General features: G+C 43.0%; 1 protein-coding gene across 1 annotated transcript; it reads left to right on the forward strand.

Annotated features, from left to right (window-relative positions):
- Positions 1-31,653: 31,653 nt before the first annotated feature.
- LOC306917648 (uncharacterized protein) lies at positions 31,654-51,072 on the forward strand (the record flags this gene model as incomplete). The annotated part of the gene is made up of 8 exons (XM_079495943.1): positions 31,654-31,905; positions 35,581-35,719; positions 39,855-39,953; positions 40,581-40,760; positions 42,992-45,052; positions 47,270-47,304; positions 48,528-48,701; positions 50,905-51,072. The coding sequence occupies exons 2-8, from the start codon at positions 35,617-35,619 to the stop codon at positions 51,070-51,072; spliced, it is 2,820 nt and encodes a 939-aa protein (XP_079352069.1). The 5' UTR covers positions 31,654-31,905; positions 35,581-35,616.
- Between the last annotated feature and the right edge of the window lie 21,017 nt (positions 51,073-72,089).

Genomic DNA, 72,089 nt, shown 5'->3' on the forward strand with positions numbered 1-72,089 from the left:
GAGCAGAACTCTCACCACGGGACTCGGGCAATCAATTAATACAGTTGCAACCACTATATTAATGGCAAGTATTTCATACAACTTAAGTTCAAAAAATCGGAACTATCCCTTTAATGAAACAAGTTGAAGTTTATTGTCATAACAACATACAGTACATAATTAGCAGTCATGAAATTCTTGGACCCAAATGGACCCTGACCCCATGAGGATTTTACTTTTATGACCTCAGCGTGCGCACGCACGCACACACCTCAGCATGTGTGTGTGTGTGTGTGTGTGTGTGTGTCTCTGTGTGTGTGTGTGTGTGTGTGTGTGTGTGTGTGTGTGTGTGTGTGTGTGTGTGTGTTCTAACTGGTGTTCTTGGATGGTACTGTACCTCCTCTCTCTATCACACACACTGATGATTCATTCCACCACACCCTGAACCCAACATAGAGCGGTTCAGTGAATTTGGCCTGGAAGGTGTGCAGGTGAGTGTGAGTGTCAGAGGACACCGTGAAGAAGGACACAGTGCCATCAAGATAGTCAACACGCACTGCTACTCTACTGGAGGGAGAGGAGGGACGGTCGTGGAGCTCGGTTTTCTTCTTATTGTGACACACGGTGTAGGGCAGGCGGTGTTAAAAATGCCGTCGCATTTCAGACTCCAGGACTTCTCGTTGAGTCCAAACTCGCCGTCGACACCCTGTCTGTGGAGGCCTCTGTATGCCACTCCACTCGACCACCCAGGAACAGCGTTTAGTCACGGTCAGCCTCTGTCTACACATCACCTGCCTCAAGTCTTTAAATCTGTCCGGGTTAACAGTGTACTTCTGATCCGCACTCGTCCATGTCACTTTCCTGTTGTTCTCAGACAGAAAGGTCTTTGTGTGTGCCGTGTTTGGATCCAGTGTGAGTTCACACACATCTGATGAGAGAACAAGACGGTGAACATTAAAATCATCACGCGCGCAAACGCGCACACGCACACGCACACACACACACACACACACACACGCACACACGCCCTCGTCTGAGTCAACCAGTCCCCTTTCCTTTGAGTAGTATTTTAAACACCATGCCACCACCAACGCTGCTACTCCTCTAAAAATAATAATAATTGAGCTGCACAAGGACAATAAAAGCTCACCTCTGTGTGGATCCTTGCCAGCACGATCCTGTTGAACACAGTCATGTTATTTCATTTCAACAACATGTACAGTATGGTATTGCATTGTATGAACTCTATTGAACAAGTAATTCTGATTGAACAACATCATGTCTTGAAAGAGGGAGGAGATATGACAGACCGACAGACAGACAGACAGACATCAGTGAGTGAGTGAAAGAGTTGATAATGCGTCATGTATTCTTTACCAGCTCCTTTTGCACTTGGAAGACGGCCTCCCATTTTTTTCCAACTCACCCAAATCACTGAATGCTCCTTTAAGTAAACAAAAAAGTAGTACTTTTTCCACCACTGCCAGTATCTCTACAGGTGGGAGGTATAAAACTACTTTCCAAGTGATGGTTGTTGCAGGTCAGTCTCCTCACCTTTAAAACTGGGTCTGTCTTCCTTTTGGCTCCAGCACCTCTTCATGAGTTGTAGCAGCTCCTCCAGCCCTTCGGCCTGCATTCCATCAATATCCTCTAGGGGTGGCCGTACTCCCTTGCAGACATTAAACTTAAAATAGTAGTGCCCAGAATCTGAGAGAGCGGAGGGAAGATAGAGGAATTATTATTATACATATGAGATCGGCTACTTGTCAACTAATGTTTAGTTTAGTTTAGTTTATTTGATCATCTTCACAGTAACAAAACAGCTTATTTGTTAACACACGGTTACATAACCAAAAGGAACTGGAGGTGATCAAAAGGAATAGGCTGAAGCTGAAAGCTTATAAATGCCTATCCTACGAACATCAAAATAAAAAATCCTCACGTGGTTACAGCAATTGAAGGAATTACAATAAACAATCCAAACAATTGAACACCACCGTCAAGAAGATTCACAACCAATTGACGAGAACCAACACCATACCCCACCCACCCCCGTGTCACCATAGAGATCCACCAGGATCCCTATAAATTAATTACCATAATCATCATCATCATCATCATCATCATCCTCATAGGTTAAATATGTTATATACAAATTATCTTATGATATACTGTATTTAGCCAAAAGGATATGTGATTCTAATAAATTGTTCTTATTGTCGAATTAACATTAAGTAAAAAAATCTAATCTGTGTGGCCAAGACAATTAGTGATTAAAGCTGCTATAAGCAATAATTATGTCAACATTTTAATTACATTTTTTTTGGTATTCAGACAGGCAGCAATGGGTAGAATGCTCCCAAAAAAATGTAGTCTCTGTGACTCATCTAGGGGCCGCAATGTGCATTCAAAGATTTTCCTAGAAGCTTTGTCATTGGTCGATTTGCCTGTCTACTTCCTGATTGGTTAGTCATTGCGACCAGGTTTTTTTTGGGAGCGTTCTACCCATTGCTGGCTGTCTGAATAATAATACTAAAAGTAATTAAAATAATTTCTTATAGCAGCTTTAAGGAGTTGTGTCCACCAAGACATTTTGGGTCACACTTTAGTTAATGTTGGGTCTATAATGCATTCCTAAAACATTATAACACTCATTATAAATGTTTATAATCATGTATGACAACTCAAAATATTATTTATAAAGTATTATAAGTGCTTATAACACATGGCCATAACTGTGCTCATAACGCATGGTACCATTTAAAATGCATTATAAATTGATTTATAATAATGATGCATTACAGACAGACAGTTAATGCATTACAAGTAAAATGTTACCTGGTACTAAGTTTATAATGCATTATAGCCAGGACTTATACATCACATTGATATAACTTATAAATACTTCCTAAACCATGCTATAAGTTCTTATGCATAATTATACACACATAATACGTATTTTAATGCCTTATCAGTGCATTATAGACCTGACCTTAAATGACAACTCCAGATAAAATAACATAGGCTCATTTTCCTACATATATTGATCCCAAATGACTTGCCTTGGGGGTTTATTTAGCAGAAATTCCCCTGTCGTCCAGTTTCCTCAGCAGCCCTCATACATAGATTAACATAGAGTGGAGCACATAAGCATATATTGCTTTTACACTATTTGTTGGGTTCAAAAGTGATTTTGAAAAAGTGAAAAGTCATTACAAACACGTGCATTCCTTGGTTGTCCCACACGAGCCACCACAGTCTGCTAAACAGATGTTATGTTGTTATTTGTTTTGCCATGTCTTGGAAAAGACGCGCTGTGATTGTAGTCAGTACAGTCACTTTGATTGGCATTTGGCACTTGGGACAACCAAGACATGGATGTGTTTGTAATGACAACTAATAACAGATTGATGAAAAAACTTTTGAACACAACAAATAGCGTAAAAGCGATATGCTTATGGGCTCCACTCTATGCTATGAGGGCTGCTGGGGAAACTGGACAACACGGGACAGTTCTGCTAAATAGACCCCATGTACGGAAGTAGAAAAATTAGCCTATATGTTATTTAGTCGTTTTCTTCTGCAGGAAAAAAAAGTCTTGGTGGACACAGAGATTGATGAAGAGATAACTTACTGTTCTCTGGAAGACAACAAAGGAGAAAGAAAGAAAAAAATACAGAAGACGAGAAAGATAATTACTCACTTAAAATGCTCCACACCAGTATCCCGTAACAAAAAAAAAGAGACATTGATCATCATTTAGCATACATAGTCCACTTATCACACATGGGACACACTGGTTGAATTTCGGTCCCACAGAAAATGGCAAAGGGAATGATAAATACCTGTAGACATCAAAGGCAAGGGTGGCCCCCTCTGACCCCGAGGCCTCTGGAGGTGCGAAGAAGGGTGTGCACGCCCCAATGAGATTTTTGGCCGTCCTTATGTCTTCAAACCTGGCGAGGCCAAAGTCAGTGATCTGGATGAATAACGGAGAGAAAAATGAACAGAGGGAGAGAGAGAGGGGGGGGGGGGGGGTAGGAGGAATAGACAGAGGGTAAAGGAGAGAGAGCAAGAGTGAATGATGATGTAACAGTACTGCGAGTCTGCGACCAGAGCCATCAAATAAAAGAGTTATGATATTGAGGAGGCAGAAACCGAGTGCTCGAGCGCTGTTCGTGCTGCCTGGAGAGGGACAAGCTGGAGTTTGAAATATATATTGTTTTCAACGACGGCGGTGCAAATAAGAGCAATTTTAGGCATGGGTGCAACATGTCAACTGTAGTATTGCTGTTGCCTGAGTCCAATGTATTTCTGCCTACTTCCGGTCCAGGACTTGTCCCTATTTGTTGTCCCCATTCTCAATAGAAGTCTATGTAGGAGAGACGCCATTGGACTGGCCCCATGAAGTGAACGGAATTTGCGTAACTCTGTCTTACTCTATGGCTCTGTCTGCGACAACAGCCAGGCAAGCTCTATCACATTATCAAGTGGCTGCTTGAACACGCACCTTTTGAAGAGTTTCTACCCGGCTACCATCAGACTGTTGAACCAGGACTGGACACTGCCTTGTTCAACTGTGTGTCGTGTCTCACCACACCTCTCAGCCATTATAAAATACAAGGTAGCCTCAAAATTCTTGTGGCTTATTGCTTTAGTCAATTGTGTCTATAAATTCAACCGTTTTCTGCAGCTCAAGCCACAATACCCCTCGGGGCACAGGTCTCCACCAGGGCAGGTCAGGTTGTGGCCTCCTGGTGGTGCTATAATAGGCCAATATGAAAAGGGTGACATTTCTTCTAATGCCTTGGATGGCATTTGGATGATTTGAGGGATTTTGTTCCAAATGTGTTTTGCAAAAATCCACCTGTTGGTGGCGCTATAACAGGCCAATGTGAAAAGGGTGGGATATATTCCTCAGCCTAGTAGGAAAGTCCAAGAAAGATTTCACGTAAATTGCACACTGCGTTCATGATTTCAGGCTTTTTGTTCAAAACGGGCCAATCCTACGAACTTTGAAAGCCAATGGTAGCCAATTAGGATGGAATCTGAAATATCGGACAGATCTGTCTTGAACACACGGACTCACGCACACACAGAGTGCAAAACATACTCTCTGCCCATGCCTTCGGCCTGGTGGAGACAAATTATAATAATAATTAAATGGCAGATGTACAAGCTCCCAACCCAACATGTCGATATATGAATATGATGTATTGTGAGCTTGTAGATAGGCTATTTTAACTATTGTATTCTTGTTTTATTATATATTTTGTAAAGGAATGGTTTTGGTCATACAAGGTTTCCATCTGACAGCATGGTTCTGTATCAGTATCAGCAGTATTCCATTAAAATTGGCTACTATGAATTCCACAGGCCTGGGAATACAACCTGACCTGGCGGGGATATGCGGCCCGGGGCCCGGCCGGCTACTTTCTGCTTAATATGTTATGGATATAGGCCTACATACTGTTGACATTTACAACTTTATCAACAAAAATACTTATACATGCAATGATGCACAAATAAATTGCATTAAACAGTGCTGCCGGGTGGGTCTTTGCGCCACCGCTCTGGCATTGGAAAATAAACTTTGAGGTCCAATGTTAGGCTGCCTCCAATCTGAGAACCCATCGGCAAATAAAGGAATAGCAGCGCCCTCTTTTTCCTTGAAATTGGACGTGAGTCAACAGTCTGTCTTGAGAGGCTGCAGGTCAGAGACTGTTGCTTTATTTTATTGTTTGTTATTTATGTATACAATACTGTCCGTTTTGAGATGCTGCAGTGTGTGCAGTTCAGATTGTTGATGTTGAATCCAAAATGTGGAATATGCAGCATAAAAAGGCTGATGAGAGACTGTTGACTATTTTTGTTTTATATCCTGCAATTATTCAGTTTGGCTGATTGGAGACTTCTTATTCAAATGAATTGGATTGGTTGTAAAAGGAGCTGGCTAAACAGCTTGTGTTCTTTTTGCGGGTGGAAGGGGCCCGGTTGAAAAGTAATATATAAAGTAATATGTAACAGTATTACTCTTGATTCCAAGTAATAAGTAATGTAATATTATTACTTTTTCTAAGGAGTAGTAAGTAAAGTAAAGATATTACTCTCCTAAGTAATATTGCCCAACACTGGTTGTGCAGGCCCCACAGCTTTCGGACCTGCTAACCTGCCTGCTCAGAAAGGCTTTAAATACCCCTGTCACTTAACCTCTGCCTCCCTCTAGGGGTTACATAAAGATGGTGCTGGAAGCAGCAAGGATGTTTTTGAATGTGGAAGACTTAGGTGCTGAAGAACTGGACAACACATTGAGAGAGGGGTTTACCCTGACTCAGTCAAATGCGGCTGAAGAATAGAACCGAAATATCAGTATAAGGGGAAAGTTCGGGTGGGCACTGTAAATATGATTCACTGAGGATGCCAAAGGAGACATTATATTCCCAACCTGTGGAGGGCAGTAATACGCCTCGCGGCGTCCACACTGCCGGAAATCCAAAAGAAGAAGAAGAAGAAGAAGACCGTTACGCACAATGCAGTTGTGAAAACAACATGGCGGTGTGTTGTCCTTTTATATACTCTATGGTGTGTTGACTGCGCGGTGGCATTTTGATGCACACTTTTACATTTCGGGAAGTTTAAACCAAGGATCCGACATCGTTAGCCCCAAACAAAGAAAAGTAAAAACGTGTCGTTTCAAAACAGTGTGGTCGTTAAGCAGCAGGAGGACGTTTGTTAGCAGCTCAACCACTGAAACACAGCAGGTAAACTATTCACGTTGTGCTTCATTCGTTTGTCTTTGTTTGACTCGTCTTTTAAGATGGAACATCAATCGTATTTCTCTGCTTGCTTGTAAATGTGCTCATAAACAACCAGTAGTTACCCCAGTAAAAAACAAGCTATTTTCTTCTCCTTTCTCCCTCTGTTTTTGTCACAATCTTGGTAACTTGGTTAACTAGTTACTTAGATTATAGGATACTTAATTAGCCTATATTATTACATTGTTACATTTCTCTCAAACGCTACCCACCGTTGACTGTCATTGTAACAATGTAATGCGGAAGTGCTCATTCTATCTCAATGGAATAGTTCCAGCCATTGGAGCAATGTTTGGAACTATCGCCCCATAGGTACCCGCTTTGCGGCGAGATCAAAGCGTGTCACCACTCTCTTACTAGATTACTCTGACACAGACTATGCAAGATATTTGTCATTGTAGTTCTGCGTGCACTTTTTACTCTTTGTACAATAGAAAACAGACGTTCAACAGTACATGCAGTCATTGGCAGTGTAATTAGTGCCCTTAAGAAGTAATGTACACTCACTGGCGAAACGGCTGATCATGCATCAAATTAAATACCTTCACCTTCTCCCCCTGGCTCTCCTTGAACACAAAGGCGTTGCATTTGCATGTCTATGGGAGGGTCGCGCCACGTAATGGATGGCACGTGATGACGTCAACATGGCTTTGCATATTTGCTATAAAGGTTCAAAAGTGCAAACAGTCGTGTGTGTGCTGTGGATTTTTGAGTGGTGCAACCACTCCTATAGACAGCTATCTGGGTCCCTGGGTCTGTCCCTGGCTGGCTAACACGCACACACACACTCTCTTTTAATATGATGATTTGGGGTGTTACAGTAGGCTACAGTACAGTAGAGTAGAGGGATCCCTACACGGTCATTTCTCAACCATTTCGGACGCGGGCGGCTCGCCGGAATTGGGCCGGCACCCTGGCCACGTTCCTGGGGGTCTGGATGTTCCGGGGACCCCCACACGGAGTTGCACCACTCACTTCACATGGGTGTGATTTTTTTAACTAGCGGAGCAAATGTTTTAACGACATCATGTCGCATATGCAGCTTAGAGGCTGGTCAATTGGTTAATTTATTTAATGAAACATATGTGTACGTATTGAATGAAAACTATGAATTATGAACCTACAGTGACTAGTCCAGTGTGGTGCCGTGACATTGAGTGATTTGATTGAATTGAAATATGTATTAACAGTTTGCAGAATTACAGTACATTTCAAGCACAAACTCAATACAAAGACTGTTAACTGTGAGTGGACGACCCAATTAAGCTTTTTTTTTAAGTTTACAAGAGGGTCCACCTTGTTCAATTCATCAAAACATTTAGAGACGTACAAATAGACACTTCTATATAGTCAAAGAACAGAACAGGAATTCATCATAAGGGAGACACAAGTCCAGTGGTGCTGCAGAATACTTTAATATTTGGAATGTATCAATGTCACTTCAGTTTAACCACTAAACCCTTTATACTTGGACCACCAAACCTAATATATGGACTCCCAAACCTAAAATAGCCGATCTACAGGCTCACATGTAATATGTAAAATATCAAATTGTCCCTAAGCAGCCATTTTAATTGAGGCAGAAGTGAGCCTTTAGTTTGCTGAGTGAATGTGTGGCATTATTTATTTAGTATTGTCTTTCTCATTTTTGTAGTGCAGATGAATTTGATAGGAAATGTTAAAATATATTGAATTCATTTTGGTTTAAATTGAACTCTAAATGTTGAATGCTAAAGCTGAATGATAACTAAAACATTATTTTCTGTTGGTGATTTCCACAGAGCACCACAGAAGGAGATCTCACGCCATCAGGAGAGATGACCTCCAAAAGATATTCAGCACTGTCAGTGGACCAGGGACTGTTTCATGCAAAGCTGCAACCTGTAGTAAAGTTGTACAGGATGGGTATGTACTGTTTTATTTATAGCTAGTTAAACATGTGAGCCATGAGCTATTGTACATTTCATCGCTTCCATAGCGACAATCTGCCGAAATCTCTCACGGCCCATGTCTATTTTACATCTGGGTGGCTGCACAAACATTGACTGCCAACAACGGCTATTTATATTTATTTATGCAGTTAAGCATTTCCAACGCGTTTCCAACTCTTAACTGCCAAAGACGGTGCTTTACATGCAATGTTCTTTTCAGTGGTTTACCATAGATGGCGCTCTTCGCTAACGTATCAATGGCTTTAGGTTACTAAGCGACAGATACAACCGGAAATGCAGCAGCGTAACTGGACGTCAGTAGGCCCCCACACAGACACCACCCCCCTCGCGTGGTCTGCATTTTGGTTTATAAACAGCGGGGCACTGTACAGTAGTTGGGATTTGTGAACAGAGCCGCAGAATCCAGTCTGGACTCGGGAGAGCCCACAGCACACTCTTGAAACTTCTGACTTCCTTCACGTTATTCTCCACCAGAGCTGTTGGGAGGCGAGGCACGTGTGTGCCTATGGTGTGTGGCTGTGTGCTAGCAGCAGCCACCACCAGGCTCTGCCAAACGTTGGTCAACTCAACTGTTATTGCATCGCTGTCTGTATTTATAATTTTATTTTACCGACAGCACGGTTCCCTTTCTTCTGGGCCTGCTTGCTAGTTACGCCCCTGCGGAAATGAACCGGAAGTGAACATCAGCGTTCAGCGTTATCAGATTTATAAATATACATTACGTACATCCACGACAAAAATAAATGATGTATTATTCAAGTTCAGAGGAGTTTCTGGTCTTAGTTAATCCTAAACTCCTCTGGGATTGCAATGGTTTCTTTCCAGACTCGGAGGAGTCCAGACAGCAGGCTCAGATGAATTATCCAGACCCAGCCAGACCTGTTACAGTGAAACAGGAGGAACCTGAAGAGCAGCCAGACCTCAGTAAGTCTCTCTCTTTTCCAGCTTCAAGGTGTTGTTCATTGTCACATAACAACAGCTGCTGCTGCAACCGAAACTGCTTGTAAATCCACCGATCAGTTCAATAGTTAAAGTCCATTGAAAATTGAATGGTGGTCTCGGGTGAAGTGGAACGATACAGGAAAGGGGTGTTCCAATATGAGTGTTCTAGAAATTTCTCTAACATGGGAGTGGATGGCAGGCCAGTTTTATTCTCACGGGAGACCTAGCCTGTGCACCATTTCATTTAGTATATATGATCCTGTTGGGAGCGGATGATATTGATACGTCATGTTGTAGTATTCTTTTGTAGTCGACAGGCAGGAACAACGGGGTGGCAACTTCCTTTTCCCTCAAACCGATTTTTCTCAATAAAAGTTCCGTTAGATTGTTCCTGACTTTACATGACGTAACAATATCATCCGCTCCCGACCGGATCATACAGATTTTTTAAACGGAGACCAGGCTTTCCTCCGAGGTGGTGGAAAGCCTGGTGAGGCGAGGTTACTGGAGACCTAGTGGAGAATACTAATAACAATAATTATTATTATTAGGTCTCCAGTTATTAAAGTCCTTATTCACTTGCTGCATTTCAGACCAGTGTGTGGAGTCCAGACTGCAGGTGAAGATGAACTCTCCAGACTCAGCCACGGACGTTTCTATTAAACAGGAACCTGAAGACGTTTCTATTAAACAGGAACCTGAAGACATTTCTATTAAACAGGAACCTGAAGACATTTCTATTAAACAGGAACCTGAAGACATTTCTATTAAACAGGAACCTGAAGACATTTCTATTAAACAGGAACTTGAAGACCACCAACACCTCAGTAAGTTTCATTTGCTCTTCCTTTTTCTCCTCCTATTTTCTGTTCTGTCGGGCTGCCACAATGTCTTATTTAAAGTTATTTTCACTACAATAACAATGGCAAAACATATCAGGACACTGATAATATGCCAATATGAAAAATATCTCTCAAATTTCATTTAGAAAGATTATTTTCTTATTACCATAAACAAAAGCAACATCATATTTTGCACAAATGCAATGAGAAAGTAAACTTGACAATATACGTTCTCCATGTGATTTTCTTTACAGTAAGTAGGTCTCAAACAGATTTTCATGGTGTGTCTCTGTAGGAGACGAGGTGTCTAGAAATGGCTCTGTGATTCTGAACTGTGTAAGATGACAGATCTCTGACTATCTTTTAATCAGCTTCTTCATTTGAGGTTTAACCATTTGAACCCTAGTATACCTACAGTATATTGTGGGGGGAACAGTTGCCTGAAATAGTCAATCCACAAGCTCACAACACATTGCAATTAGCTGCAATGTAGGAATTGCTGTTATGTTCTGTTCGTTAATTTGACATGGACATCACAATCACATTAGACGAACCAGATTATTATTATTATTGCTTAAAGTGTATATTGCACAAGTGCTATTTTTCAGCACCTATCTACAGGAGGCAAAGGCATGACACAGCATCAAGGAGTCCGGCATATCGTCATCATCGTTCTTTATTCATTGTTCCGATCATCTCAGTACAGCAGAATGGTTAACAGTCCAGCAGCACTCTCCCACCACTCTCCCCATCAATGACATACAACCCCTTTTATTATCAAGCACGTCTCAATATACAACAGGGAAATAGACAGATAATAACAGGTGGTGATTCAATCATCTCCTTTCATGGTGTTTGCTTGCGACATTTAGACATAGTCTAAATGGGATAGTTGGAGGCAAGCAGGAAACTGACTAATTTGAGAACACACCCAAGTAGGTAATCGTCACCTTTGCCAGTAGGGCTTGAAGACTTCAGCTGTCAGATTGACAGGAAGACTACTCTAAATGGGATATTTACACAAATACATGTATGACTCCAGCTGTCAGATTGACATTGACAACTGTAGTTTAGTAGTTGTTTGGGAGAGGAAGACAGTCTCAGTCTCCTTTCTGTTCTAAATAGGGGTAGGTATACAATACACATTTAATATTAGTATTAAATGTGTAGTATATTAAATGTGTAGTATTACTACATGTGCAAGTAGTGAACTACAAAAGTTTTGATAAACTACTAAAAATCTAATCTAAATTTTAATCTAACTAGAATCCAATCTAAAATTTGTAAAAGTGTAGGCAAGGACAACAATGTTAGAAAATCCTAAAATAGGATGATAAGATATTGGAATCATTTCCACACACATACTGTACTAACGCAACTCCTCATTTCTCCTAAACACCCCGTCCCCAAAATGGCAAGACGGGGAGGGGTCATTGGTACAGCCTATGTGTGGGTTAGTTAAAAGGAATACATTTATAGTTTTGCAAATAAATTAATATGGATCTAAGTAATTATTCAAAAGTGAGTGTTTCAAGGTGTTAAATGAATAATGTGAAATCGATCATTTAAGATGGCATGGCACAAGGTTAAAAGTCTAATATTAGTTTGTCTCCTGTCAATTAGTCTGGTTTTACTAGGTAGCCCACGGTAATTCTAATTCCATGTCAAGAATTTATGCCTAATTATTCCGAGTGGTAACATTCCCTCGTCGGTTAAAATTACACGTGATGTATGAATGAAAAAAAAAAGAAGAGAGGACAAAAAACCTATTTTCGAATAGTAAGATCTGCAGTTAAATCGTTCCAGTGAGCTTTCAAAATAGGTCCTTATCTCCGTGGGCTAACTTAAGTAATATAATACAGAAAATGTGGAAGAATGGAGATAATATAAGACAGAGAACACCTCACCTTGTTCACATTAGCAACAGTTTAATTTGAGTTAATTCGATATTGGAAAATATAAATGTCTGATTTACAGCCTTCCTTTCTTTCTCTTTCTCTGTCCAGCTGGCAGGAGGGGGGGGGGAGGAAAGGTATTTGTGTGTTTGTGTGTAACTGAGTTAAAAGTAGCAGAGAGCCTAAACTACAGGATTTGGTCACGGTCAGTCTGTTTATTTATTTATTTTCGGGTGTGAAAAACAGCCTGAGAGGTGGACTAACAGTGGCCATATTCAATTATTTTAATTGTTGAGTGTTTAAATTCTATCCTAATAGAATCCATTTTAATTCTTTCCATTTGAATGTAAATCCTACCTTAATTGTAAGTTTAATCATTTCAGTTAATTTTGTTCTTACCTAACTATTATAGGTACGTGTAGTGTGGAATTACACTTTACCAACAAATAGTATTGGGAACGGAGCAAGGAATAACTACCTTTTCTGAAATTAGCAGATCTACAAGATCTTTCTAGATGTGCCTATCTTCCTAAATTTAACTAGATGTGTTCACTATCTTCTAATTTAACTATAGATGTGTTTTTTCTTGATTCTAGATGTGTCCAGTAAAATATGAATGAATAGCGAAGCCTTCTTTATCTGACCACTGTCATCAAACATGAATCTAGCCATACAGTTTTAATCATCAATATTTGTCATTCTAAAAATCTCCTGGGCCATGTAAAGGTATAAATTTTCATATATAAAGCGGTGGATTGTAATGGCAGTTTTAGAATGCCAATTCTACTATTCAATAAGAACTATTATTGTATTCCATTCGGTCAAATAGGATGGAACAATCATTCACTATGCATTCAAACTAACCTACAGCTGTCAATCTGACAGCTGCTGTCTCCAAGCCAGAATAGCGTTTGTTTCCTGTCAGGCAGTTAAGGTGTTAGCACCTTAACGAACTAATCATAGTGAATGATTGTTCCATCCTATTTGACCGAATGGAATACAACCAGATTATTATTATTATTGCTTAAAGTGTATATTGCACAAGTGCTATTTTTCAGCACCTATCTACAGGAGGCTTTTCTAATTGCACTATAGTCGAAACCCAATCAAGTACAAAAAATATAATATATAAATATATACAGTGAGTTGCTGCGTTTTGTGGGGGATTATTAATAACTCATATAGTCTTTGAGAAATAATCGAGGTAGAGAGTGGACTGAAACAATGTCACATTTATTACAAGGAGTGGTCTGTACCAGCCCAGGGAAACTTGCACGGATGCAAGCCTCCTGAGCCCTTTACATTTCTCTCTCTTATACACAATGACAGAGCAGAGAATACATCGGAGGTGTGGTCAGTGGTCAGTAGACATGGTCAAACATGGATCTTGGGTAAGAATAGGTCATCTTGACAGGCAATCAACAGGTGGAAGCCTTGCTTCCTATGCTCTTTAAGGGAGTGTAGTATTCTCATCTTTATACTCCCACTACAGTTTAGCTGTAGCCTATAGCAGGCTATATTGTTCCATTTTGTGAGTTGTCCCGGCGTTAATAGTGAATGTACTAACCCGCTTCCCGCTGATCTGAGCACGCAGGAGAGTTTGTAGGGTCCGATAACAAGAACGCAATAATACAAGAACGCAAGCCCCTAAAAAACATGCTCACCCCGGATGTGGTAGGCTACTTAAAGGAACGCAATCAGGTGTGAATTAATGAGTCATAATTTGCAAGCAGTGTTTGTGGAAACATCCAAGTCATGCAAGATAACACGCCTCACAAAACCCCAGCCGCCAGACCTCAAACATGTCAATAACACAAAGGCTATACTAGTGCAGCGCCATATCAACATCATTCAAAATGAGGCATTTAAGTGTAAATGACAAATATGCTACAATCAATAATATGGCGTCTCGTTCTTACACCTTTGTTGCCTTACCTCGTCATGACGGTACCAAAGACGTTCTGACGACATTGTCACTCTGCCGAAAGATAAAGTCCACAGCGTGTCTCATCACAATGCACTGTGAGCTTGCTTGTAGGTCAGATACTTTCAGCGAGCAACGCTGCCATAAGACAAAATAAGCCTGAAGTGTAAAGCCAAATATGTCCTTTGTCATATCACAGGGTCCCACACCGAAAATAGCCACTCTACAAGCTAATCTGGTTGTCCTTCTTTTTGAATATTTTGCAGGGCCTTTGCTCCTAGACCATAAGGGTCATAACACATTGTATTTGTTTTTTTGTAGACTTTCTGCACGTTCCTGTGTGTAAAGAGGAGGTTCCACCTGAAGAGGAGAGGAGCTCCAGTCTGGTCCAGGAGGAACCACAAGCTCCAGAGATGAAAGAGGAACAAGAGGACTTACTTCAAAGACCAGAAGAGGCTGGTGGAGCAGCGTTGACATTACTAGCAGTGAAAAGTGCAGAAGATGATGAAAACAGAGAGACAGAGCCTGTAGCCGGCACCTCAACTGTACACATGAAAACACAAGCTGATGTAGAGGACTGTGGAACATCACAATCAACCATTGACAACCAGCTCCTCTCTTCACACTGTTCTGATTGTGACACTGAAGACATTGATGAGTGGGAGGAGACTAGGGGAGATCAGTCAGCTTTAAACACACTGAAATTACAAAACACACAAAATGTGGGAGGACAGCGCAAGCTGTCCAAGGACCTGAAATCATCGAAACAAACGGACTCCATGAGGAGTCACACAGGGAAGAAACCTTTTAGCTGTACAGAGTGTGGCAAAATGTTTAATCACAAGGGAAATCTAAAAACACACATGAGGATTCATACAGGTGAAAAGGCATTCTCTTGTACAGTTTGTGGTACAGGCTTTACTCAGGTGAGTAATCTAAAAACACACATGATGATTCATACAGGTGAAAAGCCATTCTCTTGTACAGAATGTGGTACATGCTTTACTAAGGCGGTTAATCTAAAAACACACATGATGATTCATACAGGTGAAAAGCCATTCTCTTGTACAGTTTGTGGTACAGGCTTTACTCAGGTGAGTAATCTAAAAACACACATGATGATTCATACAGGTGAAAAGCCATTTTCTTGTACAGTATGTGGTAAAGGCTGTAGTAACACTAGTAATAAAAAAAAACACATGAGGATTCATACAGGCGAAAAGCCATTCTCTTGTACAGTTTGTGGTAGAGGCTTTACTTGGACGGGTCAACTAAAAACACACATGAGGATTCATACAGGTGAAAAGCCATTCTCTTGTACAGTATGTGGTAAAGGCTGTGTGGACATAAGTAATCTAAAAACACACATGAGGATTCATACAGGCGAAAGGCCATTCTCTTGTACAGTTTGTGTACAGGCTTTACTCAGGCGGGTAGTCTAAAAACACACATGATGATTCATACAGGTGAAAAGCCATTTTCTTGTACAGTATGTGGTACATGGTTTAGTCAGGCGGTTAATCTAAAAACACACATGATGATTCATACAGGTGAAAAGCCATTCGTTTGTACAGTATGTGGTAAAGGCTGTGTTAACACAAGTAATCTAAAAACACACATGATGATTCATACAGGTGAAAAGCCATTCTCTTGTACAGAATGTGGTACATGCTTTACTAAGGCGGTTAATCTAAAAAGACACATGAAGACTCATACAGGCTAAAAGCCTTTAGTTTAAGACATAATGATCAGTCAGTCTAATCCAGGATGATTTATGCAAAAGCAGAGGAATTACATGTGTAATCTGACAATATCAACATGACAGAATAAAATACCCATTAATAGTTTCTTGTGATGGAGTTTAATTAATAATAATAAAATCTTGTGTATCATGGATGTTATTTTCTATTCAACATGATGGAATTTCATTTTTATTTTTCTTGCATTATTCCCTCCAGCTCATAGGTTACTGGTAGTACAATATGAGCATCAGTGTGTGTCCACATTTGTCAGTATTTAACAAGTCATATGCATTAACATTCATGCAATAATTATGTTCATTGATATGCAGTAAATGATGGTGCAGTAAAGTGCTCACAAGCTGCTGGGTTTGTGTAGATCAGGGGTGTCAGCTACATCTTATAATGTACCTATCATCGTCATTTAAAGCTATATTCAGTGATTTTAGGGATTTGGGAAAACCAAATCCTGAAGTTATTCCTCCATGATACGGAAAAAGAGGTTTTTGGCTACTAGCTACCTATTCGAACATTTGCCATCGTATTGGCCAAGCCCATTCTGAACGGGAACCCCTTTTGGTGTTTTAAGCATTATGCTTTAGCTATAGAAAAATAGAAGATCTACAAGCTCATAGCGCAGCATCGAGTGCCGCACTACTACGAGCTTGTAGATCTGCTATATTTTTTAAATCGTGAAAATGTGGGTGCAAATCTTTGAATATATATTCTTTCTGAGCGTTTTTAACTCAAATCTTTGCTTCTGGGAGGTCCCTGGAACAACATATTTTCAGATTGGTGTCTGTGGCCAAATACAGATAATTCCAGGTGTCCTTGATATGGAAAGGTTGAGAACCACTGACAGAAACATGGGTTTTTCAGAAAACTGTTAGAATTTAGAAGCCTTTTTAAAAACAAATCGTCCTCAGGTCGGGTGTTCCTTTCAATTCCGCGTGGGTTCGCATGCGATGTAGTTATCCACACTAGTATATTTTCTAGTAGTCTGTGACTCTACTAGAAAATTGATAAGTGATATTTTCTTTAACTTGTCCTCCCTCCATACGGAGTGTATTGTGAGTAGGTGGGAAGAAGCTGTTTGCTTCAGTCACGTGAATTCCCTCAGACCGCTGTGCGCAGCAGGTGGGATTGGTTTTTGTTACTTGCTATTCTGCTATTCCCTCTCATACGTGCGCGTATGGTGAGTAGACGTTTTCGGCTAATATTGTTATACATTTTTGCATACTGCTAATTGCTACCCCTGGTGCTACGCTGTCCGCAGCTGGCAGGGTTGTTTTTTGTTATGCTAATTATTCCCTCTCATACGTTCGCGTATAGTGAGTAGACGGTTTTGGTTAATATTGCTATAAAATTTTGCATACTCCTATTTGCTACCCCTGTGCTACGCTGTCCGCAGCTGGCAGGGTTTCTTTTTCGTTATGCTAATCCCCTCTCATACGTTTATGTATAGTGAGTGGATGTTTTGAGTTTCGCATATTATTACCCCTGTTACCACACTGTTCACAGCGAGTTGGGTTTTGCGTTCTGTTCCCTCAAGTACGTGCGTGTACGGTGAGTAGGGTTGTTTTCCTTGTATATTGCGGCCCCTGATACTGCGCTGTTCGCAGCTGGTGGGGTTCCTGCATATCCCTCGGGTGCGTTCGCGTACTGTGAGTAGGGTGGTAATTGAGCTACTATGGCTCCCTACGTCTGCTGCTGTTGTCAGGCAGCCATGGACCCCTGTGATGGCCACCGAGAATGTCCCGTTTGTTTGGGCAGAGCCCATGTGCGGTGGGACATTGAGGACCCCTGTGATGCTGCCATCAACTTGCCCTATACCGAGAGGGCTCGGCGTGCGGCGCTGGGGGGGGAGTCGGCTCCCCCTGCTCAGGAGCTGGTGCATGGCCGTAGTGACAGGCATGCTAGAAAACGCTATCGGCGTCGCTCAGGTGACCATGATTATAGGAGTTCTCGTGAGGACACCTCTCGGCCCCCTAAGCATTCTGCTCGCGCCCAGGAGGTCGGGGAGACACAGGGAGAGATCTTGGCTGCTATTCAGTCCCTCAGTGAACGGATGGGAAGGTTTGAAACTGAATGCTCCTCAACCATGGTGTCGCATGAGACTGTGTCCTTGCAGGCATCTCCCTTCAGGGGGGTGCCTGTCCCAGAGGATGACCCAGATGTGCTTTCCATCCATGCGCCTGGCTCCCTTACTGGCAGCGGTCCGCGTTCAGACCACGCTTCAGTCTCAGGCAGCACCAGGTCTGTGCTCTACGAGGAGGAGGTGGCAGAGTCCGCTCTGGACGTCTCTGCTAGTGAGACACTGGTGTTGCACGTGCTATCGGCAGCCAAGCTATTGGGTATGACTCTTACAGCCCCGAAGTCTGCCTCTTCGGCGGGTGTCTTCAGTGCGGTGTCCCAGGCTCGCTCGTCCCCTGCTGTTCCAGAAGCTGACGGGTATTCTGGGATGCTGATGACAAATTGGGGGAAGCCTGATAGTGACTCCTTATTTAATGCTGGTTGCAGGGGCCTGGCAAAGATGGCTTATCCTCCCGAGTCCGGCTTGGGGGACATGCCACCGGTCGAGCAGGGCATGGCCGCATTGACCGTTCTTCGCCCTGACCGAGTTACCACTATCCCACGTTGCCCCAGTAAGCAGTGCGAGAAGACTGATCGTCTGGTGAGTCGCACGTACAATTCGGCTACCCATGCAGCTCGCTCAGGGAATGCATTGGTCCTCCTCTTGGCGGCTCTAAGTAGGACAGTGGGGCGGAGGACACAGACTCCCGGTCCCTCATAGATGCTGCGATGTTAGCTCATTCTCAGCTCACACGGGACATTGGCACCACCATGTCATCAGCCATGTTGGCTCGTCGTCAGGTCTGGCTGGCTCAGATGCATCTCCTTGAGAACATCAAGAAGGAGCTGCGGGAGAAAGCAGTTGTGCCTGGCCATGTGTTCCATCCAGACTTCCAGGAGACGCTGGACAGAACTGAACGCTGTGCTCAGACACGGGAGAGCGTTCAGCGGTTTCGCCGGTCTGTTACCTCCCGACTCGGACCACGCCATTCATATCAAGGCTCAGGGCCCCACCAGGAGTCCTGGGGGCGTGGCAGGCACCAAGAAAAGGCATTTCAGGCCCCCAGTACGGCCGCCCGGCAGCAGCCTCGCCAGCAGCAAGGTTCTAGATCCCGAGCCACTAACGGAGGTGGCCCTCAAGGGGCGTCGCCCCCGCAAGGGCACAGGGCACCAAGGGGGCTCTGCATGAGAGTTCGGGGCCGGCTGTCTAACGTCTCTCCCGGCTTTGCTTGGACAGCTGGGTAGAGCGTACATCAGACCCCTGGGTACTGGAGACAGTCGCCAGGGGCTACAAACTCCAATTTGACGGCGTCCCTCCCCCTTTTTAAGGGTCCGTATGACTCTGGTCAGGGACCCTGTCCAAGCACGCGCACTGGCGGAGGAGGTTTCCACTCTGCTGCAGAAGGGCGCAATTAAAAAGGTGAGTTCAACTGATCAGAAAGCAGGTTTTTACTCGACATATTTTCTGGTGCCAAAGAAGGACGGCGGGTATCGGCCCGTCCTCGATCTCAGGTGGCTAAACCATAGAGTATATAAAGGATAGAGACCGAACTGGAGCACTAGCCCCGCCCCCAAGCTATTCATTTCGATGAAGTTGCTCAGTGGCGTTTTGAAGCACCCGGAAGACTGCCGGAAGTACCTCCTCCGGACCTCAAATTTGAGGTCCGGGGTGACGTATGGGTGACGTAGGGAGTGATGGTCCTACGTGTCTGTGCACGGGTCTGCCTGCAATCCTTCCTCTTACCACTAGGGCCCAGAGCTTCAACGTTGGAGCGCCTCACTGGCCCCTTGGGCTAAACCGGTACATGAAGTTTCTACCTTTCAGGATGTTACAGACAAGACACATACGTCAGTCCATTGGCCAGGGAGAGTGGTTCGCCACTCTCGACCTGAAAGATGCATACTTTCATGTCCGCATTTGGCCGGGTCACATGCCCTTTCTCTGTCATTGTCACCGAGTGTTCACAAGGGTAGTGGCGGCTGCTCTGTACCCTCTGCAGTTTTCAGGCCTGAAGGTCCTCCCTTATCTCAACGACTGGCTGATTGTCGCACCATCTCGCAGCCAGGTTTGGGCAGACACAGAGCAGGTGTCCAGTCCTTGGGCTTCCGAGTAAACTTAATGAAAAGCAACCTCGAACCCAGGCAACAGACAGGGTTTCTCGGCCTGTGTCTCAATTCCATGACCATGGTGGTCTCTCTGTCCCCGGCGAGGATTCTACGGATCCAACCGCTCCTACGCCATTTCCGTCTCGGCACGTGGGTCGAGATGGTTCTGGTCCAGCGGCTGTTGGGGATGATCGCATCCGCCACAGCAGTCGTCCAGAGAGGTCAGTGGGCGCTGCCCTGGATGTCCGAACACATCAATGTGTTGGAGCTGAGGGCTGTTCACCTTGGCCTCAGGGCTTTTCTTCCCTTTGTCCGCGACAAGCATGTCCTGGTGAGGACAGACAACACTTCAGCGGTCTATCAAATAAATCACCAGGGGGGCACGAAGTCACTTCGTTGCCTACGAGTGGCTCGTTGTGGTGGGCCGCGCCTCGCTTGGCCTCCCTCAGGGCAATTTATGTGCCGGGAGTGGTGAACATGGCAGCAGACCTTCTGTCCAGGTCCGGCCCCCTTTCCGGCGAGGGGAGACTTCACCCACAGGTGATTTCTCAGGTATGGACCCGCGTCGGCCGGGCCAGAGCAGACCTATTCGCCTCTCGAGAGAATGCTCACTGCGAGCTATGGGCCCTTTGGGCCTGGATGCTCTGTCAGGAGAGTGGCCGGACGGCTGGTTGTACGCTTTCCCTCCGCTGCCCCTGATTCCTCAGGTATTGCATCGGGTGAGGCTGGGTTGCTACAGGGTTCTGTTGATTGCACCCCAATGGCCAGGGAGACATTGGTTTCCGGATCTCCTTCAGCTGGTTCAGGGGTCTCTATGGCCTCTGCCGGCCAGAGCGGACCTCTTGTCCCAAGCAGAGGGACAGATTTGGCACCCCAAGCCGATGACTCTGCAGCTCTGGGCCTGGCCTCTTCGGAGCCCCTCTCTCAGGGGCTAGATGAGGCCGTCCTTGACACAATGCATAATGCCAGGGCACCTTCCACCCGTGGCAATTACGACCACAAGTAGAAGTGCTTCTCTGCCTGGTGTACTGCCCAGCAGGCGAATCCTGTCACCTGCAACGTATCCCTGGTTTTACGTTTTCTCCAGTCCCTCTTGGATGCTGGCAGAGCCGCCAGCACCATCAGGGTGTATTCCGCCGCTATTTCCCTCCGGCATGAGGAGGTTGATGGGCTACCAGTTGGTAGGCATAGTTTTGTCACTCAGTTCATGGGTGGTGTCAAGCGGCTACACTCCGGACTGGTCTTGAGGGCTCCCACTTGGGATCTCCCTCTGGTACTGCGGTCCTTGACGAGAGCCCCGTATGAGCCGATGGATCAGTCCAATCTGAGATCCCTCTCTCGTAAGACGGCGCTTCTGTTGGCGCTTTCCTCTGCCAAACGCGTCGGTGAGCTGCAGGCCTTGTCAGTCAGCCAAGACTGCATGAGGTGGAAACCTGATAGCACAGGGGTGTCGCTGTGGCCTAACCCGGCGTTTCTGCCCAAAGTGATTACTCTGCAGACGGTCAACCGAGTGCTGGAGATTACTAGCCTGGTTAATAAACCAGACCGAATCAGCCGTTGGCAAAAAAAAGTTGCCTACCAGCGGATTACGGTCTGGCGAGGCTCAGTAGCACGCCTCTTTCCTACAGCAGAGAACAGGTCGGACCAATCGGGACACGGTATGCAATATGGGCGGGCTTTGGTACAGTGACGTTCAATGCTTGAGACCTTTGACTGACAGTAGCTCTGACCAATTGCGTCGAAGAGAAAATGTTCGACGGGAAATGAAATCCAAGTGGAGCCAGCCCAGACTGATATACCGCGACAGTGTTGTGTGATATTAGTCTGGCTTATTAGCCAGGCTAGGAGATTACGGCATTGCATTCTGCTCTGAGCCCCCAGGAAACTGTGGAGGGCCTTTCTACATTGTGTCCAATCCGAGCACTTTGTGCTTACGTGGATCGCACACAGGCCATACGAGGCACAGGCACGCAGCTGTTTGTCTGCTATGGGGGCAAGAGGTTGGAGCTTCCCTTGTCCAAGCAACGGCTGTCGCATTGGCTTGTGGACACAATCTCGGCGGCCTATGTTGATCTAGGTCAGCCGGTCCCTGAGAATGTGGTGGCCCACTCCACAAGGGGGTGGCCACTTCTTGGGCTGCACTAAGAGGAGTGTCCATGGAGGACATTTGTGCAGCGGCTTCATGGACTGTGCCTTGCACATTTGCGAGGTTCTACAGACTGAACGTGGAATCCCAGCTATCGCTGGGTTCCACCGTCCTGCTTGCAGCTGCCCAGCGAGATGGTGATGGGGCTGAGTACCCTTTTCCTCGCGACCCGGTTGGTATAAGTCATCCGTTGTTATGACCGTAGTGACGGTCAGAGTGAGGTCGATATAGATCGTAAGTTATGTCTATAACTATGGATCTATGAGACCGAACGATGACCGTCACTATCTCCTGTCGCTCGGAACGTTCTAAGGCGCTCGAGGCTGGAGGCGGAGCCGGGCATAACTTATACGGTGAGACCGCCTCCCCGGGTCATGTGGGCATGACATTTTTGATATATTGGTCTCGAGAAGAGGAAGATGAGGGCATCATTCGTTGTTATGACTGTAGTGACGGTCATCGTTCGGTCTCATAGATCCATAGTTATAGACATAACTTACGTTACATCATGTTGTAGTCATTGTTTTGTAGTCATCAGGCCGGAACCCTCAATCTGGAACTTCCTTTCCCTCAAACCGGAAGAATAATACCTTCCCAATAAAATCGTCACTCATCACCCGCTCCCGTCCAGGCTACTTGTAACAGAGTATTTCTATATTGCAGTATTTATACTTTTACTCATGCGAGTACTTCTTTCCACCACTGCATATTATGGCACCGGGTGCAGAAAATGGACCCAGCGGGTTGCCAATGAAAGGTACAGAGAGAACATGGAATTCTGGAACTGGATTCATATCATTCATTGGAACACACGTTATTTTTCCTTTTTTTTTATCCATTTCCTGAGACGTAACCGTTTTGGACATACAAGGTTTCTCCACCCGACAGTGGCACTGGCACTAACCTTTACCCAAGTGCAATGAATTGCTAACGAAATTTGCTGTTGTTCTTTAGAAGTGACTCAAACCATTGTTGCAGTGCAAATATAGTTAAACACAATGTAATCTCTCTCTCTCTCTCTCTCTCTCTCTCTCTCTCAGCCCCAGGACTTCAAACATACCCAATCGTTCATGCTGTGAGAAGTAGGTCTTCTTTTAGTTCAGTTTTGCTTTAATGTGCCAACACTGGATTTATTTTAATTTTTCTATTTTTGGACTCAAAAGAAGGAACTTCTTCGCCTCCTCCCCCTCACCCAGTGCAGACACCATACTGTTGTCAATCTAACACCCACACTTTTTTGTCTCCACCAGGCCGAAGGCATGGGGAGAGAGTATGTTTTGCACTCCGTCCGTGTGTGTGTCCGTGTGTGTGTGTGTCCGTCCGTCCGTCCGTCCTTCCGTCCGTCTGTTACCAGCTAATCTCCGGCACCGTTAACCCGGTCGATGCCAAACTTTGCACACACACTCCCTTGATGCCAACGATGAACCTCTGCCCCACATTTTCCAGAACGGCCTGTTATAGCGCCACCATGAGGCAGCTTTTCACATTTTTTACCTAAAACTGCACCGATCTGCGTGAAACGTTGCATGCACACTCCCTAGAGGCCAAGGACAAACCTTTTACCTGCATTTTCCGCATCTGCCTTTTATAGCGCCACCAGGAGGCCGACTTTTGTAAAACACATTTTTTGATATTACTCCTCCAGATTCTGTCCAAAAATCTCACTAATCGTTACACAGTATCTCTATGTTCATGTGCTCAAGTCGGATCTGTCTGATATTTCATATTCCATTCTAATTGGCTATAATTGGCTTTCACAGTTTGCAAGATTGCCCCGTTTTGAACAATTGCCTCAAAACATGAACGCAGCATGCAATTTACGTGAAATCTTTCACACATTTTCTTACTAGGCTGAGGAATATATCCCACCCTTTTCACATTGGCCTGTTATAGCGCCACCAACAGGTTGATTTTTGCAAAACACATTTTTGGAACAAAATGCCTCAAATCATCCAATTGCCATCAAAGGCGTAAGAAGAAATGGCAATCGGTACACATGATCTCTGTAGTCATGTGATCAAGACGAGTCTGTTGGATTTCTCAGATTGTACACTGATTGGCTAAGAATAAGATTGCCTTCCAAAGTTTTCAGGAGTGGCCCTTTTTGTACAAAATGCTGCACATGTCCTGCTCATCCAGAATTCTATCCTCAGAGATTCTATGAGTGATCTGGCTCTGCATTTCCTCAACAAAATGAAGAAAAATAAAAACATCCTCCTAAACATTTTGCCAAACATCACACACACACTCCTATCCTCCTGGTGGAGACCTGTGCCCGGAAGGGCACTTTTTTTTTCTTCTTTTTTTTCAAGGGCCCCTGTAACTCTGAGAGGGTGCATATGGACCTGTAATGGACCCGTAAGGATCCATTTGGTTCCATTTGTACACTCTCAGAGTTACAGACCCGTAAGGGTCCATTTGGTTCCATTTGTACGCTCTCAGAGTTACAGACCCATAAGGGTCCATTTGGTTCCATTCGTACGCTCTCTGAGTTACAGACCCGTAAGGGTCCATTTGGTTCCATTTGTACGCTCTCAGAGTTGCAGACCAGTAAGGATCCCTTTCGGTTGTATTTGTACACTCTCAGAGTTACAGACCAATAAGGGTCCATTTGCAAAGAGCTCAAGGAACCCTGAGGGTCCCCGGACCCCAACTTTTGAGAAACACTCTTGTGGATGGGTAGCGACAAGGGACAAACAGGTCATCAAGGCTTAAAAAAAAGTATCCTGTTGTGTTGATGTGTTGCTATTTTGTTGCCATTGCAGTGGGCCTATGAGGTTTACTACACTTAACATGGCACAGTGCCTCCCCCTAGTGTTCAAACGATGAAAGTGTGTGTTGTTTTGTGTTCCCCCCTCGATGAGCTGATGACTGGATTTTTATTTTATTCATATTTTTTTACGGAAGAGTGGGCGACTGACAAGTATGAGCGCCTCATCGTTAAATTGCCAATGTTTCCCAAAATATACTAATACTAATTTGGGAAAATGGTCTGAAGTACATGATTTGAACACATAACAGTACAGCCTTTAAATATCAGACTTAAATGTGCCCAAAATGACTGGTTTAGCTACAGGTTTTATGTAGAAGTGTAGAAACATTAGGCCTTCAAAGTCAAATGTTCAAGCACGTTCAAATCATGTATAATTTACAAATCTTCCAAATTCTTAAAGAAGAATTGCCCACAATGTTTAGGTGCCCACTCGTCTCGCGAAGCCAGACAACTATTCCACAATCTCCGAATACTACATACATAGAGACTATGATGGAGGCATTTGAAGATCGTGGGAGGCGAGAGTCGCGGCACTACAGTATAGGTAGGTCTTCCATGTGTCCCTTTTATTTACTCTCTCTGCAGGCCAAAATTATGAACTACCTACGCGTTCCTTTACCAAAGACTGTCTTTTTATCGAGGAAAATCTTTACCTTACAGTATTACACACACTATGCGAGACTCGAAGGGAACGCGTTTTTCGCCGTTAACTTAAAAAAGCCATAGGGAACAACATCTTAATTACGCAGCCGTTCGTTCCCACTTCTGCCAGTCAGTATACACACGTGCCATTTATTTACCTCGTTGTGACGTCGCCGTTTGGTGGAAACCTTGTATACCGTTCAGGAAATTTAAATAAAATAACCTGTGTTGCAATTAGGCAGTTTTTTTCTTTTCTTTTTTTCTTTGCTCCCAATCTGATTCCGAACATTGGATTTTGAGTATCTGCCGATAACGATTTCATATCACAACAGTACAACATCCAAAATCACAGACAATATCCAGTCTAATGTCATGATATGGGTATAATATTGATACTAGGGATGTCCCGATCACGTTTTTTTGCTCCCTTTCCGATTCCGATAATTTGACATGATCGTGATCGGCCCCGATTTCCGATCACGTGATCGGATCGGGACAACTCTAGTTCCAATGGATCCAATGTAGTTATGTAGTCACTAGGGATGGGACGATAATCATTTATTGTGATAATTTAAAAAAAAACACTCGCAATAATCGCATCGTGGAGATTGTCATTTATGGTGAAATTGTCCTCGGTCATACACTTAGGAATTAACTTTTGTTGAGCTGCAACTTCAACGCCACTTAAAACCCTCCATACTTGATAAAACAGACCTGTAAAGAGTATATTTGGTGTTTCTCTCTACACAAATCGATTCGGCCAAAACATAGCAGATCTACAACTTCACAACGTGTTGCAATGCAACGCAACGCATTGTGAGCTTGTAGATCTGCTATTTGTTTTGGCAAATGTTCCTCCCCAGATTAGGGATGCTGGGGGTTCAAGTGGTTACAACAAAAATGGCGTTGTATGCATATTTTTATTATCGCGATAATATAGTTAATTGCAATCATTTTTGCCACAATAATCATGAAATGTCATTTTCATATTGATATTTCTAAAAACCCACTTAACAACTTTCACGTAAACGGTTTCCAAAAAAGGCCTATCTACTAACTTGTAGACCGGCTATTCTTGCGACTTTTGGGTGACACAGTAGCATGAGGAAGAAGGGCATTACTAAAATACAGAGATACAAGGTTTCTGCCCAACATAAACGATAAGCAATCTGACAGTATTTTGTAGGGCTGCACAATGTATTGTAAATATGCAGGATTGGATTTTCTGGGTGTTATTTTGCCTGTGCTTTTGATATCCCTACCCTCTGGTCATACTTTTTATTTTATTTATTTTTTTATGTCCAGTTGGAAATATGTTTTTATCCCATGTTTATTTTTATTTGAAACAAAACAAAACATATGTTAATCGTGTTAACCCTGGTGTTTGGGGTATATTTTCAAAATGTGTCAATTTGACAAAGTTAATAAAAAAAGAAAGAAAATAGAGACAATCTGCAAAGTGGACGCGTGGCATTGTGAGTTGCGTTGTGACTTTGTAGATAGTCTACTTTCACAATTCCGCGTACAAAGAAGAATAATAGTAAAGAACCCTCCCCCGTTTGTTTTGTTTTTTGTTTGTCTGTTTTACAAATCAACAACCCTGCAAATATATGTAAAACGCTATATTGACTAATACAATATGCCGTTTTTCTTTTTTGTTTGTGCGTTTGTTTGTTTGTCTGTCATTGTTGTTTTATAGCATTAGCATTCCCCCAAGCCGTGTTCATTTCACACACGCAATGCAGTACATATCTCAACACTGAGCCTATTGCAATGTTTTCTATAGATCAGTGGTTCTCAACCTTTGCAGGCCGTGACCCCCCCAAACCCAATCCCCCAAAATTACATGAATAAATAAATCCTATTTGAACTGAGGACCCCCACCCTGACAAGCACTTGGAATTGTAGAAGTTGAGGCGTGACATTTAGTTTGACTCGGTTCCACAGATACATTGTGAATACATCTACAGCCAGTGAGCTCGTAGATTGCCTATTTTCAAAAATGTTGCCTCTTTCTTTGACCCGTTTTTATAGTACAGTTTGTTGATCACTTTTGATGCAGTAATGGTCTCCTTTCTTGTCTTTTTTCTTCCTCTTTCTTTGAGGTATTAAAAAGTCCTTAAATTGTGGTCCCGACCCACAGGTTGACAACCACTGCTGTAGATAAGGGAGGAGTCTCCGACCGATTTGAGACCAACCCCCCCCCCCCCCCCCCCCCCCCCTTATATACCCCCCCACCCGCCCTAATGTGCCTGCATGGGAAATCTTTTTTATATACCTTGTGCCTTTTTCATTTGGTCCCTCAGAGTTTATCTGTGGAACTGTCTTTTTTATGTGAAAGGATCTGCCTTAATCGTTTCTCGTCTTTATATTTGGTATATCATGCTACTGTTGTGTCCAATGGAGTGTCTGTTTTTCGACATGAAGTGCGAGTGCATTGCTGAGAGGTTTATTTGAATGACGATGATCAATGATAACATTAAAAAAGGGTTTTATATCAAACTTGTCTCTGTGTGTTGTGTTAATTTAATTGACTGGTGTCATGGCCATGTTACATGCAAGGTTACATGCAGGAAGTAGCTGACTGAGTTAGGACACTGGCTATATGATCTGGAGGTTGTGGGTTCAGACCCCACTCAAGTCTTTACTTTCAAGACAGATTTCCAGAAGAACAACTTAAAATAAAGGTAGTGGGTCGCACACACCAAGACTGCAGTTCAAAAAGTTTATTTCATATTTGAACAATTAAGGCTATCCAAAAGTGGATAGCCGAAACGTTTGTCCTTAAAACCCGGTCGATGCCGAATTTTGCACACACACTCCCTGGATGCCAATGATGAACCTCTGCCCCAACATTTCCAAAACGGCCTGTTATAGCGCCACCAGGAGGCCGGCCGCTTTGTGCAAAACAAGTTTTTGGACAGTACACCTACAGATTTTGTCCAAACATCATGCAAATTGGTACACAGTCTCTCTAGAGCCATTCAACGAAACGGGTCTTTCAGATTTCTCAGACTCCATCCTGATTGGCTAAGATTGGCTTCCAAAGTTCGCAGGAGTGCTCAGTTTTAAACAAAATGCTGCAAATCGTGAACACATCGTGTGATTTCTGGGAAATTGTGCACGCACATTCCCACTAGGCCGAGGAAGAAATACCACATGAACATTTTCAACTCAGCCTCATGGTGGCGCTATAACTGGCCGAAAAGTGTTTTACCTCTAACTGCACGGATCTGTGGATAACTTTGTATGCCAACTCCCTAGAGGCCAAGGAAAAACCTTTGCCTGAAATTTTTCACATAGTGCCACCAGGAGGCCGACAAATGTAAAAAACATTTTCTAATATTACTCGTTCAGATTTTATCCAAATTTCACACAAAACGGTACTCATGCTCTCCATAGTCATGTGATCAAGACGGGTTTGTTTGATTTCTCATAATCCACCCTCATTGGCTACGATTGGCTTCTCAACTTTTCAGGAGTAGCCCGCTTTGTACCCGTTTTGTACAAATCGCCACAACTACTCAACGCAGCGTCCGATTGTGGTCAAACTGTGCATGCATATTCCCACTAGGCTTTGGAAGAAATGCCACTTGACAGTTTTCAAATCAGCCTCATGGTGGCGCTACAACACACAGACACACACACATTTATATTGCTCCTAAACATTTTGCCAAACATCACACACACACTCCTATCCTCCTGGTGGAGACCTGTGCCCAGAAGGGCACTTTTTCTATTTTTGATATGTTTTGAACGGGTAGCGCACCTATAGTCAGAGCGTGGGCCGTGGTGGTCATATGAAGAGCAGAAGAACAACTTCAAAGTTCCAAAAAAAGCAATGTCAATTGGCTGGTACCAGTGGTGCCTATGGTAGTCATAGGGGACTATAGTGACGCAGGATACCTTGAAGGTCATTGCAACAGGCATCACCGCTTGGTTAAATTCTCGTGCCGGCGAACAGTCAACGCCAGTGTCCTCACACATTCACACACCAATGGTGGCAACCACTGGGAGCAATTCGGGGTTTGGAGTCTTTCTCAAGGACCCTTGGACAATAACTGCAGCGGTCCGCGTCGTCCAGGGCAGGGTGGTTGAAGTAACTGCACATGATGTTCACAAACCAGGGCAGGCACCTCGAGCAGAAAACGAACCTCAAAACCATTGTTGAATTTTTGATTTGTTTCTCAGTCAGTAGGATGTAGATTATTTTGCTTCTGAGAGAGGCTGCCTGATAAGTGTGGTTACTGCAGAATCCATGTTGTCTTTCTAATGACCGTGTTAGTTTGATTACTTTTTTTTAATATATTTTTGGAGGGGAAATGAGAAGAACAAGGATCCATAAACAATTACAAAATAATTATTAAAAATAAATGAAAAAAGTAATCGAAAAAACAGACACCTCACGTATTTGAAGGACAATATCAGTCATTGAAATTTCCCTTAACAAATACTACATCATATATTTTTGGATTAATCATTAATTGATCATCCCATTACACGAACACACAATAACAGAATGTTGAATTATATGACTAAGAAATAAAACAGGCACTAGAATTAAAAGCCACTTCACCCCTGACACCACCTGATCTTATTTGAATGATGTTTAGGACACTAGAAACACTTTTCCTGGGTTCTTTTGTGTGTAATCTCTGTTTTCAGATATCCTGGACAGGAATTCATGTGAAAGTGAAATTCAATCAAGTTTGTACCTTTATTAGTGATATTAGTATAATATTTATTTAATTTGTTTCAGCATAGTGGTGGACGCCATCTTTAAATGGTCCATTTTGAACACGTGAATCTCATTTGCGTCCGAGCATAGGCATGGTAACGCCCCGCCTGCCTCTGATTGGCCTACCGACACTGCCCGTCTTGACCACTGTCCTCCGAGGTGGATATAGCTATTAGGAGTAGGGATTCAGCAGACTAGCTGAAGACAATGTCGCGTACATTTTGAAGGCTTTCATTGACCAACAATAATAATAATAAGGGAAACATGATGAGAAATGACTAATGAGCAAAGTAAAAGAATATGGAAATGTAATTTATAATGAATATTATTATATATGAATATTACAACCCCTATCACACAGGAAAGTGTATTTATGAAACTAATAATAAAACAATGAGCTTAAATACCAAAATAGACGTGATAGACATGTATAAATAGGCCAAGCATGTAGGTAGGTACTGACTGTGAATAAAGACAGTTTTTATAAAGTGATGCAAAGTGTCATGAATGGCGGACTCATCTTCAAAGTGCTGTCCCATTTCTTTCACAACAATTTGGAGGCGCCCTTGCAACCTCTCACCCTCAAGCACTTACAGCTGACGTCACTAAAGTCAATGAGGGTTCAGGGCTCAGGGCTTGAGGGAGGCAATTGGGATTGGGCCCTATATACGCGCTACCGGCAGTGTTGTGAGGCCCCACCATAGGGCCCCACAGCTTTCGGACCTGCTACCTGCCTGCTCAGAAAGGCTTTAAATACCCCTGTCACTTAACCTCTGCCTCCCTCTAGGGGTTACATAAAGATGGTGCTGGAAGCAGCAAGGATGTTTTTGAATGTGGAAGACATAAGTGCTGAAGAACTGGACAACACATTGAGAGAGGGGTTGGTGGTTTACCCTGTCTCAGCCAAATGCGGCTGAAAAATAGAACCAAAATATCAGTAAGGGGAAAGTTCGGGTGGGCACTGTAATGATTCACTGAGGATGCCAAAGGAGACATTATATTCCCAACCTGTGGAGGGCAGTAATACCTTAGTAATACGCCTCGCGGCTTCCACACAGCCGGAAATCCAAAAAACGAAGAAGAAGACCTTTACCCACAATGCAGTTGTGAAAACAACATGGCGGTGTGTTGACTGTGCGGTGGCATTTTGATGCACACTTTTACATTTCGGGAAGTTTAAACCAAAGATCCGACATCGTTAGTCCCCCCCGCAGGGCACCGGGATCTGGGTTGACACTTTAACAAACAAAGAAAAGTAAAAACGTTTCGTTTCAAAACAGTATGGTCGTTAAGCAGCAGGAGGACGTTTGTTAGCAGCTCAACCACTGAAACACAGCAGGTAAACTATTCACGTTGTGCTTCATTCGTTTGTCTTTGTTTGACTCGTCTTTTAAGATGGAACATCAATCGTATTTCTCTGCTTGCTTGTAAATGTGCTCATAAACAACCAGTTACCCCAGTAAAAAACAAGTTATTTTCTTCTCCTTTCTCCCTCTGTTTTTGTCACAATCTTGGTTAACTAGTTACTTAGATTATAGGATACTTAGCCTATATTATTATATATTGGCGATTATTATTCAGACCTTGATTGATTGTTTACTTTATTTAAAAATACATTTAAAAAAGATAGTCACAAGAAAGCCGTTAGGCTTGTTTCCATTGTGGTCCTCTTGGGGAAACGGGAAGGGGAGCAACAATACAATACAGACAAAAACAAAAACACCTTTGTATTTTTCCAGGAGACAGAAAAACAAACATAAAACAAAAACACAAAACAGAACAAATACAACTGACCAATAACACTGGATTTATTTTCTTTTTTTTCCTTTTCTTTTTTTCATTTGTGCCATTTATCAATTCTACACTCAAAAAGTCAGTATACTTAAAATTATAAATTAGGACATGTTATCAGCCAACCATCTTTTTAATGTGGATTTAAAGTTTTCAAAGGAACTGATCACCTTGAGGCTGGAAGGCAAGCCATTCCACTGAACTGCTGCCGAGTATAGGAATGATGTTTTTCCCATATTGCTGTGAAAATGGCAGGGTTTGAAATCAGTAGGGCTCCCTCTGGTGTAGTGCCTGTGAGTATCACTAACCTTTGAAAAGTAGTCACTGAAATATTTGGGTGCTACATTATTTCTAATCCTGTGAACTAGACACATTTTAAATTGGGATAATAATAAATAAACTTTATTTATAAAGCGCTTTTCAAAACAGAGTTACAAAGTGCTTTCCAGTGGCATATAAAAAGGCAATACATCAGTTAAGAGGCACATTACTGAAATAAAACAACAACAACGTTACAGCAATTACACAAAATAAATAAATACACAATACCAATAGAACAATTCCACATAATGAGACAATACAATAAATCTAGGGGAAAGCCTGTGTGAATAGGTGGGCTTTTAGCAGTGATTTTGTTAGCAGTCTTGCTGCAGAATTCTGTACCATTTGTAGGCGAGCTATTGCTTTTTTGGTGAGCCCAGAGTATATGGCATTGCAGTAGTCTAGGCGTGAGGATATAAATACTCTCTCCTCCACTTTAAGCCACCCCAGACTGGTGAAGTGGGCAGGGAGAAGATGAGTTCTAGGATGCAACTTAAGGACCACTCTAACCAATTTATTTTGGGAGGTCTGGAGTTTCTTCTTGAGGGTCATAGAAATGCCATTATACCAAGATGTACAGTAGGGCTGCAACTAACAATTATTTTCATAATCGATTCATCTGGCGATTATTTAAACGATTACTCGGATCATGGCACCTTTTTGCAATTACAATTTCGCAATAAAAATGAATACTCCTTCAAAATTTATATTTGACCCCCTTTTTTATCCAATTTGATTTCATTGCCATTCCTTGTACCTGTAATGATACTGTAATCTGTAATGTTGACTATCTATCCATTTCTATCTCTGGGACCCCAATTTATTTATTTATTTTAATTTCTATTGTAAAATCAATTTTGAGAGTCCATTTGGTTCCATTTTTGCACTCTCTGTTACAGACCCTTTAAGGTCCACTTGGTTTACTTCCTAACTACAATTTTACAATTTAGGCATTTAGCAGACTCTCTTAATCCAGAGCAATTTACATTAGGCAAGAACAAAAGCATGGGAATACATCACATATATAAAATGCATTTATCATGAAACATGCGTAAGCTAAGAACGTAACTAGAACATATCTATATAATGAGCCGATGGCATTATCCGGTTAATTGGTTTTTTTAATAGGCTACCCCAAATGTAATATGCATGTATAGGCTACATAATTAAAGTTGGTAGACGAATGGTATACATTTATTTATGCTCCTTTTTAAAAGACAAACAAAAAAGCAACATTTAACAATATAAATAAATTGTTGTAGGCTTAATCATCAATAAACAACGCATCGCATCTGCATGCATGCATCTGCGCGTCTACAGTACAGAGGTCCGCCGGTTCTAGTCCAAAACATAAATAAGTCCAGTCCAAATCTGAGCAGCCTATACCTATAAAGCCACTGGACGCATGGGCTAAGCCTTTTTTATTATTAAGGAAGATCAGCATGCATGTCACCGTGTTCCGTTTGTTGACTTTTCGCTGACGAGAAAACCCTCAAACATCGATAGCACATGGCTAACTTGATAGCCGTGGAGGAGGAGGAGGACTGGAGGAGGAAGCGGCGGCAGCGGCTGTAAACGTTCTCCCTCCAGGCCAAAATGGATTTAATAATGCCAAGTAGGTCTCTGCATTGATACGGTCGACATGTTGTGTTAATCTCGTCTCACTGTCACTCGCTTAAGTTTTGACTACCGCAAAGCTACCTACCGTTGTAGCCAACTAGCCATTGAAGTACAACAGAGAACTTTGGGACATTGAGGGGGCAGAAAACGGCACCCGAGCTCTGTTCATGCAGCCTGGAGTGTAAGCTGGGCGGCGCAAATAACAGCAATTTTAGGCATGTGTGCAACATGACAACTGTTTTAAAGTATTGTACAGTGACAACTACAGTCTCTGTAATGTTTATGTTGTACTATTACTAAAAACGATCTAAAATAAAGGGATTTAAGATCAGAACACGCATTTATTATTATGCAAATTAACCGTAAAGCTGATAAGCATACTCAGATATTTCTTAACGGTCGGCTAACCAGCTAGCCGGTTAACCCCCGACATCCCTAACACACACACACACACACACACACACACACACACACACACACACACACACACACACACACACACACACACACACTGTTTAATATGATGATTTGGGGTGTTACAGTAGGCTACAGTATACAGTACAGTAGAGTAGAGGGACCCCCACATGGTCATTTCTCAACCATTTCGGACGCGGGCGGCTCGCTGGAATTGGGCCGGCACCCTGACCGCGTTCCTGGGGGTCTGGATGTTCCGGGGACCCCCACACGGAGTTGCACCACTCACTTCACATGGGTGTGATTTTTTTTAAACTAGCGGAGCAAATGTTTTAACGACATCATGTCGCACATGCAGCTTAGAGGCTGGTCAATTGGTTATTTTATTTAATGAAACGTGTACGTATTGAATGAAAAATATGAATTATGAACCTACAGTGACTAGTCCAGTGTGGTGCCGTGACACAAGTCCAGTGGTGCTGCAGAATACTTTAATATTTGGAATGTATCAATGTCACTTCAGTTTAACCACTAAACCCTTTATACTTGGACCACCAAACCTAATATATGGACTTTCAAACCTAAAATAGCCGATCTACAAGCTCACATGTAATATGTAAAATATCAAATTGTCCCTAAGCAGCCATTTTAATTGAGGCAGAAGCGAGCCTTTAGTTTGCTGAGTGAATGTGTGGCATTATTTTTTTAGTATTGTCTTTCTCATTTTTGTAGTGCAGATTAATTTGATAGGAAATGTTAAAATATATTGAATTCATTTTGGTTTAAATTGAACTCTAAATGTTAAAACAGCTATAAGATGAAGCTGAATGATAACTAAAACATTATTTTCTGTTGGTGATTTCCACAGAGCACCACAGAAGGAGATCTCACGCCATCAGGAGAGATGGCCTCCAAAAGATATTCAGCACGGTCAGTGGAACAGCGGGAGATGGACCAGGGACTGTTTCATGCAAAGCTGCAACCTGTAGTAAAGTTGTACAGGATGGGTATGTACTGTTTTATTTATAGCTAGTTAAACATGTGAGCCATGAGCTATTGCACATTTAATCGCTTCCATAGCGACAATCTGCCGAAATCTCTCACGGCCCACGTCTATTTTACATCTGGGTGGCTGCACAAACATTGACTGCCAACAACGGCTATTTATATTTATGCAGTTAAGCGTTTCCAACGCGAGGCACGTGTGTGCCTATGGTGTGTGGCTGTGTGCTAGCAGCAGCCACCACCAGGCTCCGCCAAACGTTGGTCAACTCAACTGTTATTGTCTCCACCAGGCCGAAGGCATGGGGAGAGAGTATGTTTTGCACTCCGTCCGTGTGTGTGTCCGTCCTTCCGTCCGTCTGTGAACAGCTAATCTCCGGCACCGTTAACCCGGTCGATGCCAAACTTTGCACACACACTCCCTGGATGCCAACGATGAACCTCTGCCCCACATTTTCCAGAACGGCCTGTTATAGCCCCACCATGAGGCAGCTTTTCACATTTTTTACCTAAAACTGCACCGATCTGCGTGAAACGTTGCATGCACACTCCCTAGAGGCCAAGGACAAACCTTTGACCTGCATTTTCCGCATCTGCCTTTTATAGCGCCACCAGGAGGCCAACTTTTTTAAAAACACTTTTTATATCACTCCTCCAGATTCTGTCCAAAAATCTCACAAATCGTTACACAGTATCTGTAACGAAGACTCTGACTAGGACGTTGGGCTATATGATATATGACATGTTTAGTATGACAATCCCTATATTTGGGCCCGAGCCGACCTAGTGCTGATATCGATAGATATGGTAGAACCATATATGGATAGAACCATATATGGATAGATCTAACTGGCTTAGTCATCGTGACAAGCCTGGTCGGAGAATATATAGAGGGTCGGCTTCAGGGAGAAGGCAGAAGTCGAAGCATCCTGGTTTAAGTTCTAACCGGACACCACTGCAGGGGTCCTAACCTAAGTAATCAGCAATACAGCCTTGAGCTATTTTATATGGTCCTTCTTGAGTACGGATTAGGGCTTACCGCAGTAACGGGATGCTGAAGTCTTCCAGACACATACGAACCAAGGTATCTGGCTTTACAACCCATATACCTTGAGTAGCCAACCCCTGACTCAGTGGCAAGATTCTAACCAGATGGTAACCCAGTTGCTGCCAGAGTCTGAACACTCTGGCAGTCCTGGCTGCTCCGCAGGTGAGCAGCAGTATCTCGAAGTTGTGAGATCCACTCTGTTGCCGCCAGAGCATGAACGCTCTGGCGGTCCTGGCTGCTCCTTAGGTGAGCAGCAGCGTCTCGAAGCTGTGAGATCCACTCTGTTGCCGCCAGAGCATGAACGCTCTGGCGGTCCTGGCTGCTCCTTAGGTGAGCAGCAGCGTCTCGAAGCTGTGAGACCCACCCAGTTGTCGCCGTCAGAGCATGAACGCTCTGTCGGTCCTGGCTGCTCCGTAGGTGAGCAGCAGCGTCTCGAAGCTGTGAGACCCACCCGGTTACCAGAATCTGGATGCCAGAATCTCGGAGCAGTGAGACCTCCCCAGCCCTGTCAGAGAGCACTGGTGATGTGCAGGAAAGAGAGAGCACTGGTGATGTGCAGGTAAGAGAGAGCACTGGTGATGTGCAGAGCACTGGTGATGTGCAGGAAAGAGAGAGCACTGGTGATGTGCAGAGCACTGGTGATGTACAGGAGAGAGAGCAACCATTGACAGGGAACGCCCTTAATGGGTGGCATGTGATTTGATCTTTTTATGACCCACCGTAACATCAAAGGAAGAAAGCGCGAAGCTTGGACGCCCTCAATGGGGTGGCTTGAATGGCTGACGTTTGCTGTTCAAGCCTCAGTATGCTTGTATTGGGGTGGCCTGAGGGGTCTACTGTTCAAGCCTTCTTGATATGGTACAGATTTCCATGGGAAATCTGGGGGTGGCAATGAATGTAACGAAGGCTTTCACCTAGAGCTTCATGTGTCATCGTGTAACGAAGGCTTTCACCTAGAGCTTCTAGTGGATATCATGAGAGCATTGTCTGGACAGCATGATGATGCAAGGGCATCGGAGCTATATCAACCCTCCCATAGATGTTGGAGCAGTCGGAGGACGGCAGAGGCTTCGTTCACCGATAGGATATCGAGATGAAAGTGCAAGCTGACAGACCAGAAGTCCAGGTTCATAGGGACCGAAGTAGTCCAGCAAGGAGGCTGGACGGTCACTCTTGCAGAAATGACCATGAGCATAACCGGAGACGAACAGTCATCATGCATGGTACGGTAGTAGCACCCAATTCTGCCGATCGTACACCAAGTAACCAGCAAGACGGCAAGAAGCCGTATGTCAGTACTGTAATAGCGGCACACACCATCTTGGGGTATGCGGCAGGTTCAAACGACTGAGTTTAATGGCGAAACGAGATTTGATATGACAGATGAAGCTGTGTTATCAGCAATGGACGTCGTCATGCAGGCAAGAAACTGTAAACTACAGACTAGGAGTGAAATGTGGTGGAAGGCACCCTCTGGCTCTTCACAGTATTAATAGGAGCCGGACCCGGTTGAACCGGAGAGCAGATGAACCTTTGCGGAACCCTAGGACACCTAAGATCGAGACGGGACAGGATTTACAAGAAGAATTACCGCAGCCAGCAATCTTGACTATAGCAGGAGAGTCCTTGCATGTGGGCTATCCACCGCCTAAAGGGAGAAATGTCATGTTAAAGGTGTGCAAAGTTCTAATTTGCAATTGTGGCAAAGTAATGGAAGTATATGCAGTTCTGGATGATGGTTCGGGGCGAACCATTTTGTTACACACAGTTGCCAAGCAGGTCGGATTGAGGGGTCAACCTGAAGAGTTGCGTATCAGAATCATGAGAGATCTTCAAGTTTTGCACGGGGTGGCTGTATCTTCCGAGGTATCTCCTGCCGTACAGCCAAACCAAGTCAATAATATTGAGGGAGCATTGATCGCCAAATAGCTTGGATTGTGAGCATACACAGATCGTCAGCAGACTAATGGAGAGAGATTAACATCTTCGAGAGCCTCCCTTGCTGGATAACTACCAGGCCTGGCCTGTTAGAACCTAGCCGAAAGAAAGGACAATTGTCTGAGTCTTCTGGATGCGGTATAGATTTCAACGTGAAATCTGGGGTGGCTGTAACGAAGACTCTGACTAGGACGTTGGGCTATATGATATATGACATGTTTAGTATGACAATCCCTATATTTGGGCCCGAGCCGACCTAGTGCTGATATCGATAGATATGGTAGAACCATATATGGATAGAACCATATATGGATAGATCTAACTGGCTTAGTCATCGTGACAAGCCTGGTCGGAGAATATATAGAGGGTCGGCTTCAGGGAGAAGGCAGAAGTCGAAGCATCCTGGTTTAAGTTCTAACCGGACACCACTGCGGGGGTCCTAACCTAAGTAATCAGCAATACAGCCTTGAGCTATTTTATAGTATCTCTATGGTCATGTGTTCAAGTCGGATCTGTTCGATATTTCATATTCCATCCTAATTGGCTATAATTGGCTTTCACAATTTGCAAGATTGCCCCGTTTTGAACAAAAGCCATCAAATCATGAACGCAGCATGCAATTTACGTGAAATCTTTCACAGATTTTCTTACTAGACTGAGGAATATATCCCACCCTTTTCACATTGGCCTGTTATAGCGCCACCAACAGGTTGATTTTTGCTAAACACATTTTTGGAACAAAATGCCTCAAATCATCCAATTGCCATCAAAGGCGTATGAAGAAATGGCACCCTTTTCACATTGGCCTATTATAGCGCCACCAGGAGGCCACAACCTGACCTGGCTTGGTGGAGACCTGTGCCCCGAGGGGCACTTTTTCTAGTTGCATCTCTGTCTGTATTTATAATTTTATTTTACCGTCAGCACGGTTGGGCGGCCGTGTGTCGCCCCCTTGCTTCTGGGCCCCAACGCAGTTGCTTGCTAGTTACGCCCCTGCGGAAATGAACCGGAAGTGAACTTCAGCGTTATCAGATTTATAAATATACATTACGTACATCCACGACAAAAATAAATGATGTATTATTCAAGTTCAGAGGAGTTTCTGGTCTTAGTTAATCCTAAACTCCTCTGGGATTTCAATGGTTTCTTTCCAGACTCGGAGGAGTCCAGACAGCAGGCTCAGATGAATTCTCCAGACCCAGCCAGACCTGTTTCAGTGAAACAGGAGGAACCTGAAGAGCAGCCAGACCTCTGTAAGTCTCTCTCTTTTCCAGCTTCAAGGTGGTGTTCATTGTCACATAACAACAGCTGCTGCTGCAACCGAAACTGCTTGTAAATCCACCGATCAGTTCAATAGTTAAAGTCCATTGAAAATTGAATGGTGGTCTCGGGTGAATTGGAACGATACAGGAAAGGGGTGTTCCAATATGAGTGTTCTAGAAATTTCTCTAACATGGGAGTGGATGGCAGGCCAGTTTTATTCTCACTGGAGACCTAGCCTGTGCACCATTTCATTTAGTATATATGATCCTGTTGGGAGCGGATGATATTGTTCCTTCATGTTGTAGTATTCTTTTGTAGTCGACAGGCAGGAACAACGGGGTGGCAACTTCCTTTTCCCTCAAACCGATTTTTCTCAATAAAAGTTCCGTTAGATTGTTCCTGACTTTACATGACGTAACAATATCATCCGCTCCCGACCGGATCATACGGATTTTTGAAACGGAGACCAGGCTTTCCTCCGAGGTGGTGGAAAGCCTGGTGAGGCGAGGTTACTGGAGACCTAGTAGAGAATACTAATAACAATAATTATTATTGTTATTAGTATTCTCCACTAGGTCTCCAGTTATTAAAGTCCTTATTCACTTGCTGCATTTCAGACCAGTGTGTGGAGTCCAGACTGCAGGTGAAGATGAACTCTCCAGACTCAGCCACGGACGTTTCTATTAAACAGGAACCTGAAGACGTTTCTATTAAACAGGAACCTGAAGACATTTCTATTAAACAGGAACCTGAAGACATTTCTATTAAACAGGAACCTAAAGACCACCAACACCTCAGTAAGTTTAATTTGCTCTTCCTTTTTCTCCTCCTATTTTCTGTTCTGTCGGGCTGCCACAATGTCTTATTTAAAGTTATTTTCACTACAATGGCAAAACATATCAGGACACTGATAATATGCCAATATGAAAATCCATCATTGGAATATATCTCAAATTTCATTTAGAAAGATTATTTTCTTATTACCATAAACAAAAGCAACATCATATTTTGCACAAATGCAATGAGAAAGTAAACTTGACAATATAAGTTCACCATGTTTCTTTACAGTAAGTAGGTCTCAAACAGTTTTTCATGGTGTGTCTCTGTAGGAGACGAGGTGTCTAGAAATGGCTCTGTGAGTCTGAACTGTGTAAGATGACAGATCTCTGACTATCTTTTAATCAGCTTCTTCATTTGAGGTTTAACCATTTGAACCTACAGTATATTGTGGGGGGAACAGTTGCCTGAAATAGTCAATCCACAAGCTCACAACACATTGCAATTAGCTGCAATGTAGGAATTGCTGTTATGTTCTGTCCGTTAATTTGACATGGACATCACAATGACATTAGACGAACCAGATTATTGCGAACGCAGTGAGCATTTACTATGAGACCCAGCAGATCACGTCTGTGTGTGTGTGTCTGTCTGTGTGTCACGCTGTAACACCACCCGCCCACCACCAGAGGGCGCAGCTGTATCACACACAAAAACACACACACATGCATGCACGCACACACACACACACGCACGCACGCACGCACACACACACACACACACACAAAAAACTTAACTTAAAAAAAAACTTAACTTAAAAAAAAACTTGACTTAAAACAAACGTAACTTAAAAAAAAAACTTAAAAAGGAAAAACGCACACACAAAAAACTTAACTTAAAAAAAAACTTAACTTAAAAAAAAACTTAACTTAAAAAAAAAACGTAAAAAGGAAAAACGCACACAAAAAACGTAACTTAAAAAAAAACTTAACTTAAAAAAACTTAACTTAAAAAAAAACTTAAAGGAAAAACGCACACACACAAAAAACTTAACTTAAAAAAAAACTTAACTTAAAAAAAAAACTTAAAAAGGAAAAACGCACACACAAAAAACTTTACTTAAAAACAAACTTAACTTAAAAAAAAACTTAAACAAAAAACTTTAAAAAAAAAAAAACTAAAAAAGAAACACGCACGCACGCACACATACACACACTAAAAAAAAACTTGAAAAAACATTTAATTTAAAAAAACTTAACTTAAAAAAAACCTTAAAAAGTACGTAATTTATTCTAATTGTTGTTATTGCAATTTACGAGCTGCGTTCGCTTCCCGCGTTTGCGCGTCTTACTTGTTATTATTATTGCTTAAAGTGTATATTGCACGAGTGCTATTTTTCAGCACCTATCCACAGGAGGCTTTTCTAATTTCACTATAGTCGAAACCCAATCAAGTACAAAAAATATAATGTATAAATATATACAGTGAGTTGCTGCGTTTAGCTGTAGCCTATAACAGGCTATATTGTTCCATTTTGTGAGTTGTCCCGGCGTTAATAGTGAATGTACTTCGCGCTTCCCTGCGTTGGCTGATCTGAGCACGCAGGAGTTTGTAGGGTCCGATAAGAACGCAAGAATACAAGAACGCAAGCCCCTAAAAAACATGCTCACCCCGGGTGTGGTAGGCTACTTAAAGGAACACAATCAGGTGTGAATTAATGAGTCATAATTTGCAAGCAGTGTTTGTGGAAACATCCAAGGCATGCAAGGTAACACGCCTCACAAAACCCCAGCCGCCAGACCACAAACATGTCATTAACACAAAGGATATACTAGTGCAGCGCCATATCAACATCATTCAAAATGAGGCATTTAAGTGTAAATGACAAATATGCTACAATCGATAATATGGCGTCTCGTTCTTACACCTTTGTTGCCTTACCTCGTCATGACGGTACCAAAGAAGTTCTGACGACAGTGTCACTCTGCCGAAAGATAAAGTGCACAGCGTGTCTCATCACAACGTACTGTGAGCTTGCTTGTAGGTCAGATACTTTCAGCGAGCAACGCTGCCATAAGACAAAATAAGCCTGAAGTGTAAAGCCAAATATATCCTTTGTCATATCACGGGGTCCCACACCGAAAATAGCCACTCTACAAGCTAATCTGGTTGTCCTTCTTTTTGAATATTTTGCAGGGCCTTTGCTCCTAGACCATAAGGGTCATAACACATTGTATTTGTTTTTTTGTAGACTTTCTGCACGTTCCTGTGTGTAAAGAGGAGGTTCCACCTGAAGAGGAGAGGAGCTCCAGGCTGGTCCAGGAGGAACCACAAGCTCCAGAGATGAAAGAGGAACAAGAGGACTTACTTCAAAGACCAGAAGAGGCTGGTGGATCAGCGTTGACATTACTAGCAGTGAAAAGTGCAGAAGATGATGAAAACAGAGAGACAGAGCCTGTAGCCGGCACCTCAACCGAACACATGAAAACACAAGCTGATGTAGACGACTGTGGAACATCACAACCAACTAGTGACCACCAGCTCCTCTCTTCACACTGTTCTGATTGTGACACTGAAGACAGTGATGAGTGGGAGGAGACTAGGGGAGATCAGTCAGCTTTAAACACACTGAAATCACAAAACACACAAAATGTGGGAGGACAGAGCAAGCTGTCCAAGGACCTGAAATCATCGAAACAAACTGACTCCATGTGGAGTCACACAGGGAAGAAAAGTTTTAATTGTACAGAATGTGGCAAAATGTTTAATCTAAAGGGGACTTTAAAATCACACATGAGGATTCATACAGGTGAAAGGCCATTTTCTTGTACAGTATGTGGTAAAGGCTGTGTGAACACAAGTAATCTAAAAACACACATGAGGATTCATACAGGTGAAAAGCCATTCTCTTGTACAGTATGTGGTAAAGGCTGTGTTAACACAAGTAATCTAAAAACACACATGATGATTCATACAGGCGAAAGGCCATTCTCTTGTACAGTTTGTGGTACAGGCTTTACTCGGACGGATAGTCTAAAAAAACACATGAGGATTCATACAGGCGAAAGGCCATTCTCTTGTACAGTATGTGGTAAAGGCTTTACTCAGGAGAGTAATCTAAAAACACACATGATGACTCATACAGGCGAAAAGCCATTTTCTTGTACATTATGTGGTAAAGGCTTTACTCGGACGGATAGTCTAAAAACACACATGATGATTCATACAGGCGAAAGGCCATTCTCTTGTACAGTTTGTGGTACAGGCTTTACTCGGACGGATAGTCTAAAAACACACATGATGATTCATACAGGTGAAAAGCCATTCTCTTGTACAGTATGTGGTAAAGGCTTTACTCAGGAGAGTAATCTAAAAACACACATGATGACTCATACAGGCGAAAAGCCATTTTCTTGTACATTATGTGGTAAAGGCTTTACTCAGGAGAGTAATCTAAAAACACACATGCTGATTCATACAGGCGAAAAGCCATTTTCTTGTACAGTATGTGGTAAAGGCTGTGTGAACACAAGTAATCTAAAAACACACATGAGGATTCATACAGGCGAAAGGCCATTCTCTTGTACAGTTTGTGGTACAGGCTTTACTCGGACGGATAGTCTAAAAACACACATGATGATTCATACAGGTGAAAAGCCATTCTCTTGTACAGTATGTGGTAAAGGCTTTACTCAGGAGAGTAATCTAAAAACACACATGCTGATTCATACAGGTGAAAAGCCATTCGCTTGTACAGTATGTGGTAAAGGCTGTGTTCACACAGGTCATCTAAAAACACACATGACTCATACAGGCGAAAAGCCATTTTCTTGTACAGTATGTGGTAAAGGCTGTGTGAACACAAGTAGTCTAAAAACACACATGAGGATTCATACAGGCGAAAGGCCATTCTCTTGTACAGTTTGTGGTACAGGCTTTACTCAGACGGGTAGTCTAAAAACACACATGCTGATTCATACAGGTGAAAAGCCATTCGCTTGTACAGTATGTGGTAAAGGCTGTGTTCACACAGGTCATCTAAAAACACACATGATGACTCATACAGGGGAAAAGTCTTGTACAGTATGTGGTAAAGGCTGTGTGAACACAAGTAGTCTAAAAACACACATGAGGATTCATACAGGTGAAAGGCCATTCTCTTGTACAGTTTGTGGTACAGGCTTTACTCGGGTGGGTCATCTAAAAACACACATGATGATTCATACAGGTGAAAAGCCATTCGCTTGTACAGTATGTGGTAAAGGCTGTGTTAACACAAGTAATCTAAAAAGACACATGATGATTCATACAGGTGAAAAGCCATTAGTTTAAGACATAATGATCAGTCAGTCTAATCCAGGATGACAATGATGCAAAAGCAGAGGAATTACATGTGTAATCTGACACTATCAACATGACAATAAAATACCCACTAATAGTTTCTTGTGGAGTTTAATTTGTATCTTGTGTATGGATGTTATTTTCTATTCAACATGATGAATTTTTTATTTTATCTTGCATTATTCCCTCCAGCTCATAGGTTACTGGTAGTACAATATGAGCATCGGTGTGTGTCCACATTTGTCAGTATTTAACAAGGCATGCATTAACATTCATGCAATAATTATGTTCATTGATATGCAGTAAATGATGGTGCAGTAAAGTGCTCACAAGCTGCTGGGGTTGTGTAGATCAGGGGTGTCAGCTACATCTTATAATGTACCTTTGGACCATAACAAAGCCACATATGCATCACAGTTACGATTCTATTTAACTATCATCGTCATTTAAAGCTATATTTAGTGATTTGAGGGATTTTGGAAAACCTCTGTCCACTAGGAGGTGCCTAACCCTGAAGTTATTCCTCCATGATATGGAAACAGAGGTTTTTGGCTACTAGCTACCTATTAGCATCGAACATTCGCCATCTTATTGGCCAAGCCCATTCTGAACGGGAACCCCTTTTGGTGTTTTAAGCATTATGCTTTAGCTATTGAAAAATAGCAGATCTACAAGAGCTTGTAGATCTGCTCATAAATCGTGAAAATGTGGCGCACATCTTTGAATATATATTCTTTCAGAGCGTTTTGAACTCAAATCTTTGCTTCTGGGAGGTCCCTGGAACAACATTTTCAGATTGGGGTCTGTGGCCAAATACAGATAATTCCATGGGTACTTGACATGGAAAGGTTGAGAACCAATGACATAGAAACATGGGTTTTTCAGAGACACTGAAGTCACACTCGGATCAGATTACACACACAACCCCTCCCTCCATTGAAAGTCACATGAGAGAGCCCTCCCCTCCCTGAAACAAAGATATTATAAGATAAACAAGAAGACTGCAGCCAGCTTGGTTATGAAGCCATTATGTTGCCCCGAGATGCATGGGAGTCTCCAGCCTTTACGTGAGTGACAATACGGGGGCTAGGCTGCCTCGTGCTGTTTTCAGGAAGGGAGGGGGTGAGGCATTTTTGTCTTTTTTTTTGCGATCACGTGATCGGAGTGTTGTGCTATCATCCGATGCTAGTTGATAAAGTGCCCGGGTGTGTAGAAAGACGATTGAAAGTAATCAATAAAAACATGCGGTAAACGTAGAAATCCACTTCCCGCACGTGACATTTGAGATTTGAACCACGTAGAAATCCCTCTCCCGCATCCACTGTGTTAATTATATCAGAGTATCTAATGAGGTTCTACGCAGTAGCAATATCGATAAACCATACATAAAGACATCCCATATAACACTCTACAGTAGGCCTTTGCAACACCTCTGCTCTCTGTATTAGTGTACAGTATACTAGAGCGGTGCCCTTGGGGCCTCTACAGCGGTGCCCGTTGGTCACTGGCCTACTTGGAACGATGCAAGTTGGAAATGAATGCCCCACCCAGATATTATGAATGTGTCCCTTTTATGCCCATATATGGAGTTCTTTGTCAGGCATGCCCACATGTGAAGTATATGCAGACGTCAGTATGATGTCAGAACAGGCCAGATCCAGATATGGACCCTGGGCAGGGGCCCTGCCCAGGGCCCAGGCAGAGGCCTTTTTGGGGCGGTTCTGGACAACCGGTGGTCCGAATCGACTCTACACCGGCCACTGCACCCCCTGCAGTGTGGAACGTGTGTGTTGAATTTGGAGTCGGTGGGGCAGACGGTTCTCGAGTTACGTGGATTACACACAGACTGACAGACAGACGTACAGACAGACGTACAGAGACTTGGTGCATTTATAGATAGATTATAATAGTGTATAATTACTGAGGCGGAAAATATTCAGTCACACGGCCTGTCAACAGTATAACCACAGGAAGAGAATGCCTGCTGCTGAAGTAGTATAGCTAATAACTACAGATGTAGATAAAAACAATTGCTGATATATCTGTTTGACTCTAATCAACAGTGTTATATTTTGTCCCATTGCCATGAAACGGCACCGGCACTTGAGTTGACATACTGGAAAATAATGTCTCTATTGTGCTTTGCTTCTGTTGTTGGCTGTCTTTCATTTCTTCTTCCTCGTGGCAGTGCAGCCTGTGGAAGTTGATGGATGGAGATCTCAGGTAGCCTGGCGCAGCCACACTTCACCCGCCCCTATTGCATATGCACGTAGCCCAGCGCAGTGGTATATTAGTATCGCAACGCGAGGCTAGATCTCAGGTGCATCTTGATTAGATGTATTGTGCTCGCCACCTATAAAAACAAAGCAGCACTAAAATGTGCTTCATTGGTATATACACCAATGCAAATCAACTTCTTTCTAAATGTATCTGCGGAATATACAGTATAGCAACTGCTTATATATATTTTTGTCCAGTGCACAGCATGCAAGCACAATGTTGTCAACGGTTGTTGGTGTTAGACGATTCTGGAGAGGAAAACACCCCAGCGGTTCGCCATGTGCTCGAAGGCGTTCTCGACAACTGTTCTTGCCCTCGACAACCTGTAGTTGAATACACGCTCTGCACATGTCAGACCTCTGTCTGCATAAGGCTTCAGAATGTACTCAGTCATTGTGAATGCTTCATTTGCCACTATGGCATATGGAGCCAATTGCTTTGTTCCAGGGAGTATATTGGGTTAGGGATTTTAGCCATCCTGTTCTCCAGCGACTTCTGTAGCGTACACCCTTCAAAAACTCCACCATCTGAGACTCTGCCATTACATCCCACGTCGACATACAGGAACTTACAATAATGTCAACCAATGCCATTAGGACAATAGAGGATCCATGTTTGTAGTTCCTGTAGATTTGTAGTTCCTGTAGATAGAGAGGTCGTGATCATGAATTTTTGTGGACAATTCATTGTCAAATAATTGCACTTAGCTATTTTATGGTGTTTTTAAAGCACAACATTTTATAATTTAAAAATTTTAGCAGAAATAGGCTATCTACAAGTTAACAACGCATCACAATGTGATGCATTTGTGAGCTTGTTTTGCCATTTCTCAACAGATTAAGAAATTCATAGATGAATGGAAACTAATCTGACAAAGAAAAAACAATGCTGATTATCTTAATTGCATTAAGGTGATTATGTAGAATTGTAACAGGACTACCTGAATACTGAACCAGAGTTTCGTGGGGGGTAGATATAGACATGTTTGCCATCCAATGCGCCGAGGCAGTGGATTTGAGGAAATTCCACTTCTCCTCAAATCCTTTTGCGACCTCGAGCCACTCCTCTGCTGTACTAGGACACTGAAAAAGAGATGCAATTAAATGAAATGTTATTGAAAATGAAATGTTATTTGCTACAACTGTCTGTTATCATCATTTTTACAGGAGGATGATAATGGCGAGACATTTTTAGTGAGCAACAAAGAGAATGAGGCAGGAGAGAATGTGGCAGCAGAGAATGAGGCAGCAGAGAATGAGGCAGCAGATAATGAGGCAGGAGAGAATGAGGCAGGAGAGAATGAGGCAGGAGAGAATGTGGCAGCAGATATGGAGGAAGAGGTGGGGCATGCAGGAAGAGGAACTGCAGGAAATTCACAGGCACCCCAAAATAAACGTGAGAAAGAGACAAACGTCCCCAACTCAATTGGCAACTACCTAAAACGATCCCAACAAAAAAAGTCAGATGACATTTCTGCTTTTTGTAAAAACCTGGAGAATAAAATTAGGAGAATCAAAAATGAGCAAGTATACGACTTGAGTTGGAGCATCAACTAGAAGAGGCCTGCTACCAAGCAACATTGAGTGATCGCTCACTGCAGAACCCCAACCCTTCTGGAAACCCCAGTACTTCAGTCCACTATTCCCCCACCACCTCAACCAGCTATGCTCAGCTTTACCCATCAAGTTACCACCCTTACCAATATGGTAATTAGATGTATTGCAAATCTTTTCTTGTGCATTTACTTTATATAATATTTAGTTATTATTATTTTGAGGCCCCTCCTATATATAGGTTTAATGTTTGTCTTTAGTTCAATGTTTGTTTAATAAACGCAATTGACAATGAAGGGAAAACTTTACATCACCATTACATCACCTAATCATGAGTTAGACTTTAATATATTAGTGCCCCTCACTTCACACGGGTGTGATTTTTTTATTTCTAGTTCCATAGATTGCACAATACATTGGCATATATTTAGTCAATTGTGATTTATTCACTGAATTGTTAATTTGTATTCTACCTTCTATTGCTATGTATTCATTATTCTAAATAAAGTAAATTTGAGGCACTTTGGCCAGCTATAAAGTTTTCTTTGTTTACACAGAGTTGCCAGTCATGAAATTCCTGGAAAATATTTTGAAAGTGCTGACATTTTTAGTGAGCTAATATAGGAATAGACTATGTGACAACCAGGAATATTTATATATAATAATTGTTCTATAGACCATTATCTACAATTTAGAAGTGAAAAGTAAACTTTTACATGAATTGTAAATGACAATGTGTCTAGGAGACCCCACGATTATGCAGAATGTCTCAAGTTTTGAGAATGTATAAAAGTATTCTTTTTAATAGCAGATCTACAAGCTCACACCGTATCAAACTGCAACACAATGTGAGCTTATAGATTTGCTATTTTCAAATAGCTATTTTCAAAAGTGGTTAATGTTTTGTAACTACTAATAATTAAAATAACACATTTTCTATGAGGTTGAGATCAGGCAAGTTGGCTGGTCAGTTAAGCACAGCAATACCATGGTCAGCACACCACAGGGGAACACTTCTTCCGGTACAACCCACTTGTATCTTTTATTACTATTTTCCCTTTGCACAATGGTGAACAAACAGTCTCTTTTCTTCAGGCACTGTTAGTTTATTAGAACTCATTTAATAACATTGAATTTAACATTAATATTAACAAATTATTAAATTAACCACTAACCAATTCCGAGCCGTAGCTCAGGGATTGTTTTTATTTCTCAAATTGATTAACAACGTCAGCCCTGTTATACTAAGTTGTTGTGTGCAACTTGTTAAAATAGCTAATCTACAAGCTCAAAACGCATCGAACTCTGCCTTGTACGAGTTTTAGATTTTATTTTCATTCTTTTTTTTATTTTTCATTGGGAAGATGTATATTGACATTTCCAAAATAGGGATTGATTAATAATCAGTTGATGTGTCAACTTAATGATTAACAATTATTTTTCATAATAATTTAAATGTAATAGTTCAGTGGTTTTCAACCAGTGGTCCGGGGACCACCAGTGGTCCTTGAGGGGGTTCTAGGTGGTCTCCAGCTAAATGATGGAGAGTTTGTAACTCTTTAACTTTTGAGAGTGTAAGATGAAAGCAATTTGGTTTCGATTTATGCTCTCAAGAGTTTGTTAAACATCTGCATTACTTAATTTACAAGAAAGTCTACATAATTGGAGAATGGAATTGTGGACAAAATCCTATCCAACGATAACAAAATGCATTAGTTTTGGGCCAGCAAATCTAATGTCATCAAATGGTAGTCCGTGGCTCAAAAGCTGAAAAAATTATGGGCCTTGATATGAAAAAGCTTTGAAAACTACTGTATTAGTTGGATTAACCGTTGCACTCCTAGATGGATGTTCTCTGCCACCCACTCCACCCTCACTACCTGCCTCACAGACATAAAAACCTGGATGCAACAAAACTTCTTAAAACTCAACTGTAGCAAATCTGAAATAATCATCATCGGCCCCCGACTCCCTCACCCGCTCCACCCAGGACTTCTCACTCACCATCGACGGCTCCCTTGTCACTACCTCCACACGCATCCACAACCTAGGTGTCATCTTCGACCCTACCCTCTCATTCCTCCCCCACGTAAACCACATCACTAAAACAGCTTCTTCTTTCACCTCAAAAACACAGCCTGTCTCCGCCCCTCCCTGACACCCTCATCTGCCGAAAACCCTCATTCACGCCTTCATCTCATCCCGACTGGATTACTGCAACAGCATCCTCTATGCAAAAACCCTCAACAAACTACAATACGTCCAAAACTCAGCTGCCCGCCTGCTCACCTCCACCCGCTCCAGAGACCATATCACTCCAGTCCTCTGTGACCTCCACTGGCTCCCCATCAAACACAGAATTGAATTCAAAGCACTTCTCACCACCTACAAGTCACTGCACAACCTGGCTCCCCCTTACCTCTCCGCCCTCCTCGAGCCACACGCACCATCCCGCTCCCTCAGGTCCAGCGATGCCGGCCTCCTTGTGATCCTCAAGAAGATCAGGCTCAAAACCTGGGGCGACAGGGCCTTCTCTGTGGCCGCCCCTACCCTCTGGAATGCCCTCCCCAAACACATCCAAGATGCCCCCTCACTCCCCACCTACAAAACCGAATAGTGCAGGAATATACACTGATTAGTCTTTCCATTACACTCACTCACTCTCACTCTCTCTCACACACACACACACACACACACACACACACACACACACACACACACACACACACACACACACACACACACACACACACACACACACACACACACACACACACAGTCACTGTCACTGTTACTGTTACTTTGAAGAACTTGGCATCGGGTGTGTGTGTTAGAGCTCTTCACGGGTCCAAAAAATGGCTCCGAAATCCGAAATTAATCTGTGACATGTTACCGATTCCGACCCGTTCCGAAAATATTTTGAAATAGTTAAACCGAACCTGAATGGATCCGTGACAATTTCGTCCGATTCCGACCCGTTCCGATATTTCTTTCAAATAGCGGAGCCGAGTCCGATCGAAATCCGATTATTTGATTAAAGCGCGAGAGAGAGAAAGAGAGAGAGACACAGACAGACAGAGAGAGACTGCGCGCTGCAGTAGAGGGTGAGAGAGAGAAAAAAAGAGTCTCGTCTCTTCTCGTCTCCTCAGCGTGCGTTACACACAATCATCAGTTTTAGCAGAAGCAGATACATCATGCATGTACCGGTCTTGGCTGAATGGAATATTATAATATATTATTACTTATAAACAGCTCCTTCTTTGCTCTCATATATGGGCCCGATTAAGCAAGTCGAAAAACCCATGCGGTAATACAGATTTTGGCCTCGCTCTGCGCCTTTTCGTATTATGGAAGCCGTGGTGAACGCTCACTCATATGGAATACCACGTTCCTGAATATTTTAGCATTGGGGGAGTGTCCATATGTTAATTATTTTCGCTTTGCGCTATTTGCTATTAAGCCCCTTGACCTAAAAACACTCATACACGCGCATACCGATTCCGCCTGGGTCTGACCACCTCTTAAATGCAAAGAGCAATGTTTGATTTGACACGAGCGCGCAGTTGGTACACAAATGCACGTGCATGGGAAGTTTGGGAACACATGAACACACACGCTACTCCACGTCCTGACGTCAGTCAATCACGGTCACAGTTTAAATACCACCACTCTCACATGTCCAGCCTGAGAGAGAGAACAATGGAGTACGTTCTTGGTAGAGAATATGAGAGACGCCACCGCCGTGCCGAGAGGGTCTACAGACAACGCAATAATTACCTGGGACTGACAGGTATATGCCTATAGGCCATATAACCTTCTTCTATATATATATATATATATATATATATATATATATATATATATATATATAAATAAATAAAATAATGTTATTATTTTCTCACAGAGACGCAATGCAGAGCTGAGCTGCGCCTCTCCCGTCAGGCAGTAACCGACATTTGCCATTTGGTCAGCAACGACATCGAGCCCGATGTCACCTGTCCCTTTGCATTGCCAGTTGCTGTTAAAGTCAGTGTTGCACTATATTTCTATGCTGGTGGTTCATTCCAAAATCACCTCAGCTCACTTGGAGGAATGTCACAACCTTCCGTAAGTCTGGCTTTAAATGCGGTCACTAAAAGCCTCATCCGACACGCCCGTGAGTTTATCACGTTTCCCACAACACCTGAAAGCCAACATAGGGTGAAACAGGAATTCGTGGACAAGTATGGGTTCCCTGGAGTTCTGGGTGCCATAGATTGCACTCACGTCCAGATTCGGGCTCCGGATGTGAACAGTGTAGCCTATGTGAACCGTAAGGGAACCCATTCCATCAATGTCCAGGTAGTTTGCGATGCATTTCAATACATCACAAGTGTATTTGCAAACTATCCTGGATCAAGCCATGACGCATACATCATGGATAACTCTGTCATCCCTACAATCTTCGGGAGGGACCCCCCTCCTGACGGGTGATTGTTAGGCGACAATGGGTATCCTCAAAAAACCTGGCTGATGGTGCCATATCTGGCTCACGGGCGCGTGTGGTAATCGAGCGAACATTTGGCGTGCTCAAAAAGCGATTCAGCTGTTTGGACAAGTCAGGTGGAGTCTTGCAATACACCCCTCAGAAAGTAGCATCTTTCTTTGTCGCATGCTGTGTGTTGCACAACATAGCCATGCGTCATAGACTGGTGCTAGAAGGCTTTGATGAGGACAGGTGGTTGGAACATTACCGGAGAGAGCAAGCAGAGCTGCATGTCCCAGCTCCAAATGATGATAATATAGTGCAGGCAACCGCAGGCCCGCGGGAAGTACTTTACACTCGCAGGGGCTGAGCGTATAGTAGGGGGTGCGCGCGCATAGCGCGCGCCGCAAAAATGCGCGTGCACGCGCATCATGCACGCGCATTTTTGCGCATTTTCACGCGCAAACGTGGCCTTTACTTTCCCTCTCCACACGCAAGTTATATGAACGAACTGACACAGGCAATTAACCAGGATAAGGTGCCAATACTGTGATACAGCATATTTATTAGGCCTGGCCTATCTCTTTTTTTTTTCTTCCCCTCCTGTTCGAGGGGGGGCTGTGCCTGGGGGGAGGGGGTGCTACAGCCCCCCCAGCACCCCTACTTCCCTCAGCCCTGGGCAACCGCAATGGCAGCGAGGGACCAGGTGGCAGATGATCTGGTGCGACGCCGTCGCCGTTAGTTGCAAACTACAAACAGATTATTATTAATTATTATTTTTCTTAGCCTATCGTAATTTTGATTTATTTCAGACGGGAGACGCCAGCTCACAGTATGTAGCCTCCGCATACTGGCACGCATTCCGTGCGTAATGGCCCTTTAGGCCTATACACTCATTCCTGCAGAGCAGAGGAGCTGAGGAGCTGAAACCAGGTCTTTATTGCACTTTTTATTCACTCATTTTGTAATTTCCTTTTTATATTTGGCAATTTTTTTTTGGAATAGATTAAAAGTGGTTAGCTTGTTTAAGGTGACTTTATTTGGATTTCGGGAATAAGAGGGACATTTAAGTTTGGAAGCACTTTTTAGTTTGACCATATTAATTCGACTATATAAGTACTGTGGACATTTGCTGGAAATCATTACAATTTACAATTTAGGCATTTAGCAGACGCTCGACTTACATTAAGCAATAACAAAAGCATGGCATACATCACATATATAAAAAGTAGTAGAATCATGCGTAAACTAAGAACGTAACAGTGGAGTATCTATGTTAACTATACTATATAATATATTATACATGTGTACTATAAAGTGCTATGACTACATAAAGTGCAATTCTAGAGCTGTCTGTCTACGTAACAAGCTATAAGTCTGTTTAAAATACTATCTAAGTCTACATAATGTGCTATCTAAGGGGCTAGGCTAGGGCAAGTGCTATGGGCCATGGTGGAGTCTGAAGAGGTGGGTTTTCAGACTACGACGCACTTGTTTCGTACAATCAAGGCCCTCGCCATCGGGAAATCTCTACTGCTCCGGAGACCCCTCTCTCCCCTTCTCTGCGGAGGTGTGTTTATTCTGAAATAAAACAAATGCAGCTGTTCCATTTTGCCAGACTATTAAATAGCGTCTCCCCTTTGTCTTCCTGTCTGCAGTTGAACTTAAACCAGATGACCTGTTCTTTCCTTGAACACATTTGAAGTTGAGTTTCACTCGCACAGAAAACGGGTAAGCTTGATTTCAAATGTATTTATTGTAAATTAAAATGACAGCTTTGCTGTAAACTTATTTAAAAAAAGAAAACGAAATATAGAAAAGAAAAGGGTGCTCGTGCATGAGGTCAAAACAAACAATAATTTTTTGGCTCTCCCCCTCGGCAGACGCAGGCGTGGACCTCCACGGGTCAGCCGGCCACGGGAAGGACCAGGAGGAGTATCATCAGGCCGGCGACGGGCCGCTCTGGTGTTGTTGCTGGGGGATGAGCGAGGTGCCGGTGGTGTTGCTGATGGTGGTGTTGCTGATGGTGGTGCTGGAGGTGCGGGAGGAGGTGGAGGGGCTTGGGCCGTCGGAGGAGCGTGCCTCAACGATCCCAAATGAGCGAGCCGCTCCCATGCAACAGCGCAGCGCTCTAGCGCATTAGCGCTGCGCACGAGAGCCTCGGTGGCCCGCTCATGTGAGGCCGCGACCCGTCCCAGGGTGGTCTCTAGCATTTTGAACCCCGCCTGCTGCATGTCCAAGAACGGGCGATCCCCGTCCCTGGACAATGCTCGATGGGGTCCCCGCCTGAGACGACTCGCGGCCTCGGTCGCTGCCGGAGGCCCACTCCCCGACGGTCCTTCCCCGGGATCCACCTCCTCCTCCTCTCGCTCTCCCCCCGCTTCTGCTGGCTCCGACTCCGACTCGCCAACCTCCTCCTGGTCGGATTCAGCAGCTACGCTGGAGGCGGCCGAGGAGCCATCTGTGGAATTACCATTGAAATTAGCTGCATTGTTTGACTGCATTCGTTGCAATAAATTACAGTTTGGAGATGTGTGTGATGGTGTCTCATTCCTTTCCACTGGGTAAATGTTGTAGGCTATGCATAGGATCCACATGTGAAGTGAGATTGGCTATTATTATACTATTTATTAGCCATGCTATGTTACCGAGATGTGTATTCTCCCACATTACACCACCTGGTGTAGCATGCAAATTAAAACTGAAGGCAGCCGTTATAATCCAACGAAAAAATAAGAAATTGGGATAAGATAACCCCACAAAAAAAAACCTCAACACATGAATCTTCTGAAATCCAATTGTTAAAAAGAAACTGATGCCTTCCACTCTTTTTGGACTTATAGCCAATAACCCGTTTGATGTTATTTCATTTCAAAATATATCTAGCCATTTCCACCGTATACGTGTAGAATTTACTACTATTGCAGTCCAAAAGCGTGTGGTTATTATCTTCACCAATTATTCTTTCGTTTTGATAACGAAATAACTGCCTTCAGTAGTTTTAATTTCATGGAATTGCGTGGCATGTGCCTACACTCGGCCATCATAAACCAGGTGTTAATTTGGGAGAATGTCCCCCCCCCCCAATAATAAGTGGAATTGGAAGGAAATTGAATTACCAGATACCCCGCCGACCTCAACCCCACCGAAGCCCTCTATGCTTTCGGCGCAGAGGGTAGAGGTGGCGAGTTCCTCGGCTGGTGTGAGAACCTCCAGCGTAGCTGTTCCTCCTCCCGTGGCCGACTGCTGCCGCCGGTTTTGGGCGACCTTTGGATTGAATACTCTATTGTCAATTTCAATATAAGGCAATATGCCATGGAGAGCCACCTATTAATCCCCAAGCCATTCTGGTCAATGTCAATATTCCCCATAACACCATCTATACAGTCAACTCAACATACCTTGTGTTTGCCCGTCCTCCGGAGATCAGCAAACCTCTTCTTGACTTGTGTCACAGTGCGTCTGACTCCAGGGGGCCGCACACACGGCCGCCCGAACGGCAGCCCACGCCTGCTTTGCCAGGAGGAGGTTGGGAGGATGGGAAGGTGTCCCATATATGGCCCGTTTACGTGCTGTGACCTCATGCACGAGCACGCGTATCTCTTCTCTGGAGAATCGAACAGCCCGGCGGCGTTCTGGTAACTCCGCCATTATAATAGCTTTGCACAGACCGCAGGTGATCACCTGACTTTTAAAGGGAATGGCATGATTGGCTGGAAGGAGAAAACGCCCTAAACACTCCCATGACTAATTCAAGGCCGTTTTGCTCACACCACGGGGTGTCGAAAGCGCTTCTTACCAGGCCCATAATTGTAATATGACATTGCCCACGCCTCCACGTCTTAAAAACTGTAATATGATATGTAATTAGATTTCACCTGCTGCAGGTGAAATCTAATTACATATCATATTACAGTTTTTAAGACTATCGGGCCCTTTAGTCTCTTCTTTATCCACGTGTGGGGAATGGGACACACAGGAGAGTTGTCATGGTTGCTTTAATCCTTCTTATAGTAATATGATTTGAGCTTTGCTAGTTTGCTTTCACCTCGTTGAGGTGAACACTGTTGTCGGGATCCGTGGTTGTGATCTAAAGTATAATTGCACGCCGGTGTTTTCATTCAAATCAGCGCAAGGCAAAACCATGCGCTGCTGATCCTAAATCAGTATAATCATCACACGTAACACAGCCGTTCGTGTCGCTGCAACACTAACCTTATCCTAGGTCAGCCTAAATGATCACACTGTAAACCGAACTTTGTTCCCCGTTTTTCTCCTCCGCAGCAGTGCGGAGCGACATTGAGGGGTCGGAAATAACGCGTGTGTCACTGTGAAGGCCGTAGACTACAATGCGCCATTGGACTGGCCCCATGAAGTGAACGGAGTTGGCGTAACTCTGCAAAGTGGTGACAATTTTGACGTAGGCTGGTGGTCTTGCGCAAGAATGTGTTATTTCATAGAAATGGGTATTGTACTGTAAATATGACAGTTGCATGGATGCAAAGTAGTGGTTGATGTCTGGACAGGCATGCTGCCATGTTGTGCATGGTGAGATGTGTGCAAACGGTGTGGTTTGGTAGGAGAAGGCGGACAAAGGATGGGGTGTTGCGCTGTCTATTAGGGTGGCAGGATTAGGGCTCTACTTCACGGCACGGCACTCCATCTTTAAGAGTGTGTAGCTGTGGACAAAAGTGGACAAAACCTGCCTACAACCATACAGCGTTTAGAAAGTCATTTAAATAAAGTTATATTTTAAACTTTAAAATGGCTATACAATGTCACGATTACAGCCCACTAAATGTAATGTGTTTTTAAAGATTCATAATAACTATTATTGTGGTCTCGTGGATATAGTCCATAATTCCATATTTGCAATATTCTATGTCAAAGGGTTCTATGTCAAAAGTCAATCATCATGGGTGAGAGAGGAGACTCCCGGTCTAGACTAGAGCAATCGCTTCAGCCCAAGCACCCTGTAGAGAATTCCATTGTTCTTTACTGTTTGAGGCTGTGCCAGGTGTGAGAGAAATGTAGCATTCTATTGTCTCAAGGAACTTTCTGGATGTTTCTGAAGACACCAAATGTTTCTTTTCACTCTCTATGTAAAGTCTAAACTCCACCCCTGTGTTCAACTCCGTCTATGCAAAAGTACTATATATTGTCTCAGTAACTGCAATGTTAAACTAGTAGTCTTGGGCAGGCTGGCCACCGAGGTGGTCAGCTTTGCTTGTGCTCCCGTGGGCCACCCATGGCCACGGCGAAGCTCTCTGCTGTCTTTGTCTTTGGATCGAATAAATGCCAAATGGTCAACTCTGGGATCTTCAGTTCACTCTCTCTGCCTGCGTTTCTTCATCTGATGCGTTGACTACAGTTTGCTTTAGTTTAGAGAGTTCATTTCTCTCTAGTTTAGTGAGTTTAGTGAGTTTAGTTGTGTGGAAATACATGACACTATTATTATGTTGCTCTTAACAGTATCCTAACTCCTGTCCCCATGTTTCATTCTTCTGACTGGCTGCTGTTGCTGCTGTAACACGTTCTCTGCATGGAGATTAAATGGTTGTTAAGAGACTTCAGCTCTTGATAATAAGCACTGATTCATTTGAAGTGGAAGGAGATCTTGTAGGCCTATAGACAGACCTTTTTAATTTCTGTGAAGTTGTGTTCTCACATATTATAGTTGACTGCATGAGATTGTCTACTTTCACAATGGAAGAGAGTTAAATGTAATGCCTCAACTCGAACTACAATTCCAAATGCTCGCCAAGGTGGGGGGTCCTTATTAGTTCAAATATGATAATTTTGGGACACACACACACACACGCACACGCACGCCAGGGAGGAGAGCTTGTAGGCCTACAGTACAGTAGCCTACAGTACGTACAGCACAAGTACAGTACCACTCAGTTCAGACCGGTCAGATTTTTTTAATATTATTTAGCATACCCAATAGTAACATAATCCATTGCATTGAATCCATCTTCTATGAATTATCTTTATGAATTCCCTACCAGCTAGGACACATAAAATAATGTTGAACATTGACATTGAGTCATAATCAGCAAAAATCTTACACAATCATGATGTGATTATAAATCACAGATAAAAATATAAATAATGGACAGGTATGATTTTCAAGTTAGTTGAAGTTAAAGGGATAGTTCAGATTTTTTGAACTTAAGTTGTATGAAATACTTGCCATTAATATAGTGGTTGCAACTGTATTAATTGATTGCCCGAGTCCCGTGGTTGGAGTTCTGCTCTGGCTTTGGTCAATATTAAGTAGTTCCGGTCATTTTGTGGGGGGCACTGGGGCCACGCAGTAAAAGTAAATGAATCCACAAAACGAACGTAATTTGTATTGTTGACCTATTTCTAAAATATTACCGCGACTTTCGTTCAACTTTGACCCCTCTATCACATGGAACTATTTTTGGGCGTAGTGATATGGACACAAAAAACATAGTTCTGTGTGATAGAGGGGTAAAAAAAGAACGAAAGTTGCACTAATATTTTAGAAATAGGTCAGCAATACAAATGACGTTAGTTTTGTGGATTAATTTACTTTTACTGCGTGGCCCCCAGTGCCCCCCACAAAATTACCGGAACTACTTGATATTTCACCAAAACCAGAGCAGAACTCTCACCACGGGACTCGGGCAATCAATTAATACAGTTGCAAGTATTTCATACAACTTAAGTTAAAAAAATCGGAACTATCCCTTTAATGAAACAAGTTGAAGTTTATTGTCATAACAACATACAGTACATAATTAGCAGTCATGAAATTCTTGGACCCAAATGGACCCTGACCCCATGAGGATTTTACTGTTATGACCTCAGCGTGCGCACGCACGCACACACCTCAGCATGTGTGTGTGTGTGTGTGTGTCTCTGTGTGTGTGTGTGTGTGTGTGTGTGTGTGTGTGTTCTAACTGGTGTTCTTGGATGGTACTGTACCTCCTCTCTCTATCACACACACTGATGATTCATTCCACCACACCCTGAACCCAACATAGAGCGGTTCAGTGAATTTGGCCTGGAAGGTGTGCAGGTGAGTGTGAGTGTCAGAGGACACCGTGAAGAAGGACACAGTGCCATCAAGATAGTCAACACGCACTGCTACTCTACTGGAGGGAGAGGAGGGACGGTCGTGGAGCTTGGTTTTCTTCTTATTGTGACACACGGTGTAGGGCAGGCGGTGTTAAAAATGCCGTCGCATTTCAGACTCCAGGACTTCTCGTTGAGTCCAAACTCGCCGTCGACACCGTGGAGGCCTCTGTATGCCACTGCTATCTGAACGCCTCCACTCCACTCGACCACCCAGGAACAGCGTTTAGTCACGGTCAGCCTCTGTCTACACATCACCTGCCTCAAGTCTTTAAATCTGTCCGGGTTAACAGTGTAGGCTACTTCTGATCCGCACTCGTCCACACTTTCCTGTTGTTCTCAGACAGAAAGGTCTTTGTGTGTGCCGTGTTTGGATCCAGTGTGAGTTCACACACATCTGATGAGAGAACAAGACGGTGAACATTAAAATCATCACGCGCGCACACGCACACGCACACGCACACACACACACAAAATTATTATTCTAAAAATAATAATTGAGCTGCACAAGGACAATAAAAGCTCACCTCTGTGTGGATCCTTGCCAGCACGATCCTGTTGAACACAGTCATGTTATTTCATTTCAACAACATGTACAGTATGGTATTGTATTGTATGAACTCTATTGAACAAGTAATTCTGATCAACAACATCATGTCTTGAAAGAGGGAGGAGATATGACAACGAAAGCCATGACAGACAGACAGACAGACAGACAGACAGACAGGCAGACATCAGTGAGTGAGTGAAAGAGTTTATAATGCGTCATGTATTCTTTACCAGCTCCTTTTGCACTTGGAAGACGGCCTCCCATATCCCATCCCTGTGCTTCTTATACAGGCCTTCTGCCACAGCTTTGCAGTCTGGGAACAACACAGGCACACAGTTGAGTAACAGTTGAGTGCAGTAACTATACGTTTTTGGACACACCGACTTATTTGTAGCCCAAAGGTCGAATTAGAGTTCGTGATTTTGAGGGATAAACAATTACCTCAAGAACATAATTACAATTTGTGTAATATAACTTATTGTACATTTACCCCACTACATTTATTTGAAAACTTTAGTATAGTTACTTTGAATATTATTACAAAACATACATTAAACACAATGCGTTGCGAGCTTGTTAACACTTTGATTGCTGCAAGATCTCAACAGGCCTATTTGGATGTTGCTGCCGTTTAACATTGCACAAAGGCCTTGTTCGGGGGCCCACAGTAAAATGTTCTCTTATAGCGAGAATCACACGCCTACATCAAAAGAAAGCTGAACTTGTCCACTTCAATTAAAAAAATACATTTTGATTTTACCATGTTCCATTCTGGAGATATTGACCTTTTTGCAACACCTGCATTTGCCTGGAAGTGGTTATCTTGAACAGCGAGCAGAGTTATGGATGGTTTAAAGTCAGAGACATTGACAGGCAGATATAAAATTGAACCCAATAAATATCCTATACATCCTATACACCGAATGAAAGCCCTGAATGTGTACTTTTACGAGGAAAACAGTAAACATTGATCCCATCTACAGTTAGACAGTAATTGGTTATTGAATGCAGCTTGTGCCCACCAGATAACTTCAGAGAAGACATGGACGTGAACTCCTCAATATTCACAAAATAAGGCCTATAGCGACATATAAATACTATATACCGTATGAAACAGAAGACTCTCTGCTTTCATAAGGAAAAAAATTGTACTGTAATAATAAAAAAATCACACCCCTGTGAAGTGAGCAGTGCAACTCTACTTCTCTACTTATTCACTACAGCTCGCTATATACGGACTGAGGCAGAAAGTCATGTAAACCTTTTATTTACAGTTTGGTCTGTAAACTTCTACTGTAATAATAAAAATCACACCCCTGTGAAGTGAGCGGTGCAACTGTTCTTTATAGTTGCGCGGTGCAACTGTAGAGAACAGTTGCACCGCTCACTTCACAGGGGTGTGATTTTTATTATTACAGTAGAAGTTTACAGACCAAACTGTAAATAAAAGGTTTACATGACTTTCTGTCTCAGTCCGTATATAGCGAGCTGTAGTGAATAAGTACAGAACAGTTGCAACGCTCACTTCACAGGGGTGTGATTTTTATTATTACAGTAGAAGTTTACAGACCAAACTGTAAATAAAAGGTTTACATGACTTTCTGCCTCAGTCCGTATATAGCGAGCTGTAGTGAATAAGTAGAGAAGTAGAGTTGCACTGCTCACTTCACAGGGGTGTGATTTTTTTATTATTACAGTACAATTTTTTTCCTTATGAAAGCAGAGAGTCTTCTGTTTCATACGGTATATAGTATTTATATGTCGCTATAGGCCTTATTTTGTGAATATTGAGTTCGGGTCCATGTCTTCTCTGCAGTTATATCTGGTGGGCGCAATGTGCATCCACCCAGTATCCAATTTATGACAAACTGTACATGGGATCAATGTTTACTATTTTCCTCGTAAAAGTACACATTCAGGGCTTTCATTCGATGTATAGGATGTATAGCATATTTATTGTGTTTATTGTTATATCTGCCTGTCAATGTCTGACTATAAACCTTCATAACTATGCTTTCTTTTTGATGATGATTGCCGCCTCGCCTAATCTATCTCACTGCTTTCATTGTTTTGATCGCAGTAACATGGGGGGGGGGGTCATGGGCACATTGGGCAGCAAAAGTCTTGATCCGTACGGCTATAAAAAGTCCCATTCCACCGTTCGGTTCAGAACTATAGTATAACGGCGAGACGCGTTGTCATCAGCTGATTTTGTTTTTCAAGCTAGTGTAGGGGAACATGCCTGGGCATGCTAGCCTGGCACGGCCAGACTCATAGCGAGGGTTCACTGATGTTTCCTCCGGGGAAGAATCTTCAGTGAATCCCCGCTATGAGGCTGGCCAAGCCAGGCTATGGGCATGCAGCTTGGGGGCGATGGAGGGGGAAAAAAGCGTCACCCGGCTGTGATGTCGACGAGAAGGAAAAAATGACTTCCACAGATGACAACACCACGGTTTAGGTCGCGGAAAAGTTCGTTATACATTACACCCGGGTCGATTACGTCCCCGACGCGTTCATTGCGGTCTTATCACTACAATTATAATGAATAAAAAAGCGTTACAATCACACGTCTGAGCGATCTCCGATTATGACGGCTCTGCATGGCGATACGTGATCCACCAACGGAACACTGTCTTGTCATGGCGGCCCCTCGATACGGTGGTTATTGTTCGTAGTATTGTAGGCTCGGGGATCGTTTGGTCGCTACAGTATGAAGAAGGAAACATGCATCTGTCCATGTGTGTTGCAGATGTTATGCATTGCAATGCCGATCTGGTGCATATGTGTTTAGGCAATAGGCAGCGTTCCGTTCAGCGTTCAACTGGCTTCTACACGTAAAGCGGCCAGCCCTCCTGTTTTCAGGAGGGGAGGGGGGTTTTTTTTTTTTGTTTTTTTTTTCTGATCACGTGAGCGGGAGTAAGCAGCAATGATAGGGCGATGGTTCTTCATTGTCCGGGTGGGTAAAAAGATGAATGAAAGTATTCTATAAAAAAGTGATTGAAACGTATTGATACGTGATCCGCACCCGACGTTTGATTAATTGATAACGTATTGATACGCGATCCGCGTTGGGAGTGTTAATAGCTCGCAACGCAAACAAATATAGCCAATATTTTCGTACTTTTACTAGAGTACATTCCGTACTTTTACCTGTAACAGAGTACTTCTACATTGCAGTATTGATACTTTTACATTAAAGGTATAATCAGTGATTTCACTTATTTTTTGGATAATCCTCCCTACTATAAAGTGTGCTGACCATATAAGGAGTTCCTCCATGTCCCCAGTGAGTCCCTGGGGTCAAAAACCCTAGTTTCGGTTTGGGCTTTGGGTGGCAAAGCCTTCATCCAATAAGGATGAGAGGGGCCTTCCTCCAATCATGATCGAGTGGGGCGGGCATTGGTGCACGTGCTGTTGGTCTGTTGTACTTCCCCCACTGTAGAGCGTGTGCATGTGCACATCTTGTTACCGGGTGGACCGTTTTTTTTCTCCAACTCACCCAAATCACTGAATGCTCCTTTAAGTAAACAAAAAAGTAGTACTTTTTCCACCACTGCCAGTATCTCTATGGTGGGAGGTATAAAACTACTTTCCAAGTGATGGTTGTTGCAGATCAGTCTCCTCACCTTTAAAACTGGGTCTGTCTTCCTTCTTTTGGCTCCAGCACCTCTTCATGAGTTGTAGCAGCTCCTCCAGCCCTTCGGCCTGCATTCCATCAATATCCTCTAGGGGTGGCCGTACTCCCTTGCAGACATTAAACTTAAAATAGTAGTGCCCAGAATCTGAGAGAGCGGAGGGAAGATAGAGGAATTATTATTATACATATGAGATCGGCTACTTGTCAACTAATGTTTAGTTTAGTTTAGTTTATTTGATCATCTTCACAGTAACAAAACAGCTTATTTGTTAACACACGGTTACATAACCAAAAGGAACTGGAGGTGATCAAAAGGAATAGGCTGAAGCTGAAAGCTTATAAATGCCTATCCTACGAACATCAAAATAAAAAATCCTCACGTGGTTACAGCAATTGAAGGAATTACAATAAACAATCCAAACAATTTAACACCACCGTCAAGAAGATTCACAACCAATTGACGAGAACCAACACCATACCCCACCCACCCCCGTGTCACCATAGAGATCCACCAGGATCCCTATACATTAATTACCATAATCATCATCATCATCATCATCCTCATAGGTTAAATATGTTATATACAAATTATCTTATGATATACTGTATTTAGCCAAAAGGATATGTGATTCTAATAAATTGTTCTTATTGTCGAATTAACATTAAGTAAAAAAATCGAATCTGTGTGGTCAAGACAATTAGTGATTAAAGCTGCTATAAGCAATAATTATGTCAACATTTTAATTACATTTGTTTTGGTATTCAGACAGGCAGCAATGGGTAGAATGCTCCCAAAAACATGTAGTCTCTGTGACTCATCTAGGGGCCGCAATCTGCATTCAAAGATTTTCCTAGAAGCTTTGTCATTGGTCGATTTGCCTGTCTACTTCCTGATTGGTTAGTCATTGCGACCGCGTTTTTTTTTCAACCAATGACAAAGCTTCTAGGAACATCTTTGAATGCAGATTGCGGCCCCTAGATGTGTCACAGAGACTAATTTTTTTTGGGAGCGTTCTACCCATTGCTGGCTGTCTGAATAATAATAATAAAAGTAATTCAAATAATTGCTTATAGCAGCTTTAAGGAGTTGTGTCCACCAAGACATTTTGGGTAACACTTTAGTTAATGTTGGGTCTATAATGCATTCCTAAAACATTATAACACTCATTATAAATGTTTATAATCATGTATGACAACTCAAAATATTATTTATAAAGTATTATAAGTGCTTATAACACATGGCCATAACTGTGCTCATAACGCATGGTACCATTTAAAATGCATTATAAATTGATTTATAATAATGATGCATTACAGACAGACAGTTAATGCATTACAAGTAAAATGTTACCTGGTACTAAGTTTATAATGCATTATAGCCAGGACTTATACATCACATTGATATAACTTATAAATACTTCCTAAACCATGCTATAAGTTCTTATGCATAATTATACACACATAATACGTATTTTAATGCCTTATCAGTGCATTATAGACCTGACCTTAAAGGTATATTCAGTGATTTCACTTAATTCAATTTTTCTTATTTTTTTGGATAATCCTCCCTACTATAAAGTGTGCTGACCATATAAGGAGTTCATCCCTGTCCCCAGTGAGCCCCTGGGGTCAAAAAACCCTAGTTTCGGTTTGGGCTTTGGGTGGCAAAGCCTTCATCCAATCAGGATGAGAGGGGCCTTCCTCCAATCCTGATCGAGTGGGGCGGGCATTGGTGCACGTGCTGTTGGTCTGTTGTACTTCCCCCACTGTAGACCGTGTGCATGTGCACATCTTGTTACCGGGGTGGACCAGGGTTTTTTCCAAATCACCCAAATCACTGAATGCTCCTTTAAATGACAACTCCAGATAAAATAACATAGGCTCATTTTCCTACATATATTGATCCCAAATGACTTGCCTTGGGGGTTTATTTAGCAGAAATTCCCCTGTCGTCCAGTTTCCTCAGCAGCCCTCATACATAGAGTAACATAGAGTGGAGCACATAAGCATATATTGCTTTTACACTATTTGTTGGGTTCAAAAGTGATTTTGAAAAGGGAAAAGTCATTACAAACACATGCATTCCTTGGTTGTCCCACACGAGCCACCACAGTCTGCTAAACAGATGTTATGTTGTTATTTGTTTTGCCATGTCTTGGAAAAGACGCGCTGTGATTGTAGTCAGTACAGTCACTTTGATTGGCATTTGGCACTTGGGACAACCAAGACATGGATGTGTTTGTAATGACAACTTCTCTGGAAGACAACGAAGGAGAAAGAAATAAAAAAATACAGAAGACGAGAAAGATAATTACTCACTTAAAATACTCCACACCAGTATCCCGTAACTAAAAAAAAGAGACATTGATCATCATTTAGCATACATAGTCCACTTATCACACATGGGACACACTGGTTGAATTTCGGTCCAACAGAAAATGGCAAAGGGAATGATAAATACCTGTAGACATCAAAGGCAAGGGTGGCCCCCTCTGACCCCGAGGCCTCTGGAGGTGCGAAGAAGGGTGTGCACACCCCAATGAGATTTTTGGCCGTCCTTATGTCAAACCTGGCGAGGCCAAAGTCAGTGATCTGGATGAATAACGGAGAGAAAAATGAACAGAGGGAGAGAGGGGGGGGGGGGGGGGGGGTAGGAGGAATAGACAGAGGGTAAAGGAGAGAGAGCAAGAGTGAATGATGATGTAACAGTACTGCGAGTCTGCGACCAGAGCCATCAAATAAAAGAGTTATGATATTGAGGAGGCAGAAACCGAGTGCTCGAGCGCTGTTCGTGCTGCCTGGAGAGGGACAAGCTGGAGTTTGAAATATATATTGTTTTCAACGACGGCGGTGCAAATAAGAGCAATTTTAGGCATGGGTGCAACATGTCAACTGTAGTATTGCTGTTGCCTGAGTCCAATGTATTTCTGCCTACTTCCGGTCCAGGACTTGTCCCTATTTGTTGTCCCCATTCTCAATAGAAGTCTATGTAGGAGAGACGCCATTGGACTGGCCCCATGAAGTGAACGGAGTTTGCGTAACTCTGTCTTACTCTATGGCTCTGTCTGCGACAACAGCCAGGCAAGCTCTATCACATTATCAAGTGGCTGCTTGAACACGCACCTTTTGAAGAGTTTCTACCCGGCTACCATCAGACTGTTGAACCAGAACTGGACACTGCCTTGTTCAACTGTGTGTCGTGTCTCACCACACCTCTCAGCCATTATAAAATACAAGGTAGCCTCAAAATTCTTGTGGCTTATTGCTTTAGTCAATTGTGTCTATAAATTCAACCGTTTTCTGCAGCTCAAGCCACAATACCCCCCCCCCCATCTCACACACACACACACACACACACAGAGATGGGCAAAATACATTGAAAATGTATTTTGTTACAAAATACAAATACTGGGTCACAGAATGTATTTAAATACAAAATACAAATACTGGTCTGAGAAATGTATTTGAGATACAAATACGTATTTTGTATTTTGAAAATACATGAAAATACATTTTCATTAAAATGTATATAATGATAAGTAAATTCATAATTAATTGCCAAATATTAAATTAATGACCTGTCAGAATGTCTAATACATTGAAGGTTATTAAGAATGATACACTTTATATTTTAAGCAAATCAATGTGCTATAACTGTATCAAACAGGACCCACAAAGGAATGGATTGGCCATCTGATTCATCACTGTCACTCCTCTTTGACTTCTACCTCAAGAAAAATGTAGAAAGAGATTGATTGATTGATTGATTGATTGATTAGGCCTACCACCAATTTACATTTAAACCAACAATAAAAAACAAGATAAGTAAACAAGATACTAATGACTAAGATGAATAGGGTCTTCCCCGGTAACAAGATGTGCACATGCAGTGCCGATTCTGGCCTCCAAGGGGCCCTAAGCATGATTGTAGCAAGGGGGCCCCCCATGAAAAAATGGGGGGTTTTGAAACAGTTTAAAACAGTTTTAAGTAGACAAACAGAGCAGAATAAAGTATAAACATTTATTGTCTGTCTGTCTGTCTGTCTGTCTGTGTATGACAGACTGACTGGTATAAACAGCGCCCCCGGTGTAGAGGGATGGTATGACAGACTGGTATAAACAGCGCCCCCAGTGGGGAGGGATGGTATGACAGACTGGTATAAACAGCGCCCCCAGTGTAGAGGGATGGTATGACAGACTGGTATAAACAGCGCCCCCAGTGGGGAGGGATGGTATGACAGACTGGTATAAACAGCGCCCCCAGTGGGGAGGGATGGTATGACAGACTGGTATAAACAGTGCCCCCAGTGGGGAGGGATGGTATGACAGAGAGACTGGTATAAACAGCGTCCCCAGTGGGGAGGGATGGTATGACAGACTGACTGGTATAAACAGTGCCCCCAGTGGAGAGGGATGCTATGACAGAGAGACTGGTATAAACAGCGTCCCCAGTGGGGAGGGATGGTATAAACAGCACCCCCAGTGTAGAGGGATGGTATAAACAGCGCCCCCAGTGGGGAGGGATGGTATGACAGACTGACTGGTATAAACAGCGCCCCCAGTGGGGAGGGATGGTATGACAGACTGACTGGTATAAACAGTGCCCCCAGTGGAGAGGGATGCTATGACAGAGAGACTGGTATAAACAGCGTCCCCAGTGGGGAGGGATGGTATAAACAGCACCCCCAGTGTAGAGGGATGGTATAAACAGCGCCCCCAGTGGGGAGGGATGGTATGACAGACTGACTGGTATAAACAGCGCCCCTAGTGGGGAGGGATGGTATGACAGAGAGACTGGTATAAACAGCGCCCCCAGTGGGGAGGGATGGTATGACAGACTGACTGGTATAAACAGTGCTCCCAGTGGGGAGGCTGTGTTGTGGCTTTAGTCACAAACTTAAGCATAGCCCCTGGAAATTATAGATACAAACACAAGGATAAAAAAAAACTCAATTGTGTATATATATATATATATATATATATATATATATATATACACACCCCCGCCGCCCCCCCACTTTGAAAGGGGGGCGTTTCCACGTGGTGGAAATGTCTACTACGATAGGCCTGTCCTTGATTCTGATCACTAAGGTACGCTGTTGGCGGAAGATTTCACCATTGAGCAGCGTTACACTCACTGCGCAAATAACGTAAAAAGCCCCCACGGCTCCGCCCGCCCTGTGCTCACCGTTCCTTGCCAGGCCTCAAACAGCCTGGCCAATCAGCAGCGGCTATCCCGCCTCTAGCTGCTGCTGATTGGCCAGGCCGCTTTGTGGCCGGGCATCAAGTCTGCCTGAGAGTTCCCAGATGGGAGCAGGAGGGGGGAACCCAGTGTACTCTCTGCTGCCCCATCTGGCGGAGTCAGGTTATGTGTTTTGCCCCTACAGTTTAAACCTGAGGCTGTGTAAAATGACATTAAAAAGTATTTTATGTATTTGAAATACAGAAAATACTAGATCTGAAAGTATCTAGATACAAAATACATCTCATTTCTTCCATCCCAGCAAAATACAAATTACAAAATACAAAAAAGTATTTCAAATACGTATTTCAAATACATGTATTTCAAATACTGCCCATCTCTGCACACACACACACACACACACACACACACACACACACACACACACACACACACACACACACACACACACACACACACACACACACACACACACACACACACACTTTTTCTGATCACATTTCATTTTATAGTTGTATTATGTAAAAACAAGAAATGATGACAGTCAGCTGCTTTTATATTTGCGGCGGTGGTGGTCCACAGTAAAAACTAGAAAAAGTGCCCCTCGGGGCACAGGTCTCCACCAGGGCAGGTCAGGTTGTGGCCTCCTGGTGGTGCTATAATAGGCCAATATGAAAAGGGTGACATTTCTGCTTATGCCTTGGATGGCATTTGGATGATTTGAGGGATTTTGTTCCAAATGTGTTTTGCAAAAATCCACCTGTTGGTGGCGCTATAACAGGCCAATGTGAAAAGGGTGGGATATATTCCTCAGCCTAGTAGGAAAGTCCAGGAAAGATTTCACGTAAATTGCACGCTGCGTTCATGATTTCAGGCTTTTTGTTCAAAACGGGCCAATCCTACGAACTTTAAAAGCTAATGTTAGCCAATTAGGATGGAATCTGAAATATCGGACAGATCTGTCTTGAACACACACGGTCTCACGCACACACAGAGTGCAAAACATACTCTCTGCCCATGCCTTCGGCCTGGTGGAGACAAATTATTATAATAATTAAATGGCAGATGTACAAGCTCCCAACCCAACGTGTCGATATATGAATATGATGCATTGTGAGCTTGTAGATATAGGCTATTTTAACTATTGTATTCTTTTTTTATTATATATTTGGTAAAGGAATGGTTTTGGTCATACAAGGTTTCCATCTGACAGCATGGTTCTGTATCAGTATCAGCAGTATTCCATTCAAATTGGCTACTATGAATTCCACAGGCCGGGGCCCGGGCGGCTACTTTCTGCTTAATATGGTATGGATATAGGCCTACATACTGTTGACATTTACAAATTTATCAACAAAAATACTTATACATGCAATGATGCACAAATAAATTGCATTAAACAGTGCTGCCGGGTGGGTCTTTGCGCCACCGCTCTGGCATTGGAAAATAAACTTTGAGGTCCAATGTTAGGCTGCCTCCAATCTGAGAACCCATCGGCAAATAAAGGAATAGCAGCGCCCTCTTTTTCCTTGAAATTGGACGTGAGTCAACAGTCTGTCTTGAGAGGCTGCCTCAAAAAGGTCAGAGACTGTTGCTTTATTTTATTGTTTGTTATTTATGTATACAATACTGTCCGTTTTGAGATGCTGCAGTGTGTGCAGTTCAGATTGTTGATGTTGAATCCAAAATGTGGAATATGCAGCATAAAAAGGCTGATGAGAGACTGTTGACTATTTTTGTTTTATATCCTGCAATTATTCAGTTTGGCTGATTGGAGACTTCTTATTCAAATGAATTGGATTCAGTTGTAAAAGGAGCTGGCTAAACAGCTTGTGTTCTTTTTGCGGGTGGAAGGGGCCCGGTTGAAAAGTAATATATAAAGTAATATGTAACAGTATTACTATTGATTCCAAGTAATAAGTAATGTAATATTATTACTTTTTCTAAGGAGTAGTAAGTAAAGTAAAGATATTACTCTCCTAAGTAATATTGCCCAACACTGGTTGTGCAGGCCCCACAGCTTTCGGACCTGCTAACCTGCCTGCTCAGAAAGGCTTTAAATACCCCTGTCACTTAACCTCTGCCTCCCTCTAGGGGTTACATAAAGATGGTGCTGGAAGCAGCAGGATGTTTTTGAATGTGGAAGACTTAAGTGCTGAAGAACTGGACAACACATTGAGAGAGGGGTTTACCCTGACTCAGCCAAATGCGAC

The sequence above is a fragment of the Electrona antarctica genome (assembly GCF_951216825.1).
Source record: "Electrona antarctica genome assembly, chromosome: 24".
NCBI classification, from domain to species: domain Eukaryota; kingdom Metazoa; phylum Chordata; class Actinopteri; order Myctophiformes; family Myctophidae; genus Electrona; species Electrona antarctica.